The 72,089-nt window shown below is 39.2% G+C and overlaps 1 protein-coding gene across 2 annotated transcripts; it reads right to left on the reverse strand.

Moving 5' to 3' along the window:
- Positions 1-20,820: 20,820 nt before the first annotated feature.
- tafa5b (TAFA chemokine like family member 5b) lies at positions 20,821-51,199 on the reverse strand. Of its 2 annotated transcripts, XM_066668983.1 has the most exons (5): positions 50,491-51,199; positions 36,256-36,479; positions 34,622-34,771; positions 21,871-21,998; positions 20,821-21,770 (listed from the first exon to the last, which is right to left on the reverse strand). In XM_066668983.1, exons 2-5 carry the CDS (start codon positions 36,290-36,292, stop codon positions 21,762-21,764), a joined length of 324 nt encoding a protein of 107 aa, XP_066525080.1. In that variant the 5' UTR covers positions 36,293-36,479; positions 50,491-51,199; the 3' UTR covers positions 20,821-21,761. The 2 variants fall into 2 exon arrangements, with proteins under 2 accessions (XP_066525080.1, XP_066525079.1); XM_066668982.1 differs by lacking the exon at positions 36,256-36,479 and having other exon boundaries at positions 20,824-21,770.
- Between the last annotated feature and the right edge of the window lie 20,890 nt (positions 51,200-72,089).

The following is a 72,089-nucleotide window of genomic DNA, read 5'->3' on the forward strand; positions in this document are numbered from 1 at the left end:
CAGGTCAAACTTGGGGCACACTTTAAAGAAACAGAGTGGGCTGAACAGGGGAGGTTCTTTACCAGGAATCAGTGGCCTGCAGTGAAACTGAGTTCACATCAATATGCCGTTGTATAAATTTATCTGGGGGCTTGGCCCCTAATATTACTATACAGTTTTTAGTGATTATGTATATAGCTCATTGTAAAATCCCCTCTAGTATGTAAACAAAGATGGGTGCAATAAAACAATATGTAATAAATCTTAAAATAACGATCACAGTAATAATTTATGACATTTTTTATAGAAGCTCATGAGCTTTTTAATCATGTTACAGAGGAGGAGGAGTGTTGGGATTGAATAGCATTAGGAGGCTTGTCTATGCACACTGGTTAGTGTAGTGTGATCCTGTCTGAGTCAGGCACTGAACCAGAGTCTGCTGCTTGGAGTCTTTGGTGGAATTCTCCACAAGAGAGTACCAATCACCAAACTTTGGCCATTATTGCAGAGAAATTACAAAGTTGTGTGTCACTCTGTTAATCAGAGCTGGGTGCACTCTTTCACCTCATCATTTCTATATGTCATCCCCCCCCCCTCACAATCAGTATAAAGAGCTTGAAGCTGACAGGTAGAAGCAATGTTGAAAGGGGAACGTGAAAAGATTTCTTTCCAAGCTCTCTCACTCCCCAATGGAAGATTTACAAACCCATAGACCTGGGAGTAATGTCTCTCTCTCACGCTCTCTCTTTCTCTGTCTTTGTCTTCTATGAGGAGCCATTGGGAATCAGTACACCTGTGAGTTGGCTGCACCAGTGTGTGTCTAAGCAACCCTGCTCTCCAGAGGCAGCTTTATAATTGGCCTCAGTAGCAGATGTCGCGCATTTACTCTTTTAGGGAGGTCATCATAGCTGTGCACACTGACACAGAACTGTGTGGGGTGGGTTATATGTGACAAAACATATAAGCAGTTTTTACAATAACTGTAAATGTTTTAAAAAAAAGTGTTGCATTGTGGTATTAAACAGCATATTATGTCAATATTACAATAAACGTTATGTAGGGTGATAACATATTTTGGATTACAAAAAAAAAAAAAAAGCGCAAATGGGATAGACGAACATTTGCATGTGGGTGATGGTGTAATTGGTCATTTAAGTAACTGGTGGCACTATCGCAATGAGTATAGGGTTTGGGTGTAAATAGGTGACAATGTAAGTATATTGTTATACTTTATTATGTAAACATAAACTTTTCAACAAAACAACATACGCCTATAAGGACAGATATTGTCCTTTTTCATTCATTGATTGGCCCTTACCAATAATAACAAAAAACTACAGTGAATAATAACAAATAAACTATTCTGGTGGGCCCAGAATACTCGGTTATTCGGATATTCATTCATTGGGTAGGAATTCAGTTTGTAATTTTGAGATTCGGATATTCATATTTTTTTGGGATAAATGTAGCAATAAAGGAAACCCTCCATTTCACGTGTATTCAACATAAAAGTTTTCAACAAAGCCTTAAACCTACTTCCACGAAGCATGGCAAAGCTACAGCTAATTTTGTCAGCTTTACACCTCAGATTAGAACACCTCCACAAGCTCTGGTTTATACATGAAGACTGTAAACAAAAAAAACAGCCTAACATGCTAAAACAACACACTTACAATTAAGCGAGGCAATGCCACAGTTTATTTGTCAGCATTTTGCCTGAAATTAGAGCACCTCCGCTAAAACTGATTAAATTGTGTATACTCTGTTCACCTTGTTAGGGAGCTAGTTAGCAGGTTAGCAAGAGTAGGTAGCGAGCAAAGCCGTGCTGTGAGAGAGGGACATTAAAGCAGGAGTTGGAAGTGGATTTTATATACAACACCCACTCACTGAATATTCTAATATTCACAGAATATCCTGGCCGAAGCTCTGAACTCCTAAAAATGAGTTTAGCTTTTCAGTTCCTCACATTTCATGGTGAAGGAAAGCCTGTTATTTTCTTCACAAACCTGAATCAGTGTTGAAATTATATTAAAGCGACTCTTTACACCAGAAAACTTGTGATCATGAGAGAAACAGAGGATTATGGTTTTTACTCTTATAAAAGAAAGCACCTGTACATTTTATCAACTAGAAGTAATATAAACTTGATAAAGGATCTGGGTTTTGCTGGGAACAAGACATTTATGTATACACTTACATTTCTCTACCAATGTCTGATTGGAAAACAGTGTTGAATGTAAGGTAATTCACAGCCTCGTTTATAATGAGTAACCTCTTGCTCTCTGGTGTTCTGGCTTTAATAAACTGGAGATTTGGCTTGATTTGTTGTAATGTTAAAGTTAAACAAAAGCCGTGTGGATGTACTTGGCAGAAAGTCAGTAACACTATCCATGTATCCATTGTGTTTGTGTTGTTACAGGGACAGACGAGATGGCTTTCAGTTTTCTAAAATATAGAGCAGAAAATGAAAGACTTAAGTGTCACAGAAAGTCACAGGAAGAAAAGATTATGAAAAATGATTTTAATAATTTTTCACACTTTTCAGTTTGAGACTCTAGTAAAACACTGTAATGTTTAGCCGAGCTCAGCAGCTCATTTTGGTGAATGATGTTTGAGACGTAGGGAAGTACACTGCTGAACCGTGTCCCAATTCTGCTCTCAACATTTCAACCCTTTTAACACTTTAACTCTTGCGCTTCTTCCTTTTTACAACATCATCAAACATTGTCAACATTCAAACTTCAAGGAAGGCCTTTTGGTGTTTGCAAAGGATTGGGACAAGATAAATCCTGGCTGCATATTTTAGGTCCCAAAAAAAGATGACATGTCCAGGGAAAAAGAGGACATATAGCCACCCTATGCTACTGCTCATTTTAAAACATACAGCAAAATTGAGTCTGAGACCAAGAGAAGTTGAGTGGTATGATTGTTAGGCACATGCAGAGTTTATGATTAATGTAGTGAGTGGCATGCTGGAACTGCAGGTAGTGTCACTGCCACACTGTTCCAGGATCTATAGAAATGCTATGAAGAGTTTGGTGTTTCCTCTCCGTGTCTGTGTTGGTTTCTTCTGGATGCTCCAGTTTTCTTCCATAGTTCAAAAACACATTGGTAGGTCAGTTGGCTGTGTGAAATTGCCCATGATACACTAATACACTAAGCCCTATATTTACAATCTTTTACAATAGTCCACCACACCATCTCATCAGTGTCTCATAACTGAAAATGATACCCCTACCCCCTTATCACTGAAGAACAGGATGAAAGGTCACTAACAAAGTATGCAGAGCAACAAATACACTAAAGTGCATAAACTGTGCACCTAGAGTGTAAATGTAGTTGACAGAATGGACAATGAGTGTTGAAACAAGGTCAGTTTAATGTCATGACTTATCAGTGTATACACTTTTAAATATCCTCAGGACTTAATTGTAAAGTTGTCAGTTCACTCACCTCACAATTTATTTTCTGGTTATAGACAAAGATGATGTATTCAGTTCCTTGTGGTAGAATCACAGTCTGTGTAATTGGATTTCAAAAGTCATTCTGCTTTTACACTCATCCTTGTGCTGGAAGTCCACACTCCAGACCGCACAGTTGAGTGGATGATTCCTCAATTGATTCCACTGCTGCAGTGTGTATAGAGTCTTATGCTGATTTCTTGGCTGCAGATGACAGTACAGTGTACAGTATTTCCTTTAAAAGCTTTGCATCTTTTTCTACAGGAAGATGATTCATTAAAACAATGATGCCGTTAATACACTTAACACTGATGAGTGATTTCCACTACTAAGTAAAAGAGCTGGGGTATTCTCCATAGGAATATACTGCGAAGCAATGATGCACTAAAGCCGCTGGACTTGCGCCTAGGGTCACCAGGCCCAATGCCAACGACTGGCTAGAGAGGTGTAACCCTACCCTGTGGAGCAGTCATGCCTTTCTTGCTTTGTGATCAAAAACTAATCATCCAAACAGCAGTGCATGACCTCACTAATGTTCATGTGGCTGAATGCCAGCAAATACTCACATAAATGTCAACAACTTGTGTAAAGCCTTCCCAGAAAATTATACTGCAGTAAAAGGGGTGAGCCACCAATTAATACCACTGGAATCAGTAGAAACATTGGGACAGTAGGTGTATAGACATCTTAGAGGCCATATAAAATATGTGTAGACCACAAGTATCAAAATGTTGGAGGGTAATGGCTACTGCCCTTTAATTAATTTAAACATTTGATGTTTGGCCCTCACTGAGTAGCATGGCTTTAGTCACTGATCTCTATTTTTCTGTGCTCCCACATGCAATAATGACATTGCAGCTTATACTCAACAATAACACAATTGCTTACACTTCTGATCTCTGTTTATTAAATCCACCCGATAAGGTCAACCCTTCAGTTCCCTTCAAAGTCATTATGGTCCCTCAATGAATATTTATGGGTCAATTTACAATACCTTATTATGCCTTGTTCATTCATAGTCACAAGCCATTTACATCAATGCCTAACCCCTGTATTGAACAATAACTAGTTTCTGCACCATGACCCTCCAGAGTGATTAGACATAGATGGCAAACTACATCATATTTCAAAATGTTTGCAGACACCCCTTATATCTGGTGAATTCCTTTTCCAGTGTTGCACCTAAAGTGAGCAAATATGTTCAGTTGAAAACTCACATGTTATATAATCTCTGTAAAAAACATGAAATAAAATGGAATGCTCTGGAGCAGCTACACATGAGCTTACAATCACCATGCTCAATGTCAAGTGTGGACTAAAAAGATAGAATGAATGCCTTCCAGGATTGCATTGTGTTCTCTGTAGTGATGGAGCTGCATCTAATACCTTTGGGATAAGCTGGAGCTTCATTAGTGATCCAGAACGAATTGTTCAATATTAGACCTCTTTAAAGTTTGTGGCTGAATGCCATCCCACTTCATATTTTCACATTTATCTATAGCCATTATATGAAGTGTGTGCACGACTGAACATCTGTGTCCACAATGGGTGCAAATTGAGTCATTTTCCAAAATGTTCTGAAGCGCTGTTACAGCAGTAAAGCAGGGCAAACCTACTTTTAATTACAGAGGAAGTGTTGGGTGAACAGGTGTCCACAAATGTCAGGACATACAGTGTACATCCTGTAATACCAGTTTTGGTGAATTATTTGCTTATGGTCTGTGGTAGTTAATGTTGTCTAAATCTACTAAGGGCAACAGTTGGTTAAAATGGGGGAAATAACCCTTGAGGTAAGAAACAATCCACTTTTTTCTCTGCTGATGAAATGATGAGGCCAATTCTACTCTCAGCACATTTGCTTACATCTCATCTGGATGAGTACATTGCTTACTTGGATTGGTCATTGTTGTCCTCCAGCATCTGGTATACAAACGTATATCAATGCTGAAAATAAATCACCAATGAGACAGCCAGGTTGATCAACTTCATGTTGGATGATGCTGCTCTTTGTAATTTATTTTTCAGCAAAACATCAGATAACACATAAAATCAGTTTAACAGTAACTTACTTGGTGTTTAAAAAAAATAAACCACCCCTTAAAGACTTCCTAGTGAAATATTAGCAAATCTAAGTGGGCCACAGAGTTCCTCTCATCTATTGCTGCATGTGTTGTGTTAAAAATTGACTTCATCGTTCTAAACAGACAGGGAGACAGATGGTTCCTCCATCTTCATGCTGTATTCATCCATCTGCTCATCGCCACCACACTCCAGAGGCTCTGTGGCACACCTGTAACTTCCTGTTGGCCTTGCCCTTACACCCCCAGCAATGTGGTACCACCAGAGATTTGAGTCAAAAATGTACTTGCAGTGAGAGGATGACATGGACGGGTGGAGAGGGGGTGAGATGGACTGGATGTGTTGGTGGAGTGGAGGGTGAATGCACTGATGAAAGGGTCAAATGCATTAAGTAAGTGAATGTACTAAAGGATGAATGGCTGGATAAGGGAATAGTTGGATGGATTAAGTGACGCAGGGAGGGATGTTTGGATGGACTGACTGGTGATGGATGGTTTCAGTCTTGGCTGTACATGATGCTGAGATGCATGGTGCCTAAGGCCAAAAGCAACAATGCTGCAATTCATTGTGTCTTCTGTTTTGTTTTCAGAGTTGTTGTGATGTTCAGCTTCTAATGTTTTGCTAAATAGGGCTGAAAAAGTCTCCTGTTGTCTGGATGGAGAAAACAACTCTCAGCAGGATGCCCGATGAGCAAAATCCAGGAGGTCCTCTTCCTGTAGAGAGAGATGTCACTCAATCTCATGAGCCCTTCCTTATCAGCATATCAACATCAGCACAGCATCAAGAAACAAACTGCATTTCCATATTCATGTGTCACTCACAGATAATATCCTGCATGAATAATGGAGTGAAAGGTGAGGCGAAGTGAAGGAGGTATCAGAAAAGCCGGGGTGTGTTTGCCTTGCAGTGCGTGATTGGTAATTAAGCTCGAGCTCTGTCTTGGTGTAGTGTGTTGATTACTGAGTGCTGACCAGTGAAATGTGAAGGACAGTGGAGAGCAGGAATGCTGCAGTGAGGGGACTCACCCCCTGGTGCGGCTCATGGTCTCAAAGCACTCTGCTACCAGCAGCTTTTTCACTGTGCTGCATTAGATGAGTGCACTCAGAAACACAAGCTGGAAAATCACATAATTGGTGAAATAAACATGAAGTCTGAAAGTAACCTTATGTAATATTCCCTTTGCAGTTCTGAGGAAGCACCACACAGCTTGAAATGAATATTCAACATTATTCTTTCTCTAGATGTAGGGATGTACTGTAAACGAGGGACTACTTCCAACATGGACACGCAAACGTTATTATGAATTTTTATCACCTATAATCCCAAGTCTGTAAATGACTGAGGCAGCAAAGTTCAGACGGGAAGTCAAAGCCAGCAGACTGGATCACAGCATCCTTTTTCCTGCTGCTCCCATGGGTTTAGCCCTGGCCTGTGTCCAGCACGCACCTGCAGCTCTGCTCTTGCTGTGGTTCTGCTCCCAGGCCTCTGCTCCCCGCCATCTGGACAGGTGCTGCCCCTGCTGCCCGTCCTCCAACTCGTTTAAAATCACGGCTGGTGGGTCACTGCCCTCTGAGCCGAGAGCTGCTGAGTCCGGGTCTGAAAGGGGCTGGGGTCACTCACCCTCACCAGAAAAGAACAAAAGTCACTAATACAACAAACTACAGCAACTTGTGCAGCATATAGAGACACACAGATGTTTTGTAGAATGTACTACAGTATATAATATGTACGATGTATTTTGTTTTCCTCATATTTTGTGAGATATTTCAAATCACAATGACGATGCAGTGCTGATTTAGTCTTTATTTGAGGTTATTTGTATTGCATCCTTTGTATTTGCATCGTAACTTTTAGAACAAAACAGTTTCTTGAGCACTTCAACAATATCACCAGCTTTTCATTTACTTTTTTATTAATATTGTTTTTTATTTATGTTGAAACCTTGTTTTTTGTTATAATTACCAGTACTCATAAAGAATTAGAATTTGCTTGACTCTGAGAGAGGGTGTCATTAATCATTAATCACTGATTAACTCCCCATCTGTTTAATGTTGTTTTGTTTTATTTATTTATTTATTCATTTATTTTCTTGGGGGCTCAGAGAGAACGTAAAACTGTACATATATGAAACATTTTGCCGCTCGATAAATTTCCAGGTTCATAGAACATGCCTCTCAATCCAGCCACTTTGTAGTTTTTGACAAGAGCACAACAGGAAACCTTAACACAATCACTGCTATATGCTTCTTGAATAAAGGGTTCATTTAGTGGAGCATTTTTCCTTAAATAAGCCCTCATGTCCCACTAAATTCTCTATTTATGACATGTTGCAAAACCTATTAAAGGGAAAGTAAATACTGTTAATGCAGCAGTCCTGTTGGCCACATGCGCCCAGTAAAATGGCTATATTGATTAACATTGGAGGGTTTACATGCATCACTTTCATACTAGCTGCATTTTGAGGATTTGTGGGAAGATAAAGTAACAGTAAGACTTTGCTGAGTTGCTATGTATGCTGCTCTCGTCTTGATTCTCTCCTGGATGGTCCTCTGGACTGATAGCCCTGTATTTTACTTTGTATTATGTTTGCTTCACTTATTTTCCAAAGTGGTCCAATCCCAGGTCCTCCTGTTTTTATCTTTTGTATTTTTTTTTTATTTTTGGATGCCCCACTCATGATTGAGTTCTGGTGCTGGGTCCATGACTAAGTTAAATGAACGTTATACCTTTTTTGTCTTTTGCAACACAGAACCTAAACACTGCTCCAATATACTTAAATAATTTGTCTTAAGCAGTAGTGGCATTCTTGTTAATATTCTCATGAGCATGTCCTTTAAAGACATGATAAATGGTGTCTTAAGCCTCAGCTGACATTAGCGATTAGCTAACATTCATCAGAGCCCAAGTACTCCTGAAAAGCTACTATTAGAAATAGCTGTGGGGCAATAATACACACATAATGAATGTACCTTGCTGCAATCTAATAATTCATAGATTTGTATAATGCCAAACGAGTGAGGTGAACCTTCCTAGTTTATTAGACTAGCTTTTTCAAGCTGATGATGAATATGCATTGCCTCACGTTGTTTTGTGGTTTGATCACTAAAATGAAGCATTAGACTCAACATTTAATATTTAATGAAGGCAGCTTTGCTGAATCTTGGTGGTGTAAAGATTTGGAACAGTGCCTCAGTTTGTGATTCTCTTGAGCCATTTTACCCAGTAGATGGCTAAGGAGGTGAGCCCTAGATCTAGTCTGGCTCAGGGTTATTTCTGAGTGGTCCATACACTGAGACTTTGTTGGATTGGACACAGAGTTCTTTGAAAATCTTCTGAAAAATCCTGAGGCACCACTTTTCCATAGCTTGTCTCCAGAGCTGCTTTGCTCAGTGGGCAGATGGGGTTTTTGGCCTTTGCTTATAGCATGATTTCTCTACACATTTTCTGTGTTTTTTCTTATAATAGTCTACACTTGGAAAATGTGACTCTTATGTAAATACTTCAAAACTGAAATCTGTAATTGGCCAGTACTATATGGATTTTGCCTGAAAAGATCTGTGATTGAAGCGGCAGTGTGCTATTTCACATTTTCTCTGATAATCAATAAAACTTTACTAACACTGCACAGAGTAACAATACAGGGCAATGCTCAGACAAACATGAAAATCAAAGCGTTCCCTTGTGAAAATCAAAGCATTTCATATTTAGACAATAAAACAATCTTAATATTAAGCTAGAATAACCCCTAACCTACATTTCTTTCTGTAGAGTTTAATACAGTGATTACATAAATAATTTCCAATTGTTGGCATAACTAAAACACAGAGAGAATTAATTTTTTTAAAATGTAGCAATTATACATCATTTAAACACTCTGGGCATATGATACCATTTTAAGTATTTTATTACTTGGAATGTTTTGCATAAATTATGATAGGCTTACTTCTATACAATATTTGCATGAACTTATAACCAAGAAGCACAGAGCCTTGTACAAGTAGCAAGTGCTTTATGAATTCACATTATACCCTTTTCTGGCATGTGTTTTTACTCTATCTCTCACACTTTGTTTATTTTTATTATTTTTTTTAAATAGTAGTTTGGCAAGCAGCAGTAAAATCCGCTTGTATTTGCTCAGGGTCCCTGGAGAGAGCCCAGGCTTCTGTAGTTTAACAGGGAACAGTTCTGGAATCTACCTGACTGACTCTCTGCTTATTAGCTCTTGTTTTCACAGTTCTATCTCAAAGCCACAGGTGCCAGCGAGAGTGTCAGGAAAATTCCATCAGACTGCTCTGACAGCACTCCACTAACTAACCACAGGGTTTGATTATGTTCCCACCCCAGTAAACAGCTCCACACTGGGGTAACAGAGACTAAACGAGACCACACAATCCTGCAGCATCACAGAGACTGAGAGGGAGGAAAAAGCAGCTGCTGGAAAACAAGCTGGTACTAAACTGTGAATTAATCACTTGGGTTATTTACTAATGTAGGGGATAATATTATTGAATATTCACCCAGAGTAAAAGTCCACTGGCAGTTTAATAACAAATCTTGGTTTGCAGGAAAAACTTATATAAGGCATTTAAAGCATTAATGTGAGAATAAATCACAGTTTGGTCTAGTCAGTCATTTTCAAATCTGGGTAACTTTTCTTTGTCAATATGTGTTTAACCCATTGAGAATGTGGAATAGTTTCTGAGGACTGAGGAACACCAGATATCTAACAAACATTCATAACATTAATTCATTCATTGTCTGTAACCGCTTATCCAATTCAGAACACACCCTGGGGGCGCCAGTCCTTCACAGGGCGACACACACACACACACACACACATTCACTCACACATTCACTCACACACTCACACCTGCGGACACATTTGAGTTGCCAATTCACCTACCAACGTGTGTTTTTGGACTGTGGGAGGAAACCGGAGCACCTGGAGGAAACCCACGCGAACAGAGGGAGAACACACCAAACTCCTCACAGACAGTCACCCGGAGCGGGAACACACAGGTCCCTGGAGCTGTGTGACTGCAACACTACCTGCTGCGCCACTGTGCTGCCCTATTTATAACATCTATATCTTAAATGGAACAGGAATAGTGTGTTTAGACAATTCACATTTGTTTGAATCTTGCTATATTTTCCAAAATAATACAGCAATACAATTTTAAGGAAGGTTTATGCCTATATCCTTTGCAATAGACTCAGCAATTCCACAATAATGCACATTTTGAGATGTGTAATGCAGTTCTGAAAATACATATTTTTTATATGTACATTTTGTACAATTTAATTTTTTTTTTCAAAACTCTCAGTACAAACATATCAGACAATATATTTTAATGAATAAATTAGACTTACATTTGCAAGGCCACTGTGGATTTACGGTTATTGATGGTAAAGTGTGAGGTAGGACTGTAAAGCTGGCTTGGAGGTGGGGGGGGGGGGGGGTCTGGGACGCCAGACTTCACTGTTGAACTTTCAGGAGGTGTCGTGGGCTTAATTCAGTGAAACACCAATGAGAGGAGGTGCCTACCTGATGACCCCGGTGAGGAGCTAGTGATACAGTGGGTGGTTTGGGTACTCATGATGGACTCAATGAGTAACCGTAGTTGTTAATGATAGCTGGTTGCTGATCAGATCATAAACGGCCACAGCAACCTTAGTGTTGAGGTGTAGGATTCAACAGGAATTTTTGGTGGCTGCAGGTAGGAAGTGTGTGGTGCGCCCTATGTGAAGCTGTAATGGATTGGCATAGGATATTTTACCTCTTATCTTGTGTGTGTGTGTGTGTGTGTGTGTGTGTGTGTGTGTGATTATAAGTAGTTGAGACAGAATATAAATAAATGGAAATAATTAATGACTTAGTTAGTATGTAATTCATTCTCTCATTAAATATTACAAGACTATGAAAAAAATAGCTTTACACTTTGACTGATTTAATCTGAGGTTTCTCTGAGTGTCCTATGAGCTGTAAGTCGGAGAGGGAGGTTCTGATATGACAGTGATGATGTATTGAGTGAATGTGCTCACTTCAGTATGACATATGAGAGCTGTTGTTTCTCTTTTTCCTCCTAAATTAGCCGCAGTGACTCATGTTGTATGAGCTGTGGGAGTGGGCTTAGGAGCTCTGCATGGGGCAGGGGAGAACTATGTTTGAAAAGCTGAAAACTGTGAAAGTGATGGATGAAGTGAATCCTGCCCAATTTGTCTCTGCTTAGCTCTTTCTCGTATCAATTGTTCAAGAGTTTGCTTAACATGCATTTCCCTGTGTCGAAGATCACAAGGAAACAAGATCAATGCCCTGAAATAATGGAGTGAAGTTGGATTTAGGCCGTTTAATTCCGATCAGGGCAAAATTATCCTGTACCTTTCTGAATAGATTTAAACACACCATTGGTGTTCATACACACAAATATATTAGTGGACTTCTCCACTAAACGTATTTATTTATGAGATGCGTATTTTTCTGGTCAACAACGATATTCTTGAGCATGTGCATGTGTTTAATAACACGATCATCTTTCTCTACAGGTACTGTGAGCCACACAGTCCTCACTCTAATCAGTAACGCAGGGGTGTGCGTGTGTGTCCCGCTGGTGTCTAAAGCTGATTGATTGTCACAGCTGGGAGATGCATCTACAGTATTGAACGCTTTAATCAATCCATTGTTTAAGATGTGATAAATGATGTTAAAATGCACATTGTCACTGTTGCTGCAAAGTGTTTTCCAAACTAATATTCACAGCGGTCACTTTAGAATAGAAGCACAAATATTATTCTTAATACATATACATCAATACTGCAATTTTATTCCAGTCAGTTGGGTACAACAACTTTGTGTTTGGTTATGAAAATTGCATTTTAATTGCTTGTAAAGTTCAGTAGATAGATATATAGAGAGAGTTCTTCGCACAAGACACATTAAAAACTTTTTGTATTAATATGTGTTTTACATTTTCTCTGACACTGGAAAAAGGGACTAATTTGCACTTAATATGTTTGTGGCAATGAATAATTGAATGTTCACTATGTAGTTGGTCAAATGAACAAACAAATACATATGAAAATAACAAGCAAGTGCTAAGCCCTCAGTTTCATCAGTGTTTTTCTTAATGAAAGTGGATATGACTTAATTTCAGTATTGGATAATAATCCTCATTTACCGCTTCCATTTTGAATGACCTCGCAATGAAAACACAGGATGTTTGAGATGAGTTCTATTTCACTTGAGAGGCAGATTCTACTTCACTCTAATATCCAGACAGAAAGAAGGCAAATAATTAAACAGCTCCTGTTTAGCTGATTACATTTCCTCAAAACCAGAGGAGACAGACAGAGAGAGAGAGCTGGGTGCAGTTACACATGCGTGTAGGGTAGAGGAGTTCTCTCAAGGACAACTGATGTTCGGTAAGGAACAGGCTGTGTAATGGCGTTGTGTGTGTGTGTGTGTGTGTTAGTGAGAGAGAGATGGATGAGGTGTGTGAGTGCTGGTTTTTCCCCAGGGATTTTTTGTCTCCCTGGGGTTAAATAGCATTCACTCTCAGCCTCACTCAACTCACAAAGTGCAGACAGACTGAAGATAGACAGACAGACAGACAGCAGACAGAAGCAGAGCTGAGAGGCAATTAGTTGACAAAAAGATTGCAAACTGTCAGACAGACAAATAAACAAAGAGAGACACTATATTGTGACAGACAGGCAGAGAGAGACAGACAGCAGACAGTAGACAGATATATATACATGGTAAACTGGCAGACAGAACATAGACAGACTCCATGCAGATAGACATTCATAGACAGAAATGTAAACAGATGATAGGTCACAGCAAACTTACAGACAGTAGGACAGAAAGCAAATGGGCAGACAGCAAAAAACAGCCAAAAAGACATACAACAGACAGACACCGCAAACTGGCAGACAGAACACAGTACAACAAACTGCAAATAACTACAACAAGCAGAGAGAGACAGACAGCAGGCCAGTAGGTGGATAGACAGACAGACAGACAGTGTAGGCTAACATGGGAGAGTTGGAGAGGCTGTATTAAGGCTCAGTAATGTGCTGATTGTATTACTGGGCACGAAACGCTGCAACCTTGCGTTTAATTGAAATGTTTGTTTGCCACATTGCTGTGCTCAGCTAACAGAGCAAATCATTAGCTCCTTTCCTGGGTTCATTAGTGCTCTAAAACACTCAAGATGCTGTAAATACCGAGATCTCAAAATAGACTCAACTTTCCACAGAACCTGTGATATAGTTTGTCTTAATACAGACGTTTTTTTGTCCAGTTTTATCTCTGTTTCCATTGTATTGCTGTTATCACAATTTTAAATGTTTCTGCCAAAACTACTGTGTCTTACTATGTCCACCCTTGAAAGATGGAGCTGTTATAAGCCATATGATTCACTACTCCCTTTTCCACTTTCACTTAGCATGATGGTAGCTAATGTCCTTATCTGTTACACAGTCCTCCAGAAAGTTCTTACACAGTCAGTAGTCTGGCAGATATTTGGAAGACGTTTAATATCACTTGCATTTCACGCATCTAAAATCTTATGTTCTTTTATTTTTTATTTATTTTTTATTTTTTTATGTGCTGCTGGGTTATTTTGACCCCTTTGTTCTTTTTTTCTTTTCTTTTTTTACTGACATTTCTTCTTTACTCATTTATGTTAAGCTGCATTATGACTTTGTTGTCTATTGCTAAAAAACAATACATTACATTTTATTTATTTATTCATCCATCCATCCCAATACAAGCTGAACAGAACAAAACTCCTGGTAACTTTTATGTTGATTTTCCACTCCACAATCAATTTCCTACCAGTCTAATGTGCAGTGGAGGGAAGAGAGTGTGGCTGTTAATTGATTGGCACCATTTGCATATACAGTACGGGAAAAATGTCACGTCAAGCTGTTTGGGTGACCTAAAGGGCCGCTGGTTGGAGCAGCTGAAGAGGGTAATTTATCATTCAATGCTCTTTAGTGCTGGCTGTCGTGCTGTCATGCTATTGTTAGCATCAGCGGTCAGCTGTCAGCCATGTTGGATTATCAACAGAGAAGAGCGACTCAGCAGGCTGAACATGAGCTAGGCCACATATAGAAATGTTGCACATGACTCAGTGACGATTAGGAACTTCTGAATGAGGAAAAAATATGTTAAATTATTATGTAAATATAGGTTTTTCAGTGCTATAAGATACTCTGTTTGCTAAGAGTTTCTGTTACTGAACTATAAGAGATATGCTGAACAATTAAGCAAATGATTATATACAAATTATTTTGTCCATCTGAAGATGGTAAATGATTGATCGGGCAGCACAGTGGCACAACTGGCACAAAGTGTTGCTGTGTCACTGCTTAGGGGTCCTGGGGTTGTGGGTTAAAGCCATTGACAGCGCATATATAAACTGGACCCAGTGATCCCGGGAAAGTGAGAGTGCGCAGGCTTGCATGATGAGAATCTCCAGCATGCCGTTCAAACAACCATACTGTCTTTAGGAGCGCGCTGTTGGAACGAGGCCCGTGTATTAATCGGAAGTTGCTAAAGATATGGTTCAAGAACATGAATGTGAGTGACTGGAGAGCTACTCTCAATTGGTCTTCCCATATCACTTATCTGCTTACTTCCTGTGGCATGCTTTGGAAGGCAAATCCTGGAGACCTGGTTTCAAGTCCTGACTTGGGTCACTGTAAGGTGTTTGGTGTCGTCTCACTCTTCTGTGGGTTTCCTTTGGATGCTCTGGTTGGCCAAATACACACTTGTTGCTATTCAAAAGTGTCATTAGGTGCAAGTGTATGATGCTCTGGACCCACTGTAATCCTAAACAGGATGAAATGGTCACAGAAAATGAATGACCAAAGTAATTGATGGATTAATGTGTAAATTAAGCTGCTGTCATGTTTTTAGAACGCAAGAAGGAAACTGGCCACTAATTTCCATTTCTACATCAGCCAACACCAACACCACCTGTCACTGGGGCATATTGTGTGTTCTCTTCATTAAATCTGTTTTGTCAGATTGTCTGTTGTTCATATCTCCTTGTAACACTGCCTCTATCTCTCTCACCTCTGCTGTGTTCTTTGGCTGGTGAAGGTTGTTGATGTGGAAAGGTGACATTCGTGTGTCTGGTGTCATGGATGTAAATCAATCAGTTTTGGTAGCAGAAGCTCAGAATAACTCATGGTCAGTGGAGCGTTGTCTTCCATGTGTATTCTCTTCTAATCCTGTTTTGATTTCTTAAGTCTACATGTGACTGTCTCACCTTGTATGGCCACAGCTTTCAAATTATTGTAAGAATAATGCTTTGTAGATTGAATGGAGAATATGGATTTTTGAATGCATGATTTCTATAATGTCAGCTGTCTAATTATCTAATTAGTATATTCCCAACAAGGAAATCTATCAGAATGATAAAATTTTTATTGAATGCTAATCTATAGCATTGATGTCTATTTTGTTTAGTATAGATCTGTGCTTGTCCACTGAATGGTACTTGTTCTACTTGACTCTTCACAGCTCTACTCGCTTGCTTCCTGGTTTCAAAAAACACAGGCTGTTGGAACAAAAACAATGGCAGTTATGTTAAATATTGCTTACTCATTGTATATTCATTTGTTGTTCTTTCTTTTCAGGGGGGCTGAACACAGATCCACGCCCCAGCAGTGGGGATATTCTGTTTCTTTTCTTTTTTGTCAGCCACCGATCCAAGAAGCATTTGAACCTCTTTTAAAAAAAAACTCTGCCGTACTTTTACGAGCTGCCACCGTGATTTGGAGTAAACCAGATGTGATCTGTACTGAAGCTCAGATCTTTTACAAATGGCTAGTTTTGGCTGGAGGTCTTCATTTGGCCGTATAAAGTCTCTCTGGCCGGTCTGTTCTTTATGTTAACACGTCACATTTGATCCCTTCTCATCTCGCCTTTCAAGCAAAATCTAAAAAAAGTACCCGCTTCCAGGGGCCAGGTACCAGAGTTGCATATTGGAAAAGGAAAAGAACCAAGTAGAGTAGGGTCCATGCAGTGGAAATGCAGCTTAAGATTTTTGCCCTTGTTCATGTTCATGAAATGTCTGCAGTCTCCCTGCACCATGTGTGTTTGTGAGCTAAATAATTTGATTTCTATTTTTTGTTAGGAAAAAGTAAACTTTTGCTGAAATTACACTCATTTTACTTAGAGAATATTCTTTAAAAAAAAACAGCATTTACTTTACAGTATTTATTTTATCTGAGTAATGCTGAGAAGGGACTAGAATTTTACATTGTTTAATTTATTTTGTTAGATTGTTGAACTATATTTCTTTTACTTGAATTAATTCATTTCTTGAAGTTGAGATTTTGTTTGATTGCAAAGCTGTTAACACTGTTTTTGTTACAGAATGGTGCCCGTAAGTGTATACTATGTGTTTAAGCAAAGAGGATTAAAGAAAATATTGTAATATATTTTTTTTATTATTTTGAAAAAATAACTTTAATTCACAACACACTCATATTAGAGTAATCAAATAATTAGATGTTAGATTAATTGAATAATCGAAAAAAAAAATTGTTCAATTAAGAGATAAAAAAATTATTAGGTGCAGCCTTAGTTAACTTTGAATTGACCTTGAAGCTAAATCCGTGGTTTCAGAATTTGCTCTTTGACTGTTGCTGAGAATCTGGTAGGTTTCATCACGCAGTGTTAATGAACAGTTTTGATGGGTACACCAATTTCCCAGTCCCTGGCCAAATAATTAGAAATGTTTTACATGTAGCTGATTTAGGGACACAACTAAAACACACCTGCATACAACAAAAACACAGGGTAGCCAGTTATTTTTCAGATATAAGATGAGATGCAGAAAAATGGAGATTTTTTCTCCAAATCATGAAGGCCATTGGGTCCTCTCAATTAGGAAGCCATTAAATAGGTGAAATACTAATATTGCCACAAGCAACTGACATGTATGAAAAATGACATGGCATGAAAAGAAGGCCATGTGTATACTCTAATACTGTTATATAACATCACCTACTCAGAACCTACACTTGACAATTGGAACATTTTTGGTTCATTTTTGAACAAAGCTGCTACACTGCTAACTGGACTAAATGCCTAGTAAACATTTTCAATTGTGGGCTAATTATGACAGAACTGGAAGCTATGTATTTCTGTGAGTCAGGAACTGTTCACTGTTCTTTGCAGTTCCAGGAGTTAAAGCATGGAACTCGTATCTCTGTTAAATTCAACATTACCTGAATGTCACTTCAGTGTGTAACCTAAATGAAGCTTGTCCTGGTCCTCTCAAAGCTCTGTCTCCCTAAAGGATGGTGACTTTGGCTGGAGTTTGTGCTTCAGATGAGCCTTTAGGGGCTGCCATGGACAGGCAAGGTACAGGCAGGTCTCTGTGCAGCGTGAGAACACACTGTTGGCCTCAGGGGAGGATGATAACACTGGCTGTGGATGATTAATGGTGGGACAATACGGCTGCTTGAAGGGCAGTTCTGCAGGAGCACTTTACAGAAGGAAATGCAGCACAGATGGAGCAAATGTACCATTTTCACAAAGGTGTAAGTCCTTTTCTTTTTGTGATGGTGAATCCCATATTTATTAAAAAAAACTACACTGTGATAATGACACCCATTTAAGAGCTTTTTCTCCCATATAAACCCTAGACATAAAAGGTAACACTCTCTAAGGCAAGCTGCTCTCCCCAGTTTGTGGCCCCTCCAGGTGCAAAGTTGTTGGTCAGGTGTTTATGTAAGCAGCTGTTTTGTCATGCAAATTTATAATTGCAGCTCAATTATCTGTAATTGCAGAGTTCTCTTCTGGTTTCTCCATAATCAGTTATTTGCACTATAAAAAGAGGCTGGGGTTTGGATTTTTCACAATTATACATACATCGCTTTTAATCTCCCCCTTCAGTTGTAGCAAATAGAGTTTGCTCATAAACACAGCTGAGACCCAGCTATTTATTCTGACATTTCACTGACAGAGCGATGGGATCTTATTAATGATCCGCATCTCTGCCTCTTCTAATTATTGCCATTTGAATTGCACATGACATTTCCTTGTCAATACAGTTTAGTATCAGACGGATCATGTTGATAAATCTTTAAAAAAAACTGAAATATGATTACATTCACAAAAACCGCATAGGGGCGTGTGGGACAGCAAAATAAAAGAATTGCTTTTACACAAACAGTCTGCTCCTGTATTTATGTCAGCTATGTGGATTACTGCTATGGCCCCTTGCTGAAACTATACTATACTAACCACAGACTTAGCAGCAGGCCCCTCCTCATTAGCTTTTACTTCTTATGCAAAAACTCTGGGTAATTTATTCATAGCTCAGCATTTAGTGCCTCTAATCCATGGCTGATACTGTTACTTGAATGCACATAATTGTATAATAATGTTAGAGCAGGTTTTCAGGCAGAGTGCTTATCAGCTTGTGTTTAGTGGGGTGCTTTGCAAAGGAGGAAAGTCCAAACTGAGGAGAAATGGGCTGGCAGCTTGCTAAGCAGTGTTGAAATTACCGTGATGGGCTGGGGCTGGATTTCTTCTCCATGCACATTTTTACTCATTGTCCCAATCTTGGCCCTTAATAAGAGCTGACAGGATGTAAATGGGGTTTTAACGGGAACTGGCAAAGTTGGTAATTTTTTCTCATTTCGGTTGTGGATGAGTGAGCCGCGCCTCTGTGATGTGTAGAGGAATTTATGAAGGTTCAATACATCACGTCAAGCTAGGATTATGAATTTATGAGAGCTTTTGACTTCTGCCAATGGTCCTTTCTCTTCTCAGCATGACTCTATTCTGGAAGTTTAATAATGGTTTAATAATTGTTTCAAGTGTCATTAAAAATTACTATGGGTTAACCACATCATAACTGATTGTTACTTCTACTTGGCTTCTTTGACAGGTTTAATAAAATTATCCTTCAGAAACATCAGCAATTCACTGCAACGACTTGAGGAGGTTTCAGTTGCATGTACACTGACAGAAAAAAGGTACTGTTCTACATTTTTGTTTATCAAGATAAACAGTGAAAATATAGAAATATGAGCCCTGTTCCTCTTGAACGAGTTTAGGGATGGTGTGTTTTTGTACCTCTTCATAACATAGCAGCTTAAGCCTAGATATCCATACAAGGGCAATAATGAGATCAGGTGCTGATGTTTAAAAAACTAGTTCCAAATTACAAACCACACTCCAACTCATCTCAGTGGCATTCAGTAGTGCTGCATCTCTCTCTAGAGAGTGTTGTTTCATTGCTCCACAGTGCAATGTTGGGCTTTATGCCCATATCTTTACAGGCTACACTTTAAAGTGAGAATGTTGAATATACGATTGCTCCAGAACATCTCATTCTGTTGGCATTGCTTTTCTATGAAGATTATTGAACACCTGGGTCAGACACCTTAAAGGAACATTAGGTATATATATAAATATATAAATGAATGAAGAGTCGAGGTTTACCGATCCAATGTGGGAAAAAAAATAACTAAGTGCATAAATGTTCCCAAACAAAGGGTATTTAGGATGACTCTTGAGGTACACCCCAGTGGCGAGAGTGGTATCAAGCTGGTGACAGCTAAGTACAATATTCTTTCTGAGAGTGTATTGTGCTGAAGGCATGGCAGCCAGATTGTGAAATATGACTGCAGTAAATAACAGCAAAAGTTGCTGTAAGTTTATTCAGCGCGGCGTATAAAGCATACAGCCCTCTCTCTCTGTCCTGACACACGTCACAGTGAGCGAAGGAGCAGAGAAGAGGCGAGCGCTCCAGTAGCAGTGTGTCAGTAATAAGAGGAGCTGTGTGTAATGTATGCAGGCAGTTAGTGATGTTAAATGGAGCTTGAAGCCTGGCTGACAGCAGCATATCTCCACAGGCTCCGTACTGAGGGGGGGGGGGGGGGTGGGGGGGAAGAGGACAAGGGCAGAGTAATGGACTAGGAGAGGCAAAAATCTGACACAAAGCACACCCAGACAGACCTGAGTGCATAGACAAGATATATGAAAGAGCCCAACTCCATTATCTTATTAGGATCATTACCTTAATGTGGCGACAGTTGTCGTATGACATATCACAGCGGGACTGGCACATAAACACTTCCATTACCATGGACATCCATTGTGAGATTTATCTTCGTATGATAAATACAGTGCAATAAAAATCATAAACTTGTCACATCATTCGTCCTTTAAATTTCTTTTGAGTAAGTAGACCTTTCTGAGGAGAACAAGTCATGGCAAGTACATGAGGATGTAGCTGCCTGTGAATCCATTAACGACTGCCCACATCAGTACATTTCAAGTGTTAAATAAGTTTCTCTAGAAACATACAGCTGTAAAAAAAATTACATACATTTTGTGCCTTTGAAAATACATTTATTGGTCATTTGTCATAGTTCCTTTTGACCTGCCATCAACCGTGCTTCTTGCATCTGCCAGAAATAACTGTTTCATGTTTCTCATACACCCCATGTCCACGTGGGTTTCCTCCAGGTGCTCCCGTTTCCTCCTACAGTCCAAAAACACACGTTGGTAGATTGATTGGCTACTCAACAGTGTACATAGGTGTGACTGTGTGCTGCCCTGCGATGGACTTCCTGCGATGGAACTCCGGACGCACCGCGACCCTGAACTGGATAAACTGTTACAGACAATGAATGAAAGAAACGTTTCTCATACAGCAAAAGGAGCTGAAGAATCCGAGCAAGCTACACAGAAAACTGAAGGCTTTTGAAACCTCTGCTCTCAATCATCTGGTTGATGTTTGCAGTTAGGTCTATATGCATGTTTCAGTGTTCAATGCATTGTGCGTTTATTCCAAAACATGTTCAAAGAGTCTACTGTCCATTATGATTTCAGAGGTCTAATGTCTAACAGATTTTCTTTGGTCTGTAAAATCATTAGTAATGAATAGAGCGCAAAATGTTGAGTAAACTCCAAAAGGCTTTTCATTCCGTCAACATATCCAATCCAGTCCAGCAATATCCCAATATACGTTTCTGGGACTGTCACGCATCAAGCCTGTTTCTGTGCATCTCCTTTGATCCATGCTGTTGTGGGACACATGTAATCAGCCACAGAAGCAACAGCACCTGGTCTTTAGTCCCGTCCATTCATCTTATCAATGGAGGGAAAGACAGGCGATCAGAGATGATATCTGTGGCCTCTGAGGATGGAGAGGAGCTTCTGCAGCCAGTAGCCTCTCTCAGAAGAACCCTGATGTCCAGCTGATGTCAGGACACCTGCGAAATCAAAAGTTGATCAGCGTGAGCAAATGAATAAAGAAATAATCTTATATTAGTTAAGACAGAGCTGAAAAGCAGTTAGATAAAGCATACTTACTGTGGTAGTTTTCACTCTGCCTCCAGGCTGTGCACATCTCCAGCCTGATCTGTTTACTAATAAGTCACAGCCCTCGCCATCCAAACATGGCATCATCTCACACCACTGTCTGCTCCTCACGATATGAGCTGGAAACAGGAAAAAAGTAGATTTATTAAAGTATAAATAGTATTGTCACTGTGGGAGAACAAATCCTGTATCCCCAAAATGATAACCTGAGAAAAAGGACAAACGTCTGCTGCATGTGAATTACACTTCATGATCATGAAGTCTGAAGAATGAATATAGGTTTAGCAGATATGCAGACTGGAGAAGCTGCATATTTTTTTTTTTTTTTTTTTGGTTTTTACAGACTAGAATGGGTCTGCGTTACAGTAAAGAGTCATCTTAATGCTTCAGCATATCCCTGACATTCTAGAGAACTGAGTGCTTCCAAAGACCCTTTATTGATTCATCATGACAATGCACCAACAATTTACTATAAACATGGTTTTCTGTGTTTGATGTGGAAGAGCTTGACCAGAGTTTATAAGCCTCAGCCTCCAGCTTTAGGATGAACTGGAATACTGACTGAAATCACTTCAGCCATTTTCAAAAATATAAATTAAAGCCTTTATATACGCGTGGAGGTACTGAAAGCCACCTATATATGAACTTGATATACAGGTTCCATTTACTTTTGATCGTGTGGTGTAGAAGTAATGACAAAACAGCCACCTTAATTGGACAGAATGTGTCCAACAGCTTGCACCAACAGCTAATGTAGGATTATGCCAAACAACCATCCTTGTACCGCTACAGTGATCTTCCAGACTGAACCAGTGCAATTATGACTCATCTCTCCTGATCTTCCCCCAACAAACAAACTTGATCCAGCTTATTGGCGCAAAAGGTATTGCATGTGTCTCCACAGGTCAGTGCATATAATTTAGTCCTACTAACTATAGAGAGTCTGCTGTGAAAGTGTGTTGTGTAACCCCACTGTTTATTCACTGTAGAAGCTGACGTCTGACTCGAAGGTTGAAGCTAGGAAAAGAGAGTATATTAAGTTTGACGTAGCAACAATAAACATTAATGAAATAAAAGCACACCTGGCCTGACAATAAAATAGATCATTTTGGATCATCAGAGAACCAATTTTTCCTGAGGTATGATTGGTTTTTTTTTTTTTTTTTTTTACTTCCTCTCAACTTAATCAAACACCAATGTCTATTTATAATAACTGGGGCACCCATATATATTCATTTGCATACCATGACATATTGTCCCTTAGAGACAGAAGGAGAGATGGTAGAAGGAGAGAGAAAGAGAGATAGAGAGCAAGAAGTTGTGAGGGGAAAAATCACAGATTTCTAGGGGAAATTTATAATAAATACAAGAAAAAGAAAATTAGGCAAACCTAGTTTTGCTGGACTGCCATTAGCCATATAGCCATTGTCACAGAGGTGTTTCTGGTCTTTCAAAACAGGAAAGACCAAAATACCCTTGTCATTAGGAGGTCTGGTCATCCTGCTGAGCTTGTAAACAGCAGAGAAACATAACTAGTGCAGAGCCAAACACAGCCCCAGAAACACACACAAAGGGAGCGTTCTTGTCTTATTTCTAATTATTCATTTATATGAAACGTTGTAAGTTGTAAGATTACAATGTGTGTGCAGCTCTAGACTCTTTCTTGTATTACACAACCTCAACACGCACATGAACAAAGCCATGGCTCACACTGAAGAACCTACTCTACTTTGGTTTCAGCTGGGAACATAATTTTCCGGTTTGCAAACAAGTTTATGTCTGTGGAAACGCGCTGAATGGTTCCAAATTTAGCTCATAAGCTGGAACTGTTCAGGTTTCTCATTGGTCTAAAAGGACTATGTAAAATATGGCTAAATTAACAACAGAAGGTAAAATAACGTTCCTACTCACACATGCGCGTGTTTCAACATTAGGAGTCAATCAGAGAAAACAATATCTTAAAAAAAAAAAAAAAAAAAAAATTCACTACATTATTATTATTTTTTTTTTACAGTTCTTCAATTGTACAAATTAAAAAAGTTAGAATGAAATTAAAATATAAATATACTTAAAGATGGATAGAAAATGTATGCTTTAAAAGTATTATCACTACTTTTAATCCTCCCATTAATATATAGCTGTTATGGCACAATATTCCATGTTCTTTCACAGTAACTTAAGCAACATTTCTCTCTCTCTCTCTCATATATATATACATATATATTCTTTCATTATTTCACCAAAAGTCATTATTCCATCTAGAACTGATTTTTAATATTTTCAGAGAGAGAGTTTTTTTTCAAACACCTTTAAAATGTGCAAAATACTTATAGGCTTAATGTATTCTTTACGGTAATAAATGACTTTTATCCTGGGGTTCAGTGTCCCACTGCTTACTTCTTGCATTTGTATTCAGATTCGGGCCCCTTACAATAATGACACCTGAAAATACACTTTTTATGCAAATTCAATCCATCTTCTGACTCAAGAACTATGAATCTGAGAGAATCACAGGCCACAGCCTATTGCATTTTATATATTCAAGTCTGTATAGGTTTGGTTTACATATCCACTCTGTAACACTGACTTTTTAATGATCTTAACAAAGCTCGTAATTAATATACAGTATATTCAAGACATGCATTATAATCTTATGTAAACACAAGTGGTGCAATATAATCCAATTTTATTTTGTTCAGATAAAATATTCTGTGCACTACACTATCAAACTAGATGCTGCACTGTTGTCATAGATTTATATTAAATATTTAAAGCTAAAATGATACATTTATTAGTCTACAAAATTGAAATCTCATCTTTTTTGAGGCTATTATAAATTACATTGTGGATGTGTACTACTCCATAAAGGAAGGTAGAATTGTTGAGAAACTGGTTCTAAAAAGGATGCTCAGAACAGAAAGAACATGACTCATAGAGGGAGAGAGAGCAGAGGAAAAAGCACATGCCGAGGGTCTCAGCGTGAGTAGCATGAAATAGCATGAAACAGAAGGCATACCTTAATAGTTATCTGGTCCATGTGATACTTTAAAATGGACTTTAAATGGCATTTCCAACAAAAATAGACAGTTCACAGATTGCATGTCATTTGTTTTTACAGTCAACAAACCCCAACATCTAGCAGCCTGACATAACAGGCTTTCTTTCTCTCACCTGACTGGACTCACTGCCATCTAATTGTTAGGTCCTGGAGCTTGAATGATCACTCCTGGAGTAATCCAGCAGATAATGTGGCTAATATTTATTGCAGTGGATTTAAGACTGTACAGTAGGTACTGAGCAATCTAAACAGTGAACTGGTTCAATCTACTCCTCCACAGTCTAATTGAGCACCAACAATCAGCAAACACAAACAAGTACCAAAGAGTATCCCATTACTTACCAGCATACAACTGACTGAGTGCTACTCTCAGCCTCAGTCGCTAATGAGCCATCGACACAGTCTCTGAGGGGCTTTGGGGAGACCGCCATTGCTTGGATAGGCAGCCCACAGTGGCACAACACAGCAGTGCTTTTTCCAAATCAATACTTCAAACAGGCAACTCCATCTGACTGTGGAGCTGTCAGAGAGACCACTCAAAATGCCATTGTCGGTCCAAAACCCAAAGAGTACCCTCTTAGCTCTAGCACTGAGCCAGACTTATTCTGTATTCCTGCCCAATTATAAACTAGTTCTTCCCTTACACAGCTCATTTATGAAAATGTTTTTTCTGAAGAACCATGAACTGAGAGGTTCTTTAAGGAACCTAATGGTTCTTCTAACAGTTTTGTTATTCTATATATATATATATATATATATATATATATATATATATATATCAGTGGTCCTGAACATGCAGAACAGTCCAGACGAGGATTTAAATACAATTTCTCAATATTTTCAGGATCTCCTTCCTTTCTTGTGGTCCAATCACAGAGCTTGTAAAATAATTTCCATAACAACATAGACATCCCTCAGCAGGCAGTTAGTTTTTGACATGTGCTCATCAAAATCTGCTTAGCAAATCCACAAAAGACAGCTGGCATCGAATCCAAAAGATAAAATGTGTCTTGTGCAAGTTGGGAGTGAAAGCCCCTTGTTTAGGATGAAGGAGCGATAAATATATGTTCATATTTGAGAACCCTTGCTATATGAGATCATGTGTTCCATATAGGGCATAATAATGCTACATTGGTACTGTACACTGTCAGAAAAGCTGCCACTGTGGTGGTACCCTCTAGAATACATATTCAGTACCCTTAATTAGGGAATATAATTGTACCTTACTCTAATTGTAGATTTTAAAATAGGGTTGATTTCATATGCCCAATTTCATGTCAAGAAATGTATTATGTTGTTTTATTTTACACAGCTCTATAATGAAAGATTAGAAATATTCAGGTTAACTGAATGTAATATACCTTAGGGAACACAACTGGACTTTAATATCTTTAGTGACCAATATTGTACCTCTATCGTATTTTTTTTCTGAGAATGTATGCTAGTTTTAAGAAGGTGTGTAAGTCAGTCAGTCAGTACGTCTCTTCTAGGCCTGTGTGCCTAGTGAAGTCTGATACCAATGGATCCTGAAGATCAGCTCATCTTAAAATTATTAGAGGAAACTCTGAAGAATCACTGCAGAACACAGAGTTCCACCAAATCACAGACCAAGGGTAGAAATATACTTGCTGTTAAATATACGTTCACCTATTCACCTAATTCCTTGTCCGTGTGCACATGTGCAGAAAATAAAAGCTATGCATACACAAGGTGCAGCACAAGTGTAAACAGTAGGGGGCAGTGCAGACGATCAACTGGATCACAATGGTGCAAAGTTTTGAACAAGGCTGCGTCAGAGCCAAATCTGCAATTACCCTAGGGATGGATGGTATCCACATTTTTCATACTTGACATACAGTCTCAATTTTATCGCAGTATATGGTATTATCGTTATACTGCCCAACCCTAAATTACCCACATCTTTCTCTGGTCTGCCCTCTAGTGGGAGCCTCCTGTTACAAGCATAGCACATGTAAGTATGTGAACAGTTGCGTTCACAACACAGATGACTGTGCAAAGAGCAAGTATATTTCTACACTAATGCTGGGGGTTTTGTACACATATTGCTGATGATTGGCCTTAACATTGTTGACCTTAGGCTCACAAGCATCATGTGTGTGTGTGTGTGTGTGTGTGTGTGCGTATGCACACATCTGTATCCACAGTGGCTGTACAATCATGTAGCTGATGGGCTGTGTACAAACCTCTGGACACACATTGTAGCTACTAAGAAGTTGTAAAGATGATGAGATCAATATCCTTTATAGACTGTGTTAAGATGAAGAGCCTAGGGTTTAGAGGCAACAAGAGATAGCAGATATACACACTCTCACTTTCATATTTAGCAATGAGATATTTTCTTATTAAATCCAGTAGAGTAGAGTAGAAAATCCACACAGAAGCAGCAAAGACATTTTTCTTCAGCAGTCCCTATGGAGACGCTATGTTTTAATCAAGTATCTCTGAGAGCTCACACACTGTTCTGTATCATCACAGCATAGCTGCTCTAAGTAACTACATAACACGTTCACTCCGGTAATGCTTTCATTTATTCAGAGAGAGTGTCACTGCGGGCTGCTCGATCTCCAGTGGCTGCATTCTGATTTGAGTGTTAACCAAAATAAATCTTTTTATACCAACATTCGAGAGAGGGGAGACAATATGAGAAAGGAAATGAGGCGCTCAATTCAGTCAAGCTTTCAGGAGTTTCAAAAAACTTCTGTCAAAAGAAAGGGGCTCAAGGACACTATAGAGCAAACAGTGTTTTTAGTAAATGTGGTGCTTCTTTATAGAGCCAGGAACACTCAAGTAACAGTGTGAATGGACACATTTATTTGTGTGATTCTGATTCTTTATGATAGAAATGTGTTGTGAATGGTTCTTTTTAATACTGGTTTCCTATAGCATCAAAAAAGCGTCAAACAACCACTTTCAAATATTGAACTATTTTTGATAAAGGTGTAGCAAGGAGTGAGCTGTGACTAGAGGCACTGAATGGGACTGAAAAATCCTCACCTTGTTTTCCTGTAGCAGAAAAAAAAAAAAAAAAAAAAAAAGAACAGGGAGTCATGGAAATATAGTAGTAAAGCAACAGATGGACTACAGTCTGTAACTGTCCAAATAGCAATACACAATGAGTTTAGAAAAATGAAGGTGAATTTAGGTGAGAGCACCGATACAATGTGTGTGTTGGAAATGCCCCCCTTCTCACTATTCCCTATGTGTAGTACACAGGGCACTTTTCAGGACACACCCCATGTGCATGCTGCTAGATGCAGCTCGAATTTAAAGTTGGTGCAGATTATGAACAGACTGGGTATGTCACACTACACGACTCTTTTTGTTGATTTTTATAGAGATTGGAAAAAAGTCACACACGCTACACGACCCCCAACTCCCAAACTAAACACGTTTCCTTGGAGACACAAATACGGATCTACGAATTGCTGCGGTTATTGTTTGTGCCGCTCCAATTTAAGTGGTTCAGAAACATTGGTAGCCGTAGCACGCGCCACAGTGTTGCGTCATTTAAGGTGGAATGGTCTATCTATCATATCTAGTCTTCATATCAGATCTGTCATATCTAATAGTTAAGAGAGATAGAGTTGGTATCAGTACTCTGGATCAGCAGATACTTGAACGTGAAGTATCGGAAGGGAAAAGTGGTATCGGTGCATCCCTAATATACATTAACATATATATTAACAGCTGCTCTCAAATCCATCTTTACTATCATATAAATGGTGGTTCACTACTGTGACATTTTCTTATTTTAAGTGGATGTTAATGGATCGTGTAATCCTGAATTATGTTTAATAAAATTTAAAAGGATTACTACAACAAAAATTGTTGCTACACAGGGTTTTTATCAAGTAACATTAACTCACACACCTGAAAATTTCTCATTTTGTTCCAGATGAACATTAACTATACATTATACACCCTTAGCTCTGCTATAATTTTGCACTTTATTAAGCCTCTAGTAAGTTAGTTGGTGCTGTTATTAAAGTTAGATAGACAGAGGCTTTACCTCATATCGCTGGCTGGATATTTTTGGTTGAGGAACTATTCTCAACCCAGCAGTGACACTGACAGGTGTAAAAATCCCCTGCAACACATCTGCACCTGACACACTTGTCATGCCACTGCCATGTTGATGTCACTCCTGTGCTGGGAATGGCCTACCACCCAAAAAATCTGGTCAGCAGGGTCCTATGTTGGTCAAATTCTATTAATGAATGAAGTAACAATGCTGATAAATAAAGCAAGAGTAGATGAGCTCCAGTTATTAGCTCATTATTATACATGTGGGCATATTTGAGTGAGGTTAAGATATATTTAAGTTATATATATATATATATATATATATATATATATATATATATATATATATATATATATAGTAATTCCTTATTTGTTTTCTAACCACTGTCTCTCTCTATGCAATCAAGTGTTGAATTGACTTTGTGCATGACAAAACCAGGGGCACATATTAAAAACCTGATTGGATCACTTGACTCATTTGCCTAAACATCAACCAGCATTTTGGAACAATGGAAATGGAAATTCACTCGCTCATATTTAGGAACTGCACCTCAAGGGGCACCGTTTCTCATATAAGGGGTGCTATAATGGTTTGTTGTTGCTTGTCATTGTTACCCAATGTTCCCAATTCAACACACATCCTCACTTCCCTGTATGCAATAGCTTCACCTACTGGCAACTCCCTTCTACTGAAACACTCTTTAATACTTGTGGCTCCTGGCTTGTATCACCCTGGAATTTGATGTTTGTTCATGTCACTGCAATGAATTACTAACAGTTTCGTCAGATTACTAATGAACATTATCCGATCCTTTTCCCTCAGAGTGCTATGAAGAAACAGACTGTGTTGAACATGGCCAGAGAAATCCACACAAAATACAATCTACAGGCATTTCTTTAACGCCATGACACTGACCTCAAAGTGTTATCACTTAACTTGTTGACAAGTCTACCAGTGTTGTGGGGCTGAAGAATAGAGAGGCAGCTCATTGTGAATGCAGGGCTATTTTTTGTTGTTATCATCATTCTAAGCAGTCTGCATGATGAGGTGGGTGTGATGCAGAGTAATGACAGATGTCCTTGTGAGTTTAGTCAAGCTTGGCATTGCATTGTTTTTCTCATGCTGTATTTCTGCTCTGAGAGCAAAGAGACAGCGCTTATCCTAAACCAACATTATTACCCTCCTTATTAGAAGTTGTTGGAGGTGCTGAATAGTCTGGAAATGAAACATCTCTCACTGAGTGTGTTTATATCCATACTTTATGATCATTATCATATTATTTTGTGTTTTCAATGCTTATTACTTGTATTAATTGTAAAATAGTAAGATGGTAATAAAGTCCTGCTTATTATGTGCAGTGAGGAGTCATATAAACACTAATTATAAATGACCAATAAACATGTACAAAAGACAATTGCATCAAGGAGTCTGAATTTTTGTCACATCATGCTCGAGTCTATTGGTGAGTACACAACAGCAAAATAAAATCTGATTACTGAGTGACTCATAGAATCATTTTCTCACTATCATGTAGCAGTAACATGTTTATTAATTTAAAAAAAATGGTTATCTGTGAATTGATTATCAGTTTACATGCACAGCCCATAATCTGATGTATCAGGAATATTAATTTCTAATATATAAGATTGTGGTCTGTGCATGTAAACACAATCACTATTCACAGTGTGAAGGATATTTAAACCATGTGATTGATGCATGAGTAAAATGCACCATGCATGTTCACTGAGAGAAAGAAGGGGTGCATTAAAGATTTGTTATTGTGTGACCAGCACACCTTAACATCTGCAAATACTTAATAATGGCAAAAAATAAATAAATAAATAAAAAATAAATAAAATAAAATATTTTACTGTACACAATGCATTCTCAATAAAAATTCATTTGCTTCAAGAGTAATCAAACAGGTGCCCTGTGCACAGAAATGAATAATTTGCAGAATGCTGAGAGATCCTAAGCAGCAGCAAGACTTTTCTTTTGCATATTTCAGTCATTAACAATGCTCTACTCTTCTTTTGAAAAAGTGAGTGAACTTTCATAAAAGCACTAAGGATGTTGTTAGAATGAGTAATGCCAAGATCTGAGCTTCATTTGTTCTTTATGCAGCAAAGCTTATGTTTAGCGGTGGCTTAGCATATCTCTTAGCCAGTGGTGATGATCAGCTCTTCAGCAGACTTTTGTTTACTGTGTCAGTCTAATCTCTTTCAGAAAAACAAATGCAGGAAAACTGCAGTGCACAAGATGAGAAAACTAGTAACGTAATGCTCACAGTTGACACTGTATCGGAGTCATATCCTAATAAATTTGAGCCCATGGCATTTCATTTCTGATATCTTTTTCATTTTATGACCTAATTTGAACATTTCTGGTGCCATTTACTTTTGTGCACACTCTACAAATTTCATACACTTCAACTAGTACCTTAACCAGTGCTATTTTACATTAGAATATGTTTTTCTTTTAGTCCTTGTCAAAAGTGAAAAGAATTTGTACAGTGACAAATTACACCTTGTAATAAATAAAAACCTTCAATTTCCTCTGAATAAAATCAGAGTTTATTCACAAATTATTCCAGGAGCAGCTGTGCTGTTCTAGATTCAGATTTTAGTATCTGTCATCATAATAAATATAAAAGAAAACTGTTCTAAGATCAGACCACAGTTATTCTCTGTGCTTCATGAAAGCCAGTGCTGACTGCTATTTGGTGTGAAATACACAAACGAGTTGTGCAAAGGATGTGTAAAATATAGATTCCAAGATATAAAATTGTCTGATGAAAAATCTGACAAAAGCTGACACTGCAGGCCCTTAATGAAGAGCTGGGTCCAGTTTGGAGTATACAGAAACTTTATGTGAAATCCCTCATTGAATACTGGCTTCTTGAGTCTGTTAGTAAAGCAGCCTTGAAGCTCCAGTGCTAAATTACAGAAGCAAAATGTGGACACCAAACATGCCTCAGTTTATAGACTTCCTACTGCCAAACCTGTTGTGTCAGCCAACAGGGCCCACATTGGCTAACATTGGGCTGAATGATGGAGGAGAATGGCTGTCCAGGCCTATTATACTCTCAATCACTTAGACAGTTGAGCCACTTGGGAGGCCAAGCAGTCATTTTTTAGGAGACTGCTGGTCATAAAACAGGTGCATTATGGCGTTATGTTTAGGGAGCTGGTTTTGGTTGTCAAATGTAGCCTTGACAGATGGATTTGTTTACATTTACCAAACAGTCTGACTAAAATTCATTGGACCATCTTTTGACATGCTTTCAAAGATCAGATTTTAATTAGGTTTTGGCATTTTTATGGGAATAATCCCTAGCTAAATGTAATCCTGATATTCAATTCTCTGATAGCTGAAACCTTTCATCTTATCTTTCCATCCAGCCACCCATTTTCCACTGCTTATTCGAGTCCGGGTCACGGGGGAAGCAGTCCGTATAAAGAAACCCAGACCTCCCTGACCTTTCTTTCATCTTACCAAAATCTTATCAGTAATGCTTTACCATACACATCCAAACACATGTCCAGAGCAGTGTTAGCTCTTTAAACCATTTCTCTACAGCCCTTACACCTAGATTTCATACCTTTTTTATACATACTTTCTTCACACACCCAACCCAGTAAATACAACATAAGCACTGCCTCCTAAACCTTCTCATCAAATCTAAACTTCTCGTCCACTGTTTCTTAATGGCAAATTCCTCCTACACTGAAAAACTGAGGAAGAACAAGATCGATAATCGCTTTAGGTGTGCTTTAAGTGACTGGACCGAGGGCACAATTAAAGCTGACACTTTTCACAGCGCACTGCTGAAGCTAAGATTTCTCAAAGAGGCTTCAAACACTGCCTCTGGCAGGATTTGTGGTTGACCTCCAGTCTCGTCATCATCTACTTAACCACGGTTCAGTGGATATGGAGGGGTTTTGGTTTTCCTAGCCTCATTCCATCATGTGTGACTGAAAAATAGCTCACCTTCCAACAGCAAGGCATGTTTACATGCTGCCAGCAATTGCTTGAGTGAACCTGGCAGAAAGGCCTGGCACAATGGCAGACAGAGCAGCCTCTTTCTCCCTTTGACTCCAGAGTCCCCCCACCCTCGATCACCTGCTTTTTCACCAGGATCAGATAGAGCCGCAGGGCACAAAGATAAACAGTATACTTTCCTTCAGCCGCTCTGAAGAGCTATCATTTAATCCAGTGGGGACATCACAAGGCCACCAATCAGACCACTAGCTGCTGTGCTTGTCTGACAATAGCTCCTATTCATCCCCTCTCGCCCTCCACAGAAATCAATAGCTTCACCCTGTCATGTTGTGAGAGACAGAGAAAGGACCAGAGAGCATGAAATTGCACCTAAGGAGCGTCTGCGGTCAGGTTGTGGTCAAGAAGGAAATGTTGCTCCTCTACCATTACTACACAGGGATGCAGATGAAACAAACTTATTGTTATGAATTTGTTGCATATTCATTTTAAAAAGCTGCATTTACTCACAATGTAAATGATTTGTAGCTGTAGATATTTTTAGCATTGTTCAGTACAGTTTTATATATTACAATAAAGTACTGTGTTTCATAACTTTAGCCGGAATTTCTGGTATAAACTTATCTATATAAATTTGACCTATTTTTTTTTTATAATAATAAAAAATAAATTATATATACTGTTACTGCTGTAGATTATTATAGAAATTATTATAATTATATACTGAATCAAAACAATCTTAGCTTCAATGAATGTTAATTATATTATTTAAAATCAATTTTGCACGGGTACATTCTGAAATGTTTGCAAAATCTAAAGAGCAGTTGGCACATTTTGTCCGTGGAATGCTGTAGAGTTTTGATATGACAGCGATGGTATCCACAGCAGAACTATGCTATATACTGTATCATATTTGTATCATATACAATTATCAGCTCTGCATACTCTAATAATTTATTAGGTTCTTCCCATATCACATACATTTTAAAATGCAGTGTATGGTGGTAACATCTAGTGAGAAAATGAAAAATGACAACTTGAGTAGCAAAGTTTGTTACATGCAATTCAATTTTCATCAAAAGATACTACTAGTTCTCTGGTCCAGATTACTCTCCCAAGTCACTGCATGAGAAAAGATCACCAGTGTTCAATTAACACTTGCAGAGCAAATGTAATACTGCTCCAGGTTCCTGACCATCCTCATCCACTCACTTGATGCAAGAATCAGGGACTGTTAATTTAACTCTTGCTCTCTTGCTGTGCTAATCTAACATCAGTGATGCGAATGCAAATGGACATGGTCTGCATATGAGAACTGTCTTACTCTTAAGCATTTCAATTCATCCCGTTTCTTCTTGCTCACTGAGATCACATAGAGCAATCTCTAAATTCCATCTCCGCCCAATCATGATTTCCCAGGTGTCCAGCACCTTGATACAAATCCTCTGCAGGTGGCCTTCCTTCAGAAAGAAACAGTGATGAAACTCACAGCAACAGCGAAATCCTATGAGTGAAGCTTCACATATCCGCTCACTGAGCAGACAGCATAATCTCTGGGATCAGACGCCGCTCTGGTGTGCTCCTGTAGGCTCAAAGTAACAGTGGCACCAAAGCCTGGACCAGCGCCCCCTGGCTCTTACCGTCTACACACGCCGGACTCGCTCTGGTCGTGCCCGCAATCTGGCCCTTCCTGCAGGCACAGCGTGCAGTCTGACGGGCAATCGTTCTCTTTGGCTGAGTGCTGTCCCGGTCAAGAGTGACGATCTCACACGTACCAGCTGCCAGCTGACCTAAATTATGAAGAAAAATAAATAAGCACAAATATAAGACAACGCATTTTTAATTAATTATATATTAACCCAGAATTGCAAAGCAATTAAAAAGCCCACATGGACAATTTGCTGCAAAAAAGCAGGACATATTTGCATAATTATACCAGCAATAAAAATAACTGTGGTTATTGTTAAAAAAATATATACTCCTAAATATTACGGTGTAACTTCTTCTGAGAAAAAAAAATGGTAAATTAGCTGTTATGTAATTCAGCGGACCTCCGCACACTGTAAAGATTTTGTAATATTGGTGTTAATGTTAACACTTTGATAAATTCACATAATAGCACAGCTTTGTTTTAACATCAATGCTTTTTACAACTTTGACCATTCAAAGCATCCATAGCTTCATCCAAAAGATCAGTTGTTTGCACAGTGTATGTTGCTATTACAGATTGGGCGATTGTAGTCCTCATATTCAAAAAGTCTGTAAATGTCAAGTTCTAAAAGTAACTGTTTGATTAAAGTTATTTGCAAATTCTGCAATGCAAATTTGGTATGAATGATCACTTACAACTAACATGGCAATGTTACTTATTTGGAGTATTTTGACAAATGCATCCAAAAGTAGAGTAACATTACAGTTCCCCTCAAAACAAGAACATCCATGGTATTTTGAAAATGAGAGACAAGAGCTGTAACATCCCAGAGAAACATGATATAGCTCAATGTTTTCTTGCTGATGATGCTGAATTGATTATTATTATTTTTTAATATCTTGGGATTTAATGCTGCTGGTCCAGAGAAAAAAAATGAACTGTTACTGCATGAAAAATGGCAGAGTTCTTACTGAGACTCCAGCTGTTAGTTCAGTTGTAGATAAATGTGAACATTATTATCTCAGCAAATGTGAATTCAATGTGTGTCTTTACTGACATCTCAACTAAAATTCGGGTGTAGACATAAGGTTCCTGGGCTCCTTTTTTCAGAAGAAATATCTGAGCAGCAGGAGCGTCTTAATTGTGTCTTTATATGATCTCATTGTTGTCCAACAGTGATATTAAGGAGATATCTTTTTTCTTTCCTATGGGATCTTGCCGTTGTTGCTGTAAGTGGATGCCAGCAATGAAAATTCTGCACTACGGTTGTCATATTCAGGCTCACATGAAAATTATATTACTTAATAGTCTAATAACAATTATTATAGTTAATATAAAATTATTATTATTATTTAATAACAAAATTCACTGCTTTTAAAATAAAAAGAAAGGTTCCTTAGGGTCAGACTTGAACAAATAAGACAGACAGGATTAATTGTGATGAATGACACAAAAGATTGCAATTAATCATAGTCACTTATTTTAATCATTTGACGTTCCTTATGTATACTTATATAGTTTTAAGGAACAATTTAATATATCTAAGCCTAGAAAGATTTAAAATTCTTCATATTTAAGGCATTTAAAAAGAGAAGAGCTGTATTTAAATTTGTCCTCATTTACCTGCACGTACTGTCACAGCAGTCCACTTGAAATCCATTCTGATTTCATTGCACTTTGCTGAATGTGGTCTTGCAGCAATTAAGAGCAACACTTTAGGAAATAGATTATGTACAAGGAGGTAGTGCAGATGTTTGATAATCAAAACAATCTGACATGAGTAAAAAGCAAATGGCTACAAGCAGAAGGCAATCTCCTGAGTCCAGCTGGCACATGCATTATCCAGTCTGTCAAAAGGGAAAGGACACATCAAATAAGAAAATATATGTCGACTTCTCTAAATTTTGCATATACAGCCCTTTCAAAACTCAAGCTACTTTATGTTTTTAGGCCAAATGATGTTTATGGGGAGTGTGCAGATAACAGGGTGTATGTCTATAAATCAGGTCTTTAATGGAAAAATCAGCGCTTTGAAAGATTAGCACTCTTAAATGTGTTTAGAAACAAAAGTAGCTGTTACTGCTTGGGCTCTTCATTAGGTAAAAGCAAAGGAGAGGGGTGGGGTGGGGGGGGGGCTCCTGAAACGATCTGACTGGATCTTTAATTAGCCTGACACAATGCGTCCAGACTAATGGTGTTCTGACTTGACAGTGTTTTAATGCTTTCATTCTAGCTAAAGACTCCAGCTGTGAGCTCACTGGCTGACATGCTTACAGTGCTCATGATTATACCCTGCAGCGGTATTCAGTGTTTAGAATTAATTGCTGCATTTCTCTTTAATTTTTGCTAAGATGCCAACGCGCGCACACACACACACTCACATATATCCCCTTAAGATACAAGAAATGGACATTACTCCAAATGTGTGTCACTTACCATTTTTCTCCTGCCAAAAATCCCTAATTCCCAGGAGGCATGTTGAGACTTCAGTCTTTTCCCACAGGCAAACACCCTCCCATATTTTCCTTATGCTCCCTCTATCCTCCCTCCCTCCCTCCCTCCACTCTCACCCCACCACTGACTCATCAAGATGCAAAGCGCCCTTTATTACGCTCTGTATTTCAGGCTACATTTAAAGCAGACGAGAAATATTGCAGGGTTTGTCAGAGCTGCCATAAAAACCTGAAAAAAAATTCTCCAGACGACCCTTGTTGCAAGCCTCTCTCATCATAAAAACTGAAAGTACTTTCACTCCAATCTATTTCAGGCAGCTGAGTTGCTTGAGCGCTTCAGTGATTATTGGAACATTTTCAAGAGTGATATGATTCTCTCTGTCTCTCCTCATCTCCACCCTCCCACCCCAACCAGCCATGTTCGCGTAACTCTGGTGTAACTCTCAAAGTTATTGTACTGTTCTCTAAGAAACTTTTATTGTGCCCTTGGCGTTGCAGTATCACACTGCAGTGCCCCTGAGTCTACTGTATCATAAATATCAATCAATCCCAAAATCGAAAGTGAGGCTATTTCTGTAACTGCTTTATTAGCACAGATAGAAAACAATGAGAGGAAGAGTCAGATCAATGATTCCAGCCCTGGTTCTGAAGTCACCCACTTCTGTGTATTCTGGTGCTTTCTCTGCCTGAGCAACCACTGATTAAGCCATTCAAAATGAGTACAGAGCTACGGGACCAGGGGATAGAAACACTGGAGCAGGAGAACTTACTTAAACCAGTTGAATTTCAGTTGAATCACAAAATAACTTGATACTCTGTCGGAGGGCACGGTGGCGCAACAGGCAGAGTTACTTTCACACAGCTCCAGGGTCCTGGGGTTCTGGGTTAAATCCTCTTACATCACAGTCTGTGTTCTCCTGTGTTCGTGTGAGTTTCCTCCTGGTGCTCGGGTTTCCTCCCACAGTCCACATAAAAAACACGTTGGTATGGGATTGGCTGTTCTAACTTGCCCATAGCAGTGAGTGTGGTTGAGAGACTGTGTGAATGTGTGGTAGCCCTGTGATGGACTGGCAATCAGAAAGATTCCAGACACACTTTGACAGGATAAAACAGAAAAGTGGAACCTCACAGTGGTCCTTGAGCAGTGAAAAAATTATAATTCTACACCGTTTTGGATGGTAATAAACCTAAAATGTGTTTAATCTGAGAAACATCGTGAAGCAGTATGTCTAGATTTAAAAAAAACAAATCCCAATAATGTCAGTATTTTTTAGTATAGAAAAAAAAATTACTAGACCGATGCATTCAAGACCAAAACTTTTAAAACGTATTTATGTTTAAGAATCTCAGGGGTGCTTCACAGCCAGAATTTAGAAATAAATTGGGATTAATAATCTGGACCCATTTACATTGCATAAAAGTGTCAGCCAAATGCCATTATAGCAGAGGGTTTACTAGTTTAAACTGTGATAATAAGGTAAATAATATTCTTAGGGAAGGAATCTTATTTCTATGGCATGATTTCAGCTGACAGTCAAAACCCAGTGTGCTGTGTGTAGTGCAGCAGAGCTACCCACATTTATTTGATTTTATGCTTAAAATGTGAAATGAATTTATAACTCATTTAAAATAATGAATTGTTTGCAATTGTAGGAACCAGGCTTAGCCATTTATTCGTAATCTCAGACTCACAGGACCTAATGATAGAGACTCACCAAATGCTGGAGTGAAGGAGTGCAAGGGGCCATTCATGGAGCTTCATCAGCATGCTGCCAATGGAGCATGGCCCTGTGTTGATTGAATTCAGACTTCAAGCACTCCTCCTTTAATCCCTGGCGCATTCACTGGCTCAGTCCTGGCCTGTGCTGTATGACAAACAACAGCACCCCTCCCACCCCCACCCCCTCTGTTCCTTTCTCTAGTGCCCACCAGTGTTTACTCTAACCCTTTCATCCACTAGTGTAGAATAATTTACGCAAACAAGTTTCAGGACAATTTAAGAAGGAAAGAAACAACTCAGACTCTTTGTCACTAAACCAAAGTCTCAGAAAGTTTTGTGGATTGACACTTGGCCACGTTAAGTGGCCCAATTCAAGATGGATGATATGTGGTGTCTGTCTATGTGAATGGCCTTTGTGACAGTGAGATGTCTACAGTGTCTCAGACCTCTCAGAGCTCCCCCTCCCAAATCTGCTGCATACTTCAGTGCATGCGTCGGCCCAACGTTTTAGGGATGAAAGAGCTGCCAAGCACACATCTCAGAGAGGGAGAGCTCACTGCCGCTGCTGATCTGAAATTCAAAAGCTATCCCTTACAGCCTGTCAGAAAAGTGATGGAGTGAAAAGTGAATCTATCATCAGGGGACCAAGACTGCACTCAGGAATGCACCACCATGATATCAGCATTTCAATCGGATGACAAATCACGTAGTCAAACTACATATGGTTTCATGAAGCTTTATACCTTACAGAGCACTTTGCACCATTTTTTTATTTTTTTTTATTTTTTTTGCCACTGCCTGGAAAGGCTGCATTCTCTGTATCTCTGGTGCATTTCTAATTGACCAGGAAGGGGTGATGTGAGATATGAAATGAGCTGATATGTGAATATATTTATCCATTTGGTGTAACACTAACTCCAAATCCCTTGGGCTTTACACCTTATGTATGTTACATATTAAGCACATTGTTCGTTTCACACCATTTTTTGGCAGACAGATATTTTGCTGATAGAAAACATTCAAAGACCTGGCCACTGCATCAACAGAATCCCTTAATCGGCCTGGCCTTCCCTGGGTCCTTCTCTCTCTGCTGTGGGGAGCGGTGGGTTTAGTTGAGGATGGAAATGAAGATGCCAGATGCTCTCTGGAGTGTGCAGTGCTCATCAGCCAGTCACTGCCCTGGTGCTAAGCCAGGTTTGGCAAAGCCTTTCTGTCTCAGCCAGGTTCTGAGCACTGAGCCATGAATCTCACTGCATGGTAAAAGCTCAAACACGAAAAAAACCCTTCTCCTTCTGAAACTTTTAAATGAGTTCAATGAAGATTAATCACTTCATATTCCTGAAGTCATTATCTTCATCAAGCTTGTTTAAAAGTATTAGATTTGATAAACTGGTGCTGCCGAGTGGTGCAGTTGTGTATGAAGGTTGTGTCCGATCGCTGAGGCAATGCCACAACTGTGCAGTCCAACACTGCGTCAAAAATGTTCTGTATGCTCCGCACCTTATTTGCAGAGGTAGAATATTTGGCTTAGTTTTATATTCAGGTGTGAAACTTTTTTTATACCAATGACAATTTCTGTACTTTAACCTTCAGAAGAAAATATTTCCCTGTTAATCACATTCTTTTAGGTTGTTAATTATGATTAATCACATTTCTTATTTAATTTACCTAATGAGCTAACAAGACAAGCTTTATCAGAATGTATTCATTAAATTCAATAAGAGTTATACTGAACATGACAATCATGTGACTTCCATCTATTTTCAACAGCTTTATAAATCCTCAAGTTTATGACCAGTTTTCTAGTTAATTACAAGGTGTCCCCATACCTCTCTCCTGATCACATACAGTGCCATCAGCCTCAGGATTGTGGGAATGAACATGGATTGATCTTAGGTCAATTGCCTAATTTTTTTTATACATATAAACTGCCACTAAAACAAACCAACGTAAAGCTTCAGAGCACAAAAACTGCCCAGGTCTATCACATCATCTAAAGAGATTCCTGCGCTAGCTTACACCATGGGCAAAGAGAAGCAGAAAGAAGAGGGGCCATCCTACCCACCCAGAGAGCGAGGCCACCTGTCCTGTCATGAAATCCTAGTCTTGGAAGACTGGAACATCACAGGGCATCAAACCAGCTATCTCCTTCTGATAGGGACAATACTTAAACTGCTGCACGACTCAGGAGCCCAACAGCTTCCAGTTCCAGTTCAACAAAGTCCAATGAGCAACAGTGGCCACTTATCTAGTGAGAATGCAGCCCACTAAATATACTACTTTATATGATGTGGAAGCACTGCTGAATGCATCCTTCATTTCTAATGTTAAAAATATTAAATTCAGTGCTATTTTTGTCTCGTTTAATCTCAACATACTTTAATGACAAAGACATTCAGTAGAGTAGTTGGAAGCATTTAGTTTTATCAGAAGAGCCATCAAAAGACCACAACACCTTTAAGCTCTACAAGTCTCTGAAAAAATGGCAAAAGGGCTTCAGCCTGGAAGTATGCTTGGAATAATACTCATGTTAAGCTTAACACCACTATTTAAAATATTTAAAATTGCCAGCTGCACATTACAGTGTGTGATTCATGATTGAAATATTAGCATTAAACATTTTGATAGCATATTCTCTTATTATAAATATCCACCCTTTTTTCAAAGTTGACTAATGCTCAGACAACAAGCCCCTCCATACCACAATCTTGGAGTTGGATATGGGTCCAGGGTCCAGGAGTTGGAGCCAATTTAAGCTTCTGCGTCCAACAGTACCCTCTCAATGGGAACTCTGTATGCCATACTCTACACTATGGAAGGCCACACGTGCAAAAACATCTTGAGAAATTCCAGACATGTACCCTCCCTAGAAATGTACCTACATGTTGCATCGATGCAGACTGCAATGACTGCAATTGCTCTGCAGTCAGGTGAACATGGATCAAGCTGAAAAGTCCAGAAATATCAATTCTACACATTACTACAGATCAGCTAATTCATGGCAAATTATTTCCTCAGACATTGGATTAAACGTCACAGAAGATTTTGGATCAAGGGAAAATTTGAAAATGAGGATGCTTCCCAAAAAAAAAATAATAATAAAAACTTTTTAAAGTGGGCACCCTGATGGAAAAGGTCCTGGCTTTGTATTTGTTGCTTTACAAGTTCCATATGTAAACTATATAATGTTCCCTACTCTTTACTGATTTATAAAATTAATACTACTACATCACTACATTGTGTACTACTTAGGGTGGAGGAAGTTGTTTGGGATTTTACCCCTCGTAGTTTGGGGTTGTATTTGCCGAGCAGAAGACACCATTGCAGAAGTATAAACGTTCACAACAATGTAGGGCACATGCACAGGCTATGGCTTCTGCTTCGAGTCAGCACAGAAGCATAAATCTGCCTTTAGATTTTAATGCTCTGGGGTACATTTTTATTAGAAGAAAACTGGCTTAAATTAAAGATGGGATTAACTAAAGAAACAAATGAAGCAGAATGACAAATGTAGTAGTAACTGAAAACTTTTCACTGAATGTTTTAATGAAACAGCCTTAGTCACAGTGTCCTTGTGTGCTGAAGCATGTGGTGAATAGAGCAAAGGCCAATCCGGAAATTTAGGCAAGGAGGCAGCTCTTTAATAGAGAAAAGCTGGAAAAGGCTGTGCAGAGATGTGAAGAGAAGACCCTATGATATAAATTGCCCATAATAACTGTCACGTAACTTATTCCACTCAGACAATACGTGGCCAAAAGATTAAATATATCAATAGGATGTGTGCCGCCCTTGCAGCAGTAATAATGTCTACTCCTCATTTAGGTGAGGACTTAATTGCATTCAGCCTCAACTGCATAAGCAAAGTCATGTACTGGATGATAAGTTCTGGATTGCAACCACCAGTCTGGCTCAACAAAAAGATATTGGATGGAGCTACATCACTGCAGAGAGTGCAGCTACACTGATCCATAGCCCAGTGCTGATGTCTTTATACCCTCCAGCCAAAGCTTGGCATTGAGCATGGTGACATTATACTTAGTTGCATCTGCTCCTGAGTGTCTGTTTTCATTTCATGCTTTACTACCGTGTGCACATTTAGACATCTGTCTCCTCAATGAGTCAGTTGACTAATGATAAGAGAAGTCTACAAACATTTGCACATTGTATGTAACCAATATTTTTCTTCCTTCTTTAACTCAATGAGGTCATCCACTTTGTTCTCAGTAACTCAGTTTTCAACTTATAAATCTATTTTATATATCTTTCTGATTATATATATATGATGACTTAATCTGCTGCTGCAGACAAGCCAAAGAAGCATATGAATTTTGTAATTATTCTTTCAATAATTTTGTTCATTTTCTTGCTATTTCTAAATGGGAGATGCATGTATGTATTTGGATTGCTTACCAACTCAAACTGTCAAACATGACAACCCAGTTAGTTCTGTGGACTGAAAACATGGAATAAAACAAGTCATTCATTGTAATATGTTAAAATACCTGGTGAAAATATATACTGTTGCATGAATGCATTTGTGAAAAATACCCAGCTCATGGCCTATTTTACTCAGTGCATTTACCAATAAATCTGACACCTTCCTCTGCCCTGGAGGTCCCATTGCACCACACATTTAGGTGCTTTCCCTGTTCCCAACACATCTTGTATTACTAATCATCTCATTAACATTGGGTCAAACCAAGTGTTTTAGAGCAAGAAAACTCAAAAATATGTCAGATAAGGGGCTCTCGCTGTGGGAGAATCTTGCTAGTCTCCCAATGTAGCCTTCATTTAAATGAGGTGCAGGCTCCCAAACGTATGTGGCACCACTGAAATTGGAATGAGAATATTAAAACATGACGTCTGGGAATAATTACTTTAAAAATTTGGACGGCCTCCTTTAAAGTAATTAAAGAAAGACAGCCAAAAGATGGAAATACCTACTTATGTAGTACACTAGTCTTTTTTAAGAAGAAGAATCACTATTATTAATCCCGTTAAGGAAATTGCTTTTTATGCATTTAACCCATCCTTGGTATTGAACACAAAACACTCACTAGTGTACAAATCCTTACACACACTAGGGGCAGCTGGCTCTCAACCACCTCTGCACCCAGGGAGCAGTTTGGGGGTTAGGTGAAATTTTATCTGGCTTGTCCTGGGAATTGAATCGTGACCCTCCAGACTTTAGCTTGCTTCTCTAACCTTAAGACCACAGCTACCACCAGCTGTATTTGTAACTTGAAATTACACCTTTGAAATCACTGGGAGGTTTCACTGGCCTGTAATAAAAAGAATAGAGCCTCTATTTTTATTATTACCCCAAGGTCAGCACTGCAGTACCTGCACTATGTAACTTTTGGAGGAGGGTATGATCCCCCTCCCACAGCAGTGTACTGAAATCAGTGGGGAGGGTGAGGGGGGGGGTGGTTTCTTACTCTCCTCCAAAAGTTACATGGTGCAGTTTCTGCAAGGCTAAGCCCGAAGTAGCAATGTCAGAGACTCTGTTGTCCATATTACAGCTCATTGAAGCATCACAGTGATATTAAAGCTTTAATTTTATGGTAAAAATAGTACTTTATTGTTCCTTTAAAGAATGTTAATTTATATCTATTACTATTGGAATGCTGAAATTTTGCATAAATTTAATAATGGAAAAATGTAAAGGCTACAGAAATCTGAATCTGAATATCACCTTGTCCTGCTTTTGGTGGGGGGACTTTACGGTTTTAAGCATGAATCAAACTGGTATTCTTAAAATGAAACTAGTCCATTTTTTGTATGTAGTGGAGAGAGTAAGGCTGAAAGCATGTTTTATTCCTTTTTCTGTCAAGTGTAAAGATATTCTTGGGTGACTGTAAAAAATTAGGAATTCTGCTCTTCTTTCTGTTCTTTCACTGAGTCACTTAAATCAAGCTGTTTTCTCTAGCACTCATCTTGGTTACGCTTCTTTTTGTTGATTATTGTTCAAATTGCTGTTGCATCTACACTTGGCAGTCTCACGGAGTACTCAAGTGTGCCATTTTCCTGAAGCCTTAGTGTAGATGATTGTATGCTTTAATATCCTTCTTCATATTAGAAGTTGTGTGGACATGCAATCAAACATGTTGAAAGTAGTGGGCCATAGAACCTCTTAAAGAGAGGCACCAAAACAACATGAGAACCACAGAGGTGTTAAATCCAAATCACTCCAGACTCTCGATGTAGTTATTACTGAATCTAGATCTTAATAGTGCATTTTATATTTTTAATACAACATCATATTTAATTATTCATATCTGAGAATCTGAAATCTAGTGCTAGCTGCATGTACATTGTAGTTTAATGACTTATGTATTTCACTATATAGGGAGTGAGGAGGTATTTGCATTTGAGCCATGCTGTGTGATGTCAGCATTTCCAAAAATATTGTTTTCTTCCACCCATATGAGAACCATGACAATGGTGTTTTCAAAACTTTTCACCTTAGAAATTCATTCATTCATTCATTCATTGTCTGAAACTGCCTATCCAATTCAGGGTTGCGGTGGGTCTGGAGCCTAACCAGAATCACCGGGCGCAAGATGGGAACACACCCTGCAGAGGGCACCAATCCCACCATTAGAGAGCATTTTCAAAAACCTCCATTTTCATTGACCTAAATCTCTTTTTTAAGTGGGAGGCCTAAATACAGACAAAAACCTCCGTTTTTAAAATAATCAGATCCATGTGAACAGGGCCTTAGATTCTACTCTAATAAATTATCTGAAGGCAGTCTATGTAGAGACTTGAACACAACAGCTGTCCATTGTTTGAAGATGTCAAGCTTGGACCAATAGAAATGCTCCAGAATTACTTGGAATACAATCTTTTTACATTGACTTGCATTGAAAATTAAGATACTTTTCCTTCTCCTATAAAATGTCTATTTTGGATATATATGATTTTCTCTGGACAGAAACTACATACAATCTCTGTATATTAAATCTTAACACTCCTCGATAATGCAATTCCTATCTGTTAAGACGTGTTTATCTGCTTCATGAAGGAACTTGACAACCTTTAGTGCACGCTTATAACACTGTTTTGAAACATAATAGCTAAAATGTGAAAGGTGTGGGGAAGCCTTTTTAAATACATTCTATATATCAGTACATTAATGTCTAAAGCATTTGTCTGGAAAATACTTATATGGGTAATGTATTTTGGTAATGTCATTTTTAGTCTTTTGTCAATGGTTACATTTTGTTCCATCACACGATGCCAGAATGGTGAGAGTCAGCACATGCTTCCTATGAAATTTCAAATTGTAAGTAATCTAAGTAATTAGAAGAAGACACATGTGAAAAATGTGATTGGAAAACGAATATTTAAATGTCATAAATGTTATTTTCATACAGACCTTATTTTATTTTTCAGAGTCTAATTCAGTAATGCTGGTTTATTTTATTGTAATAAAAAGAAAAGGCCACATTTGTGAGAAATGTAACACCATGGATTTTAGGCTCCTTACAGACCCATGGATGAGGAGAGAAAGTCTCCCAGAATCATTAAGATGTGCTGGATATTTATTATGTGATAGATATTTATTTTATTTTGTTAGCCAGGTAATAATACACAATAAATATTCTGGAAAAATGGTATATTTTGACCTCATGGTTCTATACATATGCTGGGATAGTTTACATATTGGGGAAGGGGCAAGATATAAAAACTGGCCTTGAAGGAGAACACTAACTCCCCTAAATTAAAGTGAAAAATGAAAATGTTAAATGTAACACAAATTAGCCAGCCTCATGCTGAGTGATGGGGGGGGGGGGTCAGTTACTCCATTAACTGGCACCATAATATTGCTTCTGTGTTAAGTTTTATAGTTACACTTATAATTAGTTACACTAATACAATGCCTTTCTAGACCCCCAAGGGTGCTTTACAATCAACACTGCATAGAACGGCATTCCACTCAACATTCAATCAACACCCTCACTGGTGAGAAATGGCAGCAAAACACACAGTATACTCTCACCCAGGAATGACCATCCACCTCAAGGACTGAATCGGGCACTAGGTGGTTTACCCAGGATAGAGTGCTAATGCATATCTGGGCATACACACATTCACTCACACCTGGAGAGTTTTTTTTTTTAGAGCAGACAGTTCACTTTATTTTTGGCTCTGGGAGGAAACCCACAAAGAGAACACTCCACTCCAGATGGGACCCAAGATCCCAGCTCTCTGAGGCAAACATACTAACCACATGCCACCCATTCAATATGTTCTATACGTAAGACACTTTAAATCACTTTTGACATCTAGAGAAAATATTAGGTGCATATGCTCAGACCCAAAAATGTTAATGTTTACTAGTGTTTTAAGTGATAAATCTGTTTTTCTCTGGCTCTTCTGAAAAATTCTGCTTTTATAAGCTCTTGATCAACCCAGGATGGAAACATAGCTACTTTATCTAGCCGCCAGCAAAAAGCATTTGCCACTCGGTGAACAGCCCGGCGCGTGGAAGACTTGTGGACATGAAAAACTTCTCCCACCACTGACTGAAAACTCCCAGTTGCAAAAAAACGCAGTGCAATTTGGAGTTGTAAATCTGCAGATAAAGCGTGGCTCCGCTGTGTAGAATGTCTGAAGTCGTCTTCTAGCTCGCTAGCGATTTCATAAATTGAACAATGGTCAAATCTGTACTCTCTTAATAACTGTTCATTAGTCAGTGGGTCTAGAGGATTTTCTCTGTCTTGAAAAACTCCTAGGTACACAATCATCTCAAAACCTCAAAAAATGCAGTCATGTTCTCCGTCTTTTGGGTGTTAAGGTGAGGTTTTGCCGCCCTTAAATAATTCAAAGGGAATTGACAGTTAAGGAACTTTATGCAACACATAACCATTTTTAAGAGACATTCAATACTTAAGAGAACATTTAAGGGGTTATGACAATTTCCCTTAAGAACGCACTTAAAAACCATTACGTGTTGCATAAAGTTCCTTAACTGTTAATTTCCTTTGAATTATTTAAGCAACGTTTAACTTTAAGATATGTTTAACTACCAAAATATTTAAGCATTCAACAGAAATCCACAAGTCTCTCCAACACCAGCAAGCCAATAATTCCTAAAAGCAAGAGAAAAATCTATTGCCACATTAACCCAGATGACTAAGTGACTCATTTAGTATGTGTAGGTGTTGTTTTGATTTCAACTGATTTTTTTCAGCCTGTTACCATCTCAAATAGTTTACTGGACAAATGTAACATCTTTAATCAGCTAAAATGACTTACTAATAGCAGCAGGCTTTTTTGAAAACCATGAGAGCTCCATTCCAAGCTTGGCAAACAAGGCAGCCAGATTCCCCACCCAGCATCACTCAGCATGAGCAAAATGAAAAGTGTTTTGGCAGATGCCAGATCTCAGTCTGCCAGAGCTTTCAGTTTGTGTCCTCTGACTTTATGAAAAGCAAAGCCGTGCATTCTCCAATTATCATCAATAAAATCCCTGTTACTGTGGCAACCAAGCCAGCATGTGTGGGGGTTACTTTTTGTTGTTGCTGTTGTTGTTTATTTGGGTTTTGTTTGTTTGTTTTTACAATGGACGTAAACCAATGCTGATTGGTAAACTCACTTATGCCCCATGGACAGTTACCTTCAGTGACTGTTTCAGACCCAACCTGATCTTGCTATCACAACAATCAAAAGACTTAATTACAGCATGAGGCCATTACAGTTTAGAGAAGGGTTAACGTTATGAAGGGGCAGTTGTATATTCCATGTAGTGCTAATGAGGTTGAATGAAGAATGAAAATGAAAACCTGTAAAAGCTCTACATTACGAAGCCACAGAAAAACAGATATTTATCCAAGTAATGGACGTGAGCCAAGATAGTTTGCTTTCAGAAACGTACTTTAAAATAGCAGCCTTGTGTTCATGCACTCCAATATTCCCAAACACCTCTACCTCTCAGACGTCCAACATTACAATTCCAACTCTCTACAGAGAGCACATGCGTAATGGTCAGTGTGAAGTGTATCGATTACCTGCAACCATGCTGTCTTTGCACTGCTGCATTTTCTGTGTGATAATTACAAGCTCGCTCAAGCTTATCCCGTTCAATAATCCTTCAAACTATGCTGTTAGGGACATCTTTAATAAAAATATTATGTCTATGTATACATTTATCTCTTATTCATAGAGGGGAATAAAGGAGGCACTCAGAGAGGGATCTGTGTATGGTGCCAGGGTATCATCATTTTCAATGGAAGCTTCCTTAGAGTTGTTTTTGCGTTCATAAATTAGATTTATGATTGTGAAGGACATTTTAAAGAACCTCAACATAATGTAAAGATTCTGGGAAGAACCTAAAAGGAACCAGGTGTGAGTATGAAGAATACTGTAAAGGTACTTTAAATGGAATATATTGTAGCCCTTTTTTCCCACATGTTATCACAGTATCCTGGGTTTTTATTAAAATGTCTGTGAAATGATTTAGTCAAATTACCACAAGAATCACACAACACCGCATTTTCATACTCTCTCTAAACAGCCCTATTCAGAATGTCCTGTTTCAGTCTCTGTTTACTTCAGAGAGCGAGGACATCTCTGAAGAGCCTGCTCTCTATGAAAATAGCAGCAAAAAAACAGAACGACTTACGTTTATTCCATGTTTTCAGACTTAGGCAGATGGCAAAAAAAGTTAAATAATAATAAGTTCCCTTTAAGTATTTTTCCAAGGTTTTTCTTATATTACATTTTTGTGTGCATGAGAAAACAACAGAGTTCTACACCAGACCAGCCAATACATCAACATATTAATAAATAAATCAACCAGCTTGGTGACCTTATGTTTGAGTGCCACTACAAAGACACAGGGCATCCACAGCCATGCTGCAGCTTTCCCTGCTTTCTTTCAAAAGCCTTACGCTAAGTGCAGTGTTGTGCTATGACAGCTGAGCAACATTAAATTATTGACAGAGATTATTTATACTGCAGCTCTGGGTTCAATGCAATTTCAGGCTGATTTGAACAAAAAGCCCCAAGAAACAGCCACATAGCACAATCCTCAAAGCTGTATTAACTCCTTCTTTGTTCACGCTGAAGTCAAACTGTAAACACATGACCTGAGAAGACCCTGTCCCGCATGCTGTTTATCCATGTGTAACCACTAGAATAGCATTCGATTCTGTAAGAATAGTAGCTGGACTATAATGCCAAATGTATTTATTTAACTCATGATGAGGTATTAATTAAATACAGCCTCCAAATTTCTTATTTGGATTCTTATTGAATGTAGCAATCATCAATACAATTTCACATATAAACAAATATTTCAAATAAAAACACTAATTTCCATTCCAAACTTTTCTAAAGCATTTTATATTTGGCTAATTAACTTGACCTCTATTATGGGCAGCTGGTATTTTCAAAAACTAAACATGGAGTGTGGAGGCATGATATAAAATATAGTCTTATAAATCGGCATGTGCTGCAAGTCGAAATGAACACCCTTGCGTTGGGAGTGGGGTTGTCATTTGAGCAGTGGACAGCATTCAGTTGCAGGGAGAAATACGTTTAGGAAATAAACTCTACTCCCTGCCTCATTTATTCTCTTATTAAAGATAAACGAAACAGCTGTTAAAGATTAACTCGTGTCTTAATACAAACTATACACAAAGTTTATATTTAAAAGGTATACACCGTGTACTTTACCTTCTCGTAGAAAACGTGCCTGAAACAGAGCCAGGACCGCGAGGGCAGCCGCTGTAGCCGCGAGCGCGCACACGAGCCGCACGAGCTGCATGTCCACTCCCTCTCTCTGTCTGTCCCTCACTCACTCACTCAGAATCCATGTCTCCATAGGGCAGGAAAAAAAAACAAACAAAACACAAACACAGAGAGGACTCTAATCCATCGGCGCCGAGGAGGGAAACCTTTTCGCCGGGACACAAACTTAAAGGTTCCGAGCTGCTGCTGTTCGCTTTGTTTTCTCACACAAACTACATGTTGCAGAATTGAGAAGCGAGTCGCTGAATCATGAGTAGAGGCTCCTGTTCCGTCGGCTGTCACTGCGGCGAAAAAGAAACGCAACAAAACAAAAAAAGTTACAGCTTCACAAGTCCAGCCAAAACACACCGAGCAGCTCCCCTCCTGTGTCCATGAAGAGGAGAAGACCTGGTTGTGTTTGCACGCAGCTCACTTAAGATAATTCTCGGTGAAATAGACACACATTCCCGTTTTTATTTCACCAATCCTGGAACCCTGGAGCACAACACACACAAACACACTGCGCCCGTCCTCCATCTCCTCTTCGGCTCCTCTGCGCCGAAACATGCCGCTCACACAGACACTGTAACAGCAGAGCCGCGAGTGTGTGTACAGAGCCTCGTGTGTCTGTAAGGTGGAGTGTGTGTATGCGCTCAGTTTGTGCAGCAGCTCTGCTCAAGAAGCCCGCAGGGTGACACTTTCATAAACTGCCCCCTGGCTTACGTCATAGCGCTTTAAACGCCCCCCACCACCAAGTCATGTAAATGTTATTTAATAAAAAACAGAACAGAGTTTTTAAAAACACAGGCACATTTTGAATTTGATGCCAGCCAAATAGTACAAAAGTCTAGATTCATTTAAGCAATTAATGGATTGAGCTGAAGTGAAAAAGTGCCCTGTGGTCTGATGAATCTGAAATTCTATATGCCACATCCTCCATTAAACAGAGAAGAGCTACCATTAGGATTGGTATAAGTGCACAGTTCAAAAGCCAGAATCTGTGATGGTAAGATGGGACATTAGTGCACATGGCATGAGTGACTTGCACATCTGTAAAGACACCGTTAATACTGAATAATATACGCAGTTTATGGAGCAACATAATGCCTTTTTTGGGAAGGCCTATTTCAGTAAGACAATGCTAATCCATATGCTGCATGTATAATAACAATATGGCTACTTTGTAAAAGAGTCAGAGAACTTCATTAATTCAGACCTGTCACACACTGAAAACATTGTGAAATAAAAGCAATAAAATGGAGATCCAAAATTGAATGCCCGAAATCCTATATCAAATAATTATGGGAAAACATTAATTCATTGACTGTAACCGCTCATCAAGTTTAGGGTCGAGGTGGGTCCGGAGCCTACCTGGAATCTCTGGGCACAAGGTTGAGACACACCCTGGAGGGGGTGCCTGTCTATCACAGGGCACCACACACTCACACATTCACTCACACCTATGGAGAATTTTGAGTCGCCAATCCACCTACCAACGTATTTGGACTGTGGGAGGAAACCAGGCAACTGAAGGAAACAAGGAAAATACACCAAACTTTTCACAGACAGTCACCCAGAGTGGGGCTCGAACCCACAACCTCCAGGTCACTGAAGTGTTGTCAATAGAGGCAAGAGGTGCCCTGGTCCCAATATTTTTAATGTGTTTTAATCATCAAATTAATAATGGGTAAATATGGAGCTTTTACAACAGGCCTCTTCAGAACGTGGATCTCTCCTTTTTATGGTCAGAGACTAAATACCAGAAATGTCACTAGAATCAGACTTAACTGGCCCAATAATGAACATCTTTGGATTTCTTTTGTTCGTCCGTGAGAGATGTCAGTTTGTTACAGTAGATGAACCGTTTTGGTGTCGTATAGAACCATTTTCTAAAAGGTGTTATATAGAACCATCTAAATCATGATCTCCATCAATCTGATAAACCCTTTCATGATGCAAAAAAAAACTTTAATCATGTAAAAGCTTCTGCAAGTGTTCAGATTTCTGTATAGAACAATTTCCTTTAATAAGGAAGCCTTGTAGAACCATCATTTTTAAGTGTGTAGATTATCAGCACATTGCTGGCTTTAAGCAAGTAGGGCAATGGAAAGCTGCTGTGATACATGGCTTCTTTCTCTGATTCATTGTGGAGAATTCTCTGAATGCTCAGTGACTGACTGGATTTGGTACAAGAGCTGTTACATGTTCTGTTAATAATAAAAGAGACTTTAGCTAATATGAGCCATGTTGTTCTTGATTTATTTGACAAATCTGCTACAGTACATTGGTTGGGTATAGGTTACAAACATTTTTAAGGCTCTGGCACTCCACTGAATCATAGTGAGAGCCATTATCCCCAAATGGAGAAAACTGAGAACAGTAGTGAACATTCCCAGAAATGAACAGCCAACTGAAATTCCTCCAAGACCACAGTGATGACACATGGAGAATTCACAAAGGAACCCAGACAAATAGAGCAGAAACTCATAAACACACAACTGTTCTCAGATAGAGTCAGCAGTAATAGCTTTATAAAGAAAATCTGGGCAGTGGGAGAGATGAAAACTCTGCTTACCAAGATCAACATGACTGATTTTACTTAATTAAGGTGGCAAGGCAAGAACCAGACATAACTCCTTTTAGCTAAATGGTTTATTAAAACATGCACACAGTTAAAACACTGTCCTCTGAAATTTCTAGAACATCAAAATCTTTCTCATCTCATGCGATTTTGTTGAGAATTTTGTTGAGCCCAAAAGTTGATGGAGCAGCTGATAGTTTCATTCCATTAACTTGGCCTCACTGTCAGGATTCTGCCAGTTAGATTCTGCTTGTCTCTCTGTACCTCCGTGTGTATACGTACTTGCATTTATCTTTTTGTGCTGGCTCTGGTACTGGTCCAATATTTACTACCTCCTTCTACACATCATGCCAAAATAGCAAACTTGTGAATGGTCCTTATGCGTGTCAATTACATTTGTTTTCCTGCTGTAGTAGGCAGTTCTTGGCCACGTACCAGACTCTCCCTAGAGAGTCTGGAAACTCGAGACTATGTGGGAACTACCTGAATTACGGATTTTTTGGGGGGTGGGGGGGGGGGGGGGGGGATGTGTAGATATTTTTGTGACTACAATGTAATGGTTAGGAAGTTTATTTAAAAATCTGAAAAAAATTGACAGGAACAAATTTAATGCATTCTCTCTGTAGAGACATTTGTTTTAATTGTACTTATAATAAAAAAAATATCACTACTGAAAATGAAGCAATAGATATATCAGTAAAGCAGTGGAAAAGAAAACTCCTGTTCTGTTTTTGTGAGGTTTTTTCCTCTCTCTCTCTTGCTCTGTCTCTCTCCCTCCTCTGTCAAGACTTTTAATCATTATTAATGTATTTACTGGTAATCACTCCAATCTATCCTCATTTCAGCATTTTACACAAATAGCTTGATATTTATTAATTTACTGCTACAAGCTTCAGTGAACAGCAGCAGCCAACGCAAGTTTGCTTTCATTAAAAAATGTTGGACACACTCATACAGTAGGGAATCTAATACACGCTTAAACGCTTCAGTGGTAAGTAATAGGTTCCTACTGATAGATTGTTATATATTTGTCCTCACTCATTTAACCAAAGAGCCCTTTGAAGCTGACATCATTACACATCATTCCTCCTCTGCTTTGCCAACAATTCATTCCAATAGTGTTTGAAGTTCACACTTAAATCAGGTGATAAATGTGTGTGAATATTTTGTGTTAGCATTTAATTAAATGTAATTTCCAATGATGTTGTTATTATTAAACTGATTAAAATCAAGGAAATATTGTAAACCTAAATAAGAAGTGGATGTATTCAGGTATGTTTAAGTTGCTGAAAAAAAAATATTTCCATACTGGCAGTTTAAGGATTTGTACTGACAATAGTGATATACCAGGTTAAAATAAAAAAAGAAAAAATCCTGAAGCTATGTCTTGTAAGTTGAATAATAGTGTGGTCCTGACCTAATACCTGAGTCAATGCTGGTTAATTGATTTATTGGCGAAATTTGTATTGTTAACATATGTGAAGTGGTAAAAAGCAAATGTGTTCACTATAAGCAAATGGTTTTTTTTAAAGTAGAACAAACACATTAGTTTCAATTAACACACCGGCTGCCAGTCAAATTTCACATTTAGCAATTAATATATAAATATCTTAATGGCCTCATTAATGACATTTCTCCTATTCTGAACCATCAAGCCCCCCACCCCAGATACCAGACCAGCAATACTTGAAGACTTCAAAACTTGGAGGTGTGGAAATATATGCTTGTATACTTCTTCTAAAAGGTAAACCTATGAAAATTATAAAAGCTGCAATAAACTCATGTAACAAATTATATCATATTTAGTTCTTAAGCATTAAGCAACAAGTGTTTGATGTTTATTTTCGGAACACTGGAAAATTCTCATGAATAACACTTTGTGTTATTTTCTGAGCTGTATTCTTTGCAAATATGCAGTTATTGATGTTTATATGAATAAATTCAACCATTGGACTGTGGGAGGAAACCAGAGCACCCGGAGGAAACCCACGCGGACACGGGGAGAACACACCAACTCCTCACAGACAGTCACCCAGAGCGGGAATCGAACCCACAACCTCCAGGTCCCTGTGTAACTGCGACACTACATGCTGCACCACCGTGCCGCCCCTATTATATATATATGTACCACAGAGGGTAACTCCATTTTCTCCCACGGGCAGTGGCATTACCACCAAAATGAGAGAGGGGTTAAAAAAAAAAAAGTTAATGTACCAGTAAAAGACGGGGCACTTTATGAATTTTAGTGCCCAGAGGTCAGGTGGGACTACTAGCATTCTAAATTCAGCACAAATTTATATCTGATAGTCGTGATTGCTATGCAAAGCACACAGGGACATTTTCAAGGCAAACCATAAAGCATCTGTTCCTGTGGACATAGTAAGAGTTTGTGTGCATGTGTTTATATCTGCATTTAAGACCTTTAGTAGAAACATCATCTACAAAATCTATATTGAATAACTAAGTTATAAAGTATGTAATAAAAACAGTAGAGGATTAAATTATGAAGCAAGATTTCACATTTCTCTGTATTTTGCTAATAATAATAACAACAATAATAATTATAGTTAGTTATAGTTATTACTTTACATTATATGAATTTGTGATGATAAATGCTCCATTAGAAATTATCCACAGCCTTCCTCCACATTTATTCACATTGAGAGATGAGAATTTTTTTTATGGCAAATATTGTTTGTCCATGAATCAATCTGGTAATTTGTCTATATAATGAATACCTCATTTATTCTCATTCAGATTGATTATTTTTCTCCTTACTTGAAACATTGCCAGTTTTCAATGTGCTGTTTTTTTTTAATTCATTGTTGAGCCATTATTCCCCAGGTGAAGTTTATTCTTGTTTGCAAATTCCAAGCACTGGTATTTGCATGCAAACACACTAGGTTCTGATTTGTGATCTTCAGGGGAGTCAGCTTGAAGCCTAATACTCCTCAGAGCCTCCTAAATACCAGCAATGGAACTCTTTGTTAGTTGAGCAAACACCATTTATGCACCACAATACATGGCAATACATTGCCTAACCCCCCCCCCCCCCCCCCCCCCTCCCAAATCAAGCACCGTGCAGACAGCAGCTCAAATTTTTTAACTATCGCTCTGATAGAACAGGGTACATAAAACGAATTTGTTTAGCACTGAAAAGATTTCATCTTATGTTTTTTGGTGCCATGCAGAACTATTTCCAAAAATTCAAAATGTGCATGATGCATGTGTGCAAAAACACTTTTCAAAATGGTTCTGGAGGCAGTGCTGCCTTTGAAGCAGAAAGAAGGAAGGTTGCCAGCCAAAGGTGGGGATGAATGTAATTGGTTAAACCCTAGTTTTTACCAGCTCTATATGACAGTAATGTCTCTGGAAGAACAAATGTACAATATACCTTGTTATTTTCCACTTAGTTCTGTTTCATAATTTGTTAGAAGTACTGTACAAATATCAGTATTTTGTTTTACTTGAATAGAGAATAATGTAACTCGCTGCCTCAAAGGAAGCTGCAGAATGTTATACTATAATGCTCTGCTTTCTCTGAGGCAGAGGCTAAAACAAAGTTGAATAGCATGATTACTGCCTCTGAAGAAGCAGAGCATTACTGATGTCATTTTGCAGTTTCTTCAGAGGCAGCAGTTATAACACAAATGCAGGAAAGCACTTCTTCAGAATCTGCCTCAGAAGCAGCACAGCATTCTGCAGCTTCCTCAGAGGCACTCAGTTACATTATCATCCATTTAAGCAAAATACATAATGTTTTCAAATTATGAAACAGAACTAAGTGTACAGTATATTTCATATTTATCTCTTCCAGAGACAGTTCTGAGAGTCAGAGCTGGCAAACATGAGGGTCTCGGCAGAGCTTTACTGATTTATGGCTGTATTTGAAAATCTCCACCCAATCAAATATATAGCTTCTGTGAGAATTTGATAGCATTCAGCCATGAGAACATTAGTGAGGTTCTGATGTTGAAGCTTTAGTTCTAGAGAGACAACCACTACCAACAGAAGGGTAAATGAGTGAAACAGCCAAAAATATATTGCTGTCATATCAAAACCTCAGCATTTTTTTTACACCATTTACAAATATACCTGCTGTTTATATTGTTTGACCATTTTATGGACCCACAGAATTGTCCCAGAAGTACCTAGCAATGGAATGTCTTTATATTTACTTTAAGTTTAAGAATATATTTTGGCATTGCTTTTCTGAGTTGCAAGATATTTCTGCAGCAGTGACAATGCATAAATAACACTAAAGGACTTAATAGCACCAGACTCTCCGGAGCTGATAATCTGTTGTGATGGTAGGGAGAGGCATGCAAACAAATTGTCATCACAGTTACATAATCACTTTTGAAAGCTTCCTTTAAACTGCTTCAGCCACAAACGAATTCTCCAACAAGCCACAGCACCAATTTCTTTTCATCATTCAATAGCTGCACTTTCTGCACATTTCAAGTTTTCAGAAACAATATGATTTAGTTAGGCTTTGAGCAAAGGGAGGAGGGACTTTGCCTGGCAGAATGTTAAGAGAAGTAGATTCAGAGTTAGGAGACTCAAAAGAAAAAGCAGCTCCAAACTGTAAAGATGCTGATGGGAAAACATATCTGGAGATGGAAATAGGGTTTTGCTTTCCACTCCCTGCACCAACACACCTGATGCAGTTCATGTGTTAAATGGCTCATCCACACACCACCAACAAACCTTGTAAACTAGAAACATTCATTTATGTAATTTCCAGTTAAATGGGGGGAAAGACAACAAGACAATGAAGCATTTACAATCAAATATAGTATCCTTTTCTTCAGTATAAAATGTGTTTGTATTACAGCTCAAACTTTACAATGTTCTTTCTTCTGTTTATTAAGGTAAATAGCAGGGATATTCCAGCCTGATAAGTTTTTTGCATTTTTAGTTTCATGCATTCATGCATTTTTCTTTCTTGGATTTGCAAATGTTCAGTCCTGTTCTCACAGTGGAAGCATAGTCAGAAACACATAGAAAAATATCTCATGAAAAACAAATAACCCACTGTATTTGTGGGTGTTTTCTGTTTTGCTGATGTTCAGTAAAAACTATTCAGTCGGTTAACTTACTGATTAACGAATTAACTAGCTAACTTTATTAATTATCAATTAATTAATTCATTGTCTGTAACCGCTTTTCCAATTCAGGGTCGCTGTGGGTCCAGAGCGAATCACTGGGCACAAGGTGGGAACACACCCTGGACCCCTGCCACCAGTCCTTCACAGGGCGACACACACACACTCACACATTCACAACTAGTCGGACTTTTGAGTCGCCAAACCACCTACCAATGTGTGTTTTTGGACTGTGGGAGGAAACCCACGCAGACACGGGGAGAACACACCAAGTTCCTCACAGACAGTCACCCAGAGCGGGACTCTAACCCACAACCTCCAGGTCCCTGGAGCTGTGTGACTGTGACACTACCTGCTGCACCACCGTGCCACTCCTTTACTGATTAAGTTTAATAAATAAGGGTTGCACAGTGGTGCAACAAGTTGTGCTGCTGTCACATAGTTCCAGGGTTTTTAGGGTTGTAAGCTGAATCTCAGCTTCAGGTCAGTGTCTGTGATAAGTGTTTCTGCCTTGTGCCCAGTGATTCTGGGTTGGGTCCAGACCCACCGCCCCTGAACGAAATGTAACAGAAAATGAATAAATGGTCATTAATTCACAAACAAACAAACAAATGAGATTTCAAGCTGGAGCTCTGGGACCCTTGGAATATGCATTTGGAATGTGGGAGATTTTTTTTTTATTTTTTTTTTTTTTGTGGGAGACAAGAAAACACTTTGATCATGTGGATTGCTTTGTAATATATGGGACAGATGTTCCAGCTGTGCTTTTTAAATTCATCCTCAAATATTTTGTTGATTCACATTGTGTGTATTTACTTTATTCATTTCATCCTATGTGGGCAGAGTATGGAGAGTTCATTTACCCAGACCATCATGAGTTGGGCCTGGTGTCCTGAGGCAGGGTAGTTTTACAGAGCAGAAGTGGAGAGGAATAGTTTCAGTTTGATAGTTTGTGTATCTTTCTGATTTCCATGTTAAAAATAAGAATAAGGATTGGGATATTGGCAGTATCACCTACTGCCATTGTTTAGGTACTAGTTACACCCTTTATTTATGTTGTCACACCAAAGCTCCCTGCTCAGATGAAGTGTTTTCAGGAAGAAATCCAACTCCTACATATATTCTTGTCATAAAAGATTCAGCTCTACGCCTGAGAGGAAGAGTTTAGAGAAATGGAGAGTAGGCAAAGAAGGGGGATTTAGTCAAGCAGCGAGGCCTAACAAAATCATGTTTCAGATGTATGAATGTATCAGCTGGAATTACACCTGAATAAGTATCTGCAGGGTTTGTTTCCATTCGCATCTGCTGAAAGAAGTCTTGTAAGCGTTTTCACTTTACAGCTCATTCTGTTGTCTCCTCTGTTCTCTCTTTCTCTCTTCAGCTTTCTCTCTGTGTTCATTTCACAATATTGAGAATGACTCAGGCTTTTCTTAAACTGCCATGAAAGCAGTAGAAATCTCACTCACACACACACACTATAATGTAGGAAACATGAGGCAAAACCTAAAGCTGGGTGAACTGTAACACAGCTGTTTACATTGTGAAACACATTCAGGTAGAGTATATTTTTGGTCATTCTCCTGTATTTCCATAGCAACATGTTCTGTGATTTATGACAACTCAGGGACTGGTATTTCTTAAGATTTGCTATAAAGGTTGTTGAAGGTCGTGTTCGTGTGTGGGTAAGTCACAGAATTCAAAGCTATAAAATATTTGAACTAGACTCCTGGGACATTTAACTTACCATTGTTTTGAAGCATATACATAATTCACAGCGAGTTAGATTCATGTACAGCCTCCAAATGATAGGGTTGTTTTAAATAAATTCAAAGTCCCCACACATAGTCATCAAACATACAGGAGTTGCTCATTCATTCCATCATCTGTAAAATCTTCATCCTGTTCAGGGTTGTCCATTAATGCTGAGCTTACCTGTAAGTCTTGGGCACACACTGACAGGACGGACAGGGCACCAGTGTATCTCTGGGCATAACCCATTCACTCACACACTCCCACCTGTGGGCAATTTCACAATCTATCCACTTACCAACATGTGTTTTTTTATTTTAGGAGTAAACTGGGACACCCTGAGGAAGCCCACACAGACACAGGGAAAACACAAAAAACTCTTCACAGACAGTAATTTGGAGTTTAAATCAATTGCATGACCCCTAGATCCTGGAGATATGTAAAAGCAACACTATCCGTAGCCCTACCATGGTGCCTGATCGCCTTTTCACTAAACGTATTAATTGGAATGCATGTATTTTCAATTGGAAAGTTCATCCACTTCAAACAACATAGAACTGTGGTGAGATTAATTGCGTGTGATTCATTTAACTACTTTTTTCTAGTAAAACTAATTTTCAACTGAGTTTGGGATCAGTAAAAGAGGGATATGCTGGTGGGTGTGCTGGTGCTATGCATGGTTTATTAAAACTCTTTTTTAAGTTAATGAGTATTATTGTCTGCACACATTTTTATTTCTTTTTTCTTTTCAGAATGTAAGATAAAACCCTCTTGTGATGAATTTACCCCTATTTTTTTTTATTGCATTTTTATTCTTTATTAATGTGGTTTGGGGGATCAAAAAATGCCTGCCAGTGTTTTTCTTAGTGTGGGTTATCTTTATTTTTCTTTGTTGTCTTTCTTCCAGTTTCAATGCGCACTACCCACATTTAATGAAGCAAAGAGGTCCATTTTTTATACCACAAAACTCCCTGAAAGTCATGCAACTTTTAAACTCTTTTTAAGGTTATGTGCATACAGATTCAGATTTAATGGCTTGCACTTTAGGGAAATTTTTTTTACAGTCTTGATTATTACCCACACTTCAATTCACAAAGGTCTTTCGCATGAACATGTCATTTAAATAGAATTAGACCCTTACTGCCTGCTCTCACTCTACCAAATCAAAATGAAATGGAACATTGTATTTCAAAGTAAATATCAGAGATTTCACCAGGAGATTGTGATTAAAGGCTCATGCATTTGAAAGCAGGAAAAAACATCCTCTCTCATTAGTGATTTTCATGTCGTAGGTTAGTTAAAGATTTTATGGAGTCCAGAGGCTCAGAGAAAGCAAAGCATTTAAAGAGGTTCTGAGTGATTTCTCTCATTGGTCTTCAAAAACCTAAAATGCACAGCTTCCCTCTCCTCTCGCCTACTCTCCTCTTTAAAGACCCTTTTAATGAAGCACTCCATGCTCTTAAAATTTTAACAAAGCTCTCTACTGGAGTATGAGCTCTTATTGGCTCCAGCTGTAAGTGGGAACTCTCGTAGCTCATCAGCACTTGCTAAGGTATAATTTGTAGAGGTTCTGTGTGGTTTTCACCCACTCATGCCAGATATCAATGATGCAGGAGTCTAATATGTGTTTTTAAATGTTATGCAAGGCATGAAAGATCAAAAATGCTTTAAAAAATTGTTATCTATGGTGAAGGTCTCACAGTTGGATAAAAGTGCTCAACAGCCACTAGCAACTAAAGTGAAACAACAACAGAAGCACAGAAGACAAGACCCCCTTCAGAATTAAACCTGCAAGCACATTTTTGCTGGTTGATTTACTAAGTACTTAGAAAAAATCCAGAAAAATTAACACTTGCAGATGCCATTTGGCATTTAAGTTTGTTCTGTACAGAGGATGTGTACATATCATCACACACACACACACCCATACACAAATTTTGACTATCTCTTTTTTTTTTTAATTTAGATTGACTTATTAATTATTTTGATAATAGCTTGTGTCCAGCCGTAGATTCACCATTTTCATAATGCTCCATCACACATTTATATATTTTTACAGACATACATAACTATGAATAACCTCATTTTCATTTCAATTTTCAAATAAAATGATTCCTGAAGTCTCTTTTACTCTGTATCCATTAAAAATGTATTTTAGGTTCCATAGACACACCATGGATTACTGATGTAAGCAATCTGGCACATATAAATCCTGTTTTTCATTATGAACTCCTGTACCACACTCAAATTCTCCTTCAATGATGTGAAAACAAAGAAACACACCCTACCTTGGCTACATATTTATCTCTGAGACACGAACATAATTTCAGTGATACCTTTGGGAACACTTGTTCTTAGAAAGACAGCTGTAACTGATTGGTTATAGGATTTGGAAGATGAAAAAGTTAAAGCAGCAGTATGGCAAAAAGTGGATGCATTATATTATATATTATACTCACAGCTGGAGTCTGTATTTATAATAACTTGTACTTTGATAGTAAGCTTTACCGTAGCATTCTGATTAATTTTGTAACAGGAACAGATCAGATGGAGCACTGGAGGTATGGACAGGACATCAGTGAAAGTTGTTTATTATCCTTGTGTTTAACACCTTCAGGATCTATAAGCAAACAATCACAGAGTTAGTAATAAAGAATCAGTATAGAATTAGTAATCAAAGAATTAAGAGACACATATGGCATGAATCTAAACGAGTATGAAGTAGATTACTCATACCACAGTTAGTTCCGGCCCTGCAATGTGATTGGCTGAGAGACATTCCAGGAGTTTTTCACTCAACAGGGAATAGGTTAATTTTATGTTTGTGTACCTTAATTTGAAAAAGTTATGGCGCAGTGAACCATTATCTACTTTCTGATTTGTAAAGAAAAGAAAATCAGAAATAAATAATAAACAATTAAAAAAACAGTAAATTGCTACGTCTATGTGGTTTCTGTGATTGTGTTTATCTTGAGTCGTGGTGCGTCAGTACGATCTGAATCAGCTGTAAAAAATGCTTAAACCATGACATTTTATTGACTTGATGCATTTATTTCTACTTCTGTCCTGATTTAGGCAGAGAGCAGCTCTGAATAATGCAGCCTTGTTTCTCAACAAATCTGGTATGAACACAGGCCGGCCCGCTGGAGAGAACCAAAGGCCAAAAATCTTGAACGGGTCCAACATTGCAGAAGTTAAAGATTCAGAGTTTGTTGAAAAGAGCAAAAAGGAATGTGTAACAGAATGGAACTATTTTTCTCCGCGGAAGGTTAATAAACAAATTTTCACTGTCTTTTTTATCTTAAAACCTAGCTAATAATAAACGGCGATAACGAACTGTGGTATAATCACAATAATACACTCAAGGTTCGGGCTATAACATGAGGTATTGGCACTGGTGTACAGATCTTTGGCACTTGGCTGCAGCACACTAGTGCCAATATCTCATGTTATAGCCCGAACCTCAAGTGTATTATTGCGTAATTATACTTAGAAAGTAGAAATAGATATTACACAATTTGTAAATATTCAGATAGAACAAATTGGTCAGTACTTTACTTAAGTACATGTTCTTGAGTTTGCTTAACTAGTTACCACCCTGCTTTGGTCCTGGGGAGCAATTAGAAGAGATTACAGGAGAAAACAGAAAAACACAGTTGCATGTGGCCTTTGTAGGGCTTTGACATAATTGAAGTTAATATTTCCAGCCTTGGATTTTGCACTTCCCTCTGAGGCTTTTTGCTGTTGTTGATTTTGTTTTTGTGTGTAAGTGTGTAAGTGTAAGTGTATCTGCCAAATCATTAAATGTAAATGCAAACATGAGCCATAGATGCAGAATTAAATTAATTGTTTTTGCCCTGGAGGAAAAGGGAACACTATTCGAAAGAGAAAAATTGAAGACACCATTAGTGTCAGTGATGAAAATGATTATTGCTTGGTATTTATAATGCTCTTATTGTGTTTTCTACTATGCAGGTGGCCTACATGCCTGTTGCTCAGTAGTTATGCCCTCCAGAATCTCTCCCCAAGAATATCTGCATTTAAATTGAGAATAATTGCACAGTAAATTAGAAATAGCCCATTTCAAATAATGAAGTGCTTCTGGTATAACTTTTTTTTTTTTTTTTTTTACAGTAGAATGATTTCTTGAAATGGCTGTATAAACTGTTGTTGAGCCAAAATAGAATGTTGCCCATTGTTAAAGTGCACATTATAAGCCTTATGAAGGCACAATCTAAAATACAGAAAGTATTCCAACACCAGCCCTTTCCCAAAGTAGAACTCTGACACACATCTTGGGGAAAATTCAATAAGCCCAGTTTGTTCTGAGGTATTATACAGAGGCATGACAGCAAGCACTGAGTCACACCACAGATATATGGGCCATTCATCTCAAGCTGGTAATCAAGCACAATTACCTTATCACACACAGAGTTTAACCAGGTCAGCCACAACCTCTCCCTGACCCCATTCCTGGCTCTTAATTAGTATTTGCACTCACTCATTTCATCATCTATTCATATTCCTTTGCTCCTTCTTCCATGACTCAGTAGGCACAAATGAGTTCATGTCCCACATAAAGGATGCAAGTGAAATTCTAATAACACAAATAACTAAAATCTTCTTCAATTGAGAAAGAGTGACAGGTTTAAAATGATTTTAACAACATTAGCATGGCATTAAAAACAGCATGTGTTTGCATTTAAGGAAGGCACTCCACAGAGTGCAGATAATCTTCTTCATTTGTAGTCATTTGTGATATACAAACCTCATTTCCAGCACAATTCCAGTGGCATTTTGTAAAATATCATAAAAACAACAATCTGTGATTTGTTAATACTCTTGATGAATTATTTTAATAAAAATAGCCATTAGACATAGACATTTTTTTCCAATTTATTTCATTGACCACTTTTTCACTGTCCCTGTTGAGTGATTTTTCTCCTCATAATGCACCATAGAATACAGATGTGGATTGCAGGCAGGTCAGTCATGCACTCTGTCTACAACGGCATGTTATTGTAGCACCTACAGAATAAGGCCTGGCATTGCTGAAATAACCATGGACTTCCCAGGAAAACATAAGCAGCCAAATGTTTCTAAAATAAACCCAGTGGAATGGAAATTTCTCACATATGCAAGTCACCCTTGTCTTGATCACTGATGCACACCCCAAATACCATGAGAGATGTTGGTGTTTGCACCTGTCGCTGATAACAGTCTGGATAATCCAAAACATTAAGCCCATTATTTGCGAAAACATGCTTAAACATGGACTCCTCTACCCATAGCACACATTTCTATTGTCTTTTGGACCATCTGAGATAAGCTAGTGCCCAGAAACCTCACTAGCATTTCCATATAGAATTGATGTGTGGTTTCTCTTTGTGTAATAGAGTTTCAGATTGCATTTTTTGGTGTAGCATTGGACTATGTTATGTGACAAGGTTTTTCCTAAATGCTATAATTATACATAAATATAACTATAAATACAATAAATATAGCACATTTGGCTATATTTATCATGGTAGCATATGGGTTTCCCATGCAATGCCACCTGAGGACTCAAAGATCATTCAATTCAACAGTGTTGCCCTACACAGAGAGGGCTTTCTCCAGATTACCTCAATATTTTTGCAATATTATGTGGATGTGGATTATTATGAATGTGGTAAAATATACTGACTGTTTACTTTTGCACTGAACTATTCAAATATTGATTGCTCACAGTTTAGCAAAACATGATGAGCCATAAACCATCATGGCTTGCAAACTGTGAGCCTTTTGTGGAAGTTCTTTTGCACACAATCATGATGCCATATCTATTTGTATAAGTATTTATTCAGTGTCCTTCATATTGTCCTTAAGTTCCTGTTTAACTCTTGAACATCATGATTTGTGGTTCTATGGAGATTAAACAAGCGGTGTGAACACAAATGTGTACATGTTAAATTAGCTGAATTCATTCATTATAAGGGTGTCTACAAGGCAGCGCAGCTCTGTAGCTCGGTATGCTGTTCATTTTTATTTTGTCTCTACTTAGGATGTCTGTTTCAGTCCAGGTGGTACTTCATGATGATTTGTTAAGCTGAATGAAGTGTGTTGTAACACAAATTATGCAGGTCGTTTTGCCTTTAGGACTGGCATAGAGAAACCCTGATGTATAATTTGATCAATTCAACACCCCACAGAGAGGAAAAAATGTATCTGTTACATCTAAAGTATAGGTTTAGAGCTTCTGAAACTAGCCTTTGCTCAGCTAGGGTCCTGAAAAGCTTTAGACAGAATGCCTCTGGAGATTCAGACTCTCCATTCTTTTCTTTCTACTATGGCGAGTTTTGTCCCTAGGCTGTCCCCAATGGGATTCACCTCTGCATGAAATCCCTGTTTGAAGAAGAACTGCCTTTCTGTGAAAATATATATTTTTGCTTTCTAATTCCTTTAGTCTATCTCAGTCTCCAAACTATGAACTGAGATCTCCCTTGAGGCTGACCTTCTCTTCCAGGCCACAGGCCTGAGACTGGCAACTGTCTGTGTGTTACATTCCACCCACTCCTAAAATATTGTAATGGCAAAGACCAGAAATATTTATATTACAAACCCCATTTCCAAATAAGTTATGATCCAAACTTTGTGCTTAACATTCTTTGTCAAACATATTTGCTCCTAATTGCTTCCCTGCACAAAAAATTAATTATAAAACAGCTTCCTGTGCCTAAAACCTGCACATTTGCTCTGCAAGAATGACACATTTAATCCCCACATCTATTCAATGACTGGTATGAGCTTGCTTTGAGATATGCCTCATCATATTTTCTTGCTTTCCCTTTGTAAGTTGTGACTTGAGAAAACTCATCATCTGTGAAGGCACTGTTAAGGCTGAATGATATATACAGGGTTTGAAGCAAATTCTCACAGTTTCAAATTTTTAAATGTCTGCATGCTCTTTCATAAAATAATAATAATAATAATAATAATAATAATAATAATAATAATAATAATAATAAAGTAGAAGAAGAATATTTTTTTTATTCCTTCATTTTCTGTAACTGCTTATACAATTCAGGGTCTCAGTAGGTGTCACGCCTTCGTCCTGTCATGTCTGTTGTCCCCGGCCATGTGCTTTTAGCACATGGCTATGTTTTGTTTATGTCCTTGTCTCCGCCCTCGTCCCGCCTCTGTTCCGCCGCCTCGTCTGTCATTTGTTAACCCGTCCCCTCGTTATCTGTCCAGGTGTGTCTCGTTTGTGTTAGTACTTAAGCCCTCTTGACTCGTGTCCTGTTTGTCGTTCATTCACATTCTCATTTCACATTTCTCCCATGTCCAGTCAGTCATGTTTTCTGTCTGTCTCCGAAGTTTCCTCTGTCGTCGTTTCGCTTTGTTGTCCGTCTGTCCCCGTTTACCCTGTTTATTTCTTAGTGTGTAGTTTAGTCTGTTTTCCTTATGTTTAAAGTCTGTTTTGTTATTTTCAGTTAAAATAAATGTATACCGTGTTTTAGCGAGTGCGTCCGCCTCCCTCAATCCACCCCTCGTTCCTGACAGAATGAACGACCACAAGGACGCAGCTAGCGCGGATTATTTCCTCAAAGGGTGTGCCGTTCACCGGACTCCATTCCGCACAGGCCCCAAAGATCCTGTGGGGGAGGCTTTGAAAGCGGCCTCGGAATGGAGTCGCCGGCTCCAACTCCTGCCTGGCGCTGTTCCGGATCCTATAGCGGAGGAGTCGACTCGGGAATCGAGTAGTTGCGCCAGCGGGAGTCGAAAGAGTCGGCGGAAGAACCGTGCTGGAGTTCCACCCTCGCTGGAGGATTACCCCCTCAGGTCCGGGGAAATTTTTGGGGGGGCATTAAGGGTAGGGGCTGTTAGCCTCACCTCCGTAGCTCTGAGGTCTGAGGCTAACAGGGGCGCACCTCGAGGGGATCTAATGGGTGCGCCTGTGAAACCCCCTAAACCCTTTACAGCTCCAGCGCGAGCCCGGCGAGCAGCACAAACCCCTGTCCTCGAGAGCGCGGCGCGCGCCTCTCCTGTCTTTGTGAGCGCGACGCGCGCCTCTCTTGTCTTCATGGACGACGTCGCAGGTTCCCCTGCCCCCGTGGACGACGTCGCAGGTTCCCCTGCCCCCGTGGACGACGTCGCAGGTTCCCCTGCCCCCGTGGACGTTGCTGCGGGGCTTCCAGTCCCCGTGACGGCGGCACCCGCCGCTCCAGTCCCCGTGACGGCGGCACCCGCCGCTCCTGTCCCCGTGACGGCGGCACCCGCCGCTCCTGTCCCCGTGACGGCGGCACCCGCCGCTCCTGTCCCCGTGACGGCGGCACCCGCCGCTCCTGTCCCCGTGACGGCGGCACCCGCCGCTCCTGTCCCCGTGACGGCGGCACCCGCCGCTCCTGTCCCCGTGACGGCGGCACCCGCCGCTCCTGTCCCCGTGACGGCGGCTACGGCCGCTCCTGTCCCCGTGACGGCGGCTACGGCCTCTCCTGTCCCCGTGACTGTGGCTACGGCCTCTCCTGTCCATGTCCGTAGGTCGGCCCGAAGGACTTCAGGGCCGATCCCCAGAACTGTGCCCAGGCTGGTTCCTCAGACTGCCCCACAGACATTAGCCAGTCCTGGGCACCCCCTGTTATCTTGGTTCCCTTGTCTGTCCCTGTCCTGGTTCCCGTCTCTGTCCTTGTCCCAGTACCCGTGTCAGCCTTTGTCTCTGTCCCTGCACCTGTTACTGTATTCATGTCTGTCCCCGTAAACGTCTTGGTCCCTGTTCCCCTACCAAGTCCAGTCCAGTCTCCTGTGAGTCCTGTCCAGTCCCCTGTCAGCCCTGTCCAGTCTATGTTTCAACCCCCTATCTTGTCTCATGTTCAGTCCCCTGTTAGTCACGTCCAGTCTCCATATCCGTCCAGCGTTCAGTCCCCTGTCTTCTCTCCAATCCAATCTCCGTTTCAACCCCCTGTCTTGTCTCAAGTCCCGTCTCCTGTGAGTCCTGTCTAGTCCCCTGTCAGCCCTGTCCAGTCTATGTTTCAAGCCCCGGTTCAGTCCCCTGTTAGTCATGTCCAGTCTTCGTATCCGTCCAATGTCCAGTCACCCGTCTTGTCTCTGTTTCAACCCTCTGTCTTGTCTCCTGTCCAGTCCCCTGTCAGTCCTGTCCAGTCCCTGTTTCAACCCTCTGTCTTGTCTCACGTCCAGTTCCCGTATTCGTCCAATGTCCAGTCACCTGTCTTGTCTCCGGTCCAGTTTCCCTTTCAATCCCCTGTCCAGTCTCCAGTCTCGTCTCCGTTCCAGTCTAGTGTCATGTCACCTGTCCTGTCTTCTGTCCAGTCACGTACCCCTGTCCAGTCTAACGTTCCTATCCTGTCCAGTGTCTTGTCACCAGTCTCTGCTCCCGTCCAGTCCCAGCACCAAGTTCTGTCACCTGTCCCGTCTTCTGTCCAGTCCCTGTTTCCATCCAGTGTCATGTCCAATGTCAAAAACCCTGTCAAGTCCCATGTGTCCACTCCTGTCCTGTCCAGTCCGTTCTCGTCTCTTGCTGCCCCCCTTTGTCAGTCTCCTGTCATGTCCCATGTCCCGTCTCGTATATTCGGTCCTGTCGTGTCCCCAGCTCCTGTGTCTGTTCCCGTCCTGTCCTGAGTCCTGTCACCCGTTGGTTTGTTGTCCTGTCTTGTTTTCCGTGCCCTCTCCTGTGCCAGCTCCTGGGGGGTTTAGGAGTACGCGCCCGGGAGTTGCGCGTTCTTGGGGGGGGCATCTGTCACGCCTTCGTCCTGTCATGTCTGTTGTCCCCGGCCATGTGCTTTTAGCACATGGCTATGTTTTGTTTATGTCCTTGTCTCCGCCCTCGTCCCGCCTCTGTTCCGCCGCCTCGTCTGTCATTTGTTAACCCGTCCCCTCGTTATCTGTCCAGGTGTGTCTCGTTTGTGTTAGTATTTAAGCCCTCTTGACTCGTGTCCTGTTTGTCGTTCATTCACATTCTCATTTCACATTTCTCCCATGTCTAGTCAGTCATGTTTTCTGTCTGTCTCCGAAGTTTCCTCTGTCGTCGTTTCGCTTTGTTGTCCGTCTGTCCCCGTTTACCCTGTTTATTTCTTAGTGTGTAGTTTAGTTTTCCTTATGTTTAAAGTCTGTTTTGTTATTTTCAGTTAAAATAAACGTATACCGTGTTTTAGCCCGTATACCGTGTCCGCCTCCCTCAATCCACCCCTCGTTCCTGACAGTAGGTACGGAGCCCACTAATCCATCAGAATAGTAGTAGTAATAATAATAATAATAAAATAACAATACATTTTTATAATTTGGTTTTTAAATATCAAAGCACTACAAAACCACATCTTAACAGGCTCCAAAATCTTAATATATGAATGATTTTGACATATATCTTTGCTGTTTACGGTGGCGCAGCAGGTAGTGTCGCACTAACACAGCTCCAGGGGCATGGAGGTTGTGGGTTCAATTCCTGCTCTGGGTGACTGTCTGTGAGGATTTGGTGTGTTTCCTACCACTGTCTCCTCTGCTATTGGTGGACGCTTACATTGGACTTGGACCTTGAATTCTGTAAAACAGCTTTGTGACAACACCAGCTACAAAAACTGCTCTATAAAATTTAGTTTAATAATTTCTTAAATTAATCAAATTGGAGCCTTTCTTTGACAATATTTCTTTAACACTTTCAGTTTCAGGTGTACGACAACCTTACTGATGTGGATGATTATAGTAGTCATTTAAGAAGTGATTGGTCTTCTGCTTTGTAATTTGGTTTGTAACACATGCTTTGTAACATTTTTGTAAATTTAAGTTACTTTTACAACAGCTATAATTCACACAATAAATACAACCATATTTTTTTGTCCCTAGGCTGAAGCAGTGTCAAGTGAAGGGGACAAAGTGGTCTTTAGAGAGTGAAGCATTACAGAACAGTTTCAGAGGGTTGTGTGCAGCATGAAGGATTAAAGATGAACAATACTGATGGGAGCAGAGGGAATAGCCAAGGTCCCTGGCACGTCCTGCTGTGATGGCTGAAGTGCTGTGAGGACATTTTATGCCTTGGCATCTGTTTAAACTAGCAGTATACAGAAGAACTGAATTACTCTTGGCAGCATTGTACATAAGGCTTCACTCTTTATTATCCCATCATGGCTCTTCACAAGTTCTCTGTAAAGATGATGTGTTCTTGTACATACAATACCGAAGATATCAAGGTAGGCCTTCCTAGAATAAGGAGTGCTGGTGCCAGAGGTATATAAAGATTCAAGGTAAGGAATATTCACTCTGCTCTCAGAAGTTTATACATACCTCCATTTAAAAAGGGGAGAGGCTAATCTACTGTAGACTGAAAAAAGTTTCTTCACATATACACAGCAATTTGGCTTCATATTTTAAATATGTTCCTTCTTCATCTGATGATTTGTATATAACCCTGAAACTGATCACCACTGGACAAGACCTAGATCTGTAGTCTTCAAGCTTTTCTGTTCAATGTGCTTCTGCATTTCCTGCCTGTTTCAGCATTGCAGAGAGTGAGTTTTGCTGGCATACCATCCATTATGAAATTATTTTCTCTGGAGTGTTTCCAGAAAAATAATTTTCTATTACTTTCAGTAAACAGTCAAAAAATATTTATCAGTTTACATTGATTTACATGCAGATTCTCATGGCATTCTCTCAGCTACTCAGTGTCCTTTTGGGAGTACTGCAAGCTAGTTCATAGCTCTCTTAATAATGCATCCACTTTTTTATTCATAGTGTCCATACCAATTTGAACAAATCCTTTCAACTGTGTTTAAACATGCTTGTGAAGCTTGTGAAGCTGTAGTAGCTCTGCTTCCCTGATGTTCTTTTTCCCTTGGATTGCATGGGTCTTCCTGTCATTCTCTTAGGTGTGTAGAACCCTTTGTTTACTTAGATTATGCAGCATTCAACCTGGTTAATATCTTGATGCTAACTGGCTTCTGTAGTTCATAGCTTTTATCAATTTCTTTCCTCCTTGGAACCCTTGCCCTTGGCCTCAACACTCAATATCTATTTTATAGGGTATAATGTATGTTTGGACATTCTTCTGTCTTGTTTTTAAAGGTATATTTATAAAAGAATCTAAGAGACAGGTGTGCACATGTTTGCTGAAAGTTTCA

The sequence above is a fragment of the Hoplias malabaricus genome, chromosome 4, assembly GCF_029633855.1.
Source record: "Hoplias malabaricus isolate fHopMal1 chromosome 4, fHopMal1.hap1, whole genome shotgun sequence".
NCBI lineage: Eukaryota > Metazoa > Chordata > Actinopteri > Characiformes > Erythrinidae > Hoplias > Hoplias malabaricus.

What these genes read in the sequence shown, in the direction of transcription:
- tafa5b (XM_066668982.1), bottom strand. Translation starts at nt 50,581, where the DNA reads ATGCAGCTCGTGCGGCTCGTGTGCGCGCTCGCGGCTACAGCGGCTGCC. An exon ending in GGCACGTTTTCTACGAGAAG is followed by an intron (nt 34,772 to 50,490) that starts GTAAAGTACACG and finishes TTCATAATTTAG; the next exon opens with GTCAGCTGGCAGCTGGTACG. An exon ending in GAGTCCGGCGTGTGTAGACG is followed by an intron (nt 21,999 to 34,621) that starts GTAAGAGCCAGG and finishes TCCTGTTTCCAG; the next exon opens with CTCATATCGTGAGGAGCAGA.